Raw genomic sequence first — 51,913 nt, forward strand, 5'->3', positions numbered from 1 at the left:
ATTTCTTTTGATTATTATTGGCTTAAAAAACGTGGGTGCTTTTTCTATTTAAAAAAGAAATACTTACATTTGGATTAATTACCTTCAGTACTTTTAGATACTTGTAATAAATTTTCTACATTTACACCTGTATTTTTTCTATAATATTTTCTTATACATAGTGACCTCTCTTTTTCTGAGGTCTTACTAGTTTCTACTTCAATAATACAACTGGTATTGTCATCACACATTTATATATGGGATTTGAACCAGGTGACACTGTACTACAATTAATTACCTTTACATTCTATTCATATGTTGATGATATGATTTTTTTATTCGTTTTACAGGACGGATGAAATTTTATAAATATTTCTTTTTTTATATTATGACTCTACTTTTGTATCTAAACTCACTATTGTTTTTTCTTTTCTTTCTAATTTTGCTAACAAAATACTCTGAGTATGTATATTATATCTTTTTTCCTTTTTTTATTTTATGTTCTTGTATATATAATAATAAATGTATTTTTTTTCAGCTGCACACTTTATCCCTCATGAAAATTGGTGGAACACTCCGCTCTCCACTTCCCATTCAATGTTCGATACACTGCGTATCGAGTGACACAACACTACGCTGCGATTTACCTTAACAGAACGTGGAACTAAAGGTAAACATAATGAACTCATATAATTATTTATTGGCAGCGTTGAGTTCAGCCACTCAACAAGCGATGCCTCGAAATTACGGCAGAAAGTTGGAAATGGAAGTATTTTCATAGAATTTGAGTGTATTAATACTAGGTTCCCTCTGCCTACCCGAGATATGCGGGATACAGCGCGAAGCTGAAAAAATATTAAAATGTTGATGTCGGTACTTAAGCGCGTTTTTAGTTAGTTATTATTACATAAATAAATATTAAATTTGAGAGTTATTTCTTTTTATTATTAAACATAGAAATAAATATGACATTAAATTATTTGTCTTGATATTATTTGTGTTCTTTTACGCTTATAACATTGTAGCGAAAAAAAAAACGATATTAAACAATATGTATATCGTAATATACAAAGGTACTCGTGTATGTATATATGTATGTAAGATAAAGTTAAGTATTTTTATGAATTACCCGTTTTTTTTTAATAAAAAAAACTTTAAAACGAAATGCCCATATAAGGAAATGTTATTCGTTCTTGAACCGACTTTAGAAAATGCGTGCAAAGATGGTCCAGATAATATATATTATAAGTAGAATGAAAAGTATCCTCACTATCTGATGTAAATAGTATAATCTGAAACAAAAAAAATAATTAAATAATGGCCTAGTGGTTAAAATTTTTTAGTTGGAGGTCGCACATTCTATTTTTCCATCATTATTGGGAAGTATATTCAGTAGAGATGGAAGATATGAGATGGATGTGGAAAGGCAGCAACACCTGCTGCCGGTACCAGGGTTAATGGAGTCTGCATTGATGAGACGGCGAAACGTCAGCACATCTGCCGACGCGGTTCTACAGAAGTTTCTATTCAGTATAATAATAAGTACCTTTTCCATTTAATCCTAGCTTGCGGCACGGTATCGTCGCTCTCCTTGAAGAGGTACCGTCTGATACCGGGCAGGTACGAATCGAAATAGTCATCCCAGTTCACTTCGCCCATACTGAATGGGAATATCTGTAAAAAAAATATAATTATAATGTATTAATATATTTGAAATTCCAAAATACAAAAAAAAATTAAGACAAATTTGCTTGATTTCATAGCTTGGTGGTATCTGATTTTCCATATAAATAAAAGTTAAATATTGCATTGACTTAGTAGAATGAGAAGTGCGGGTTCAATTCTTTTGTATTTTAATATAATTATGTATTATTAAATTTTAAATTATATTTTTACCTGTTTATCCGATTCCGAAGTTTTCTCCCACAAACTTCGCGTGTGCTGATTACAGAAGGTTATTTCTCTCGTGCAGAAATACATAAGTACTGACGAAAATTTGTGTATCTTCCTATACACTTTTAACATTCTGTAAATAATACTTTTCTATTATGATAAATTCTAAAAAATCTATGTTCATGCTGTACCTTGCATATAGCAGGGTAAGGGGTTAGAAACCGTTCTCCACCACCATGACTTCAGAAACAAGAAAAATGATTAAAAGTTATACTTACTTTGGTTTTTTTCCTATACAGATAGCGAGTGCGTCCACTAGAGCCGCCGGCAGTAAGTGTAAGAAGAATATATAGAGTTGATTCATAAATGTTGATTTATTTAAAGTCACTGATGCATACCTGTGACAGAAAAAAATATATTAATATTCATATTATAACAGTAAAGATGAAAGAATAGAATTGAACAGTGTAGTGATCTCCAGGAACACCAGATTATTAAAAATAAAGAAAAATGTAAGTTTTCCTTTAAAGGATTGTATTCACAACCACCGCGAGTACAGACAAACACTAAAATTGAAAACAACTGTGTAACGACAGTTGCAAACAACTGTATAAAGATATCGTGTTAACTTTACAATATATTTTATTTTATTAAAATCAAATTTGAAAAAATCTACATTTGTTTTCTATGTTCACGTTACGCTTTTTTATTAAATACATTTTTTATAGCTTCTTCACCCTGTTTCCCGAATATAGTAGGATAAGCAAAGGGAAGTTAGTGTTAAGATACTCTGTCCCCACCCACCTGCCCATTTTCGAGATATCCTATATCGTCCTGTTGATTGACGGAACTCTACGTCACGTTAAATTTGTTTTATTTTATTTATGTAAAAAGTCACATTATAAAAGTACATTGCGTTATTAGTTATCAACTGTAGACGTCTATAAGATTAAAAATATATTTAAGAAATTACCAAACAGCGTTAGAAAACGGTTGCTTATCAATCCTGGCCATATTGAGTCTGGTGAAGTCTCCCCAAGTGATTCTATTCTCCACTGAGCTCACATAGTTGAAGATAGGGGGTTCGATTACCGCTCTGTAAAGAAAAAGACGTTATAGGATACAGGTTAGATGTTATAGAGTAAATGTTTATAAATCGACTTGAAAATAGTGTAAAAGTTCAGACACTCCATTCTTCGTTTTGTACCAGAATTCGAGACTGCGTTGATTGACGGAACTAAGCGCCGCATTCTAAAGTATATAATAATATTATAATTACCTCTCCTCATACTGTCTGCTTACGTTTCTAGCAGCCACCATCAGACAATTAACCACTGAGTCAACAGGTACCAGGTCGGCGGTCACGGACGGATCACATTGTACTGTCCTGAGCATTCCTGTCACTGGAAATTTTGAATAATTATTTATTATTAATAAAAATTTAAATTGGGACTTTATACAGCATATAGTGGGTTCATAACCTTTCCGAGATATTAGTTAGGAATGTACAGATCTATATAGAAAAACTTTTTATGTTTTTCAAAATGTATATTATAGTCATGGCGCAGTAGCATAGCGTCTGTGAACTCACAACGAAGGTTTCTTCGAATTTCAAAATGAATTATTTTCTTTCCCTCTGTCCCGTAAAAAGACATAACGCAGCGTTATATTTATTGAATATTGTGCGGCGCGTGAGGGACGGAGTGTGCTATCACTACGTTCCCTCTGCCTACTCTGCTATATGCAGGACGTTAACCAAAAAGAAAACAAAAAAAACTTACCTGTACCGACTGCTACACCGGTGGGTCCGTACATGTTGTCTAACCAACATTTCAAAGGTTCCTTCACTGTTGATGTGACTGAAAGAGGGTATAGTATGTAAATATCAGGTCATCGATTGACTTTAAAAAATGAAAACATATATTATTTCGATTTTAACCGATAAATTACATAATATCTCTGGAATTAATATATCAATTTGGGCTGTTGCATAAGGTTCAGATCCTGCTGGATTTCCAATTTCTGAAGGTTTTCTTACAATGATTGATAATTCTAAGTTTTCAAATGATATAATAATATTTAGGTCAATGTAAACGCGACGGTTGTGAATTCGATTTCCACTCCCTCAGGAATGAAATATTTAATATTTTCATTTCTTCGCTCTAGTAACCAGGGAAAACACGGCTTAGAGCTTTGCAACTCAACACGAAATGCCTCAATAATTCGCCAGAATATAGGGAACGGAGTTTTTTAAAAGTAGGTTCCCTCTGCCTACCCTGCTTTATACGTAATATCCCTCTGGGATGCTATAAAAGGTAAAGAGGTAGTAAATGGTATACCTATAGCTGGTCGAAATATCGCTACAGGTACGTTCTTGCTGTTCAATTTTATCTCATTCTCCGCTAACGCTTTGGTAAAAGTGTAGGTATTCGGCCATTTACCCAAAATTCTGAAAAGAAAATATTACAAAGTTAATTTAACAGCTATATATAAAAAAGATAAAAATAATCTTAGACACCCCATAATAAAACAGTAGTTAACACGTTCACTGCGTTAGTCAAATTTGATGACTTTACAGACGGGTGCGGCATGGGGTCCATTATATCCGAAGCATAACTTGTTCCCCGTGCGTTACTGGGTCAAAAACACCCATTCCACTTCCATCTGTTTACAGTGATTTATCTTCCTAGGTATAATAATTATAGGAAAATATTTTATATCAATATATTGAGGAATGAACACTCTATACGGTAAAAAACTACTTACGTAGGTAATATGTCATTGACCTCGGCGTCTGTTAGTTTGTCAACTATACTGTGCAATTTCTCCGAGTTCGCTTCGCACGGATAAATTTTTTCTTCTACGTGGGATAAGTGACAGTTTGAATATGCCGTTGATATATGCATGAATACCTGGAAAATATAAAAAATATTTTTAGCTCCATGGTATCCTGAACATAGCAGGGTAGGCAGCAGGAACCTGGAAAGCTAGTGCTGAGCCCGTCCATTGACCGTTCCTCATTAAGACACTCATGTTCATTCAACACTCAAACAGTTCAAACTCAACACGCTTTGCCTCGTTACCAGAGCGAAGAGAGGGGTAGGTTCCACCTGTCTACTCTGCTAAGCGTATATAAATTTAAAGAAGCTAGAATTTGAACATCCACTTCTTGAATGCAATAAAAAATACTCACTTTTAATCCTTTCATATCCTTAGCGAGCTGTAACAGATATAAAGGCGCCTTCACATTGATGACTAAAGCCGCGCGTAAATGCTCATCGAATTTGACTGTCGCTGCGGAATGAAATATTACGTGTACCTGGAAGAAAACATATTTTTTGGTAGTTTATTTTTTTATATTTAAAAAAAAATTACGTCCCACATATTTAATGTTATCTTTAAGTTAACATCTCTCCATTCTTGTTAAGGCGGGTACCCTTTAATATAATAACCCTCATAAACTACTGGTTCAAATTGAAAAAAATATTTTTGTTCCTATTCATTAAGGGATTTACGATATATCTGTGGGTACAGCAGAGCCCCCGCCAAGTCGAGCTATCCTTTTTTCGAATCAGTTCATACCATTTTCAACCCCCTTTAACACCGCTACGTTAAAGTTTTTCTACGTTTAAAAAAATAAGTTTATATTACGTTAATCATTTTGATGTACCCTCTGCACTTGAGTTCAGAGTTATCTCCGGCATTTAGAATGTAAACTAAACTTTTAGTTATTCCTCCACAACGAGGAACAGGTTGTGGATAAAAAGCTTGTATTGCACATTATAATTTCAAGATAGGAGCGAAGAACTATAGATATATTGTATTACTATAGAATTATCATTTTTTTTTATTAAAACCTACCTTTTCTATAAGAGTCTGTCTATCACTTATAGTTAACCCTAGCCCCGCTGCCTCACAATCCGCTGGTATGGCCACAATCTTGTGCCTGAACTTTGGTACTTCCTCCTTCAGACGATCGAAAACCTGTAATTATAATTTAGATTTAAAATATTTTGATTAATTATATTAATAAACCTAAAAATTTAATATCCTTGACTGCTCAACCGTTGAAGTCGTTGTGGCGTAGTTGTACCTACAGCGCGTGACTATGAACGTGGCAGTTGTGAGTTCGATTCCCATTTGGGGGAATGATTATATTCGGTCTTTCGGTGCACTTCTAGAAAAAATTGCAGGAGACACTATCAATTATAATAAATAGTCCGCAAAAATTCACGTTATACATGTTATTTTTTAAAAAGTGCAATTACGATATTTTTTCGCCAAATTATAATTTCTTCGGATTTGGTAGACTCCACACGCAATGTTTCAAATATTAGAAGGACGGAAACCGGAATGACTTAACGTTAAGTTTCCTCTGCCTATAGTGAAAACCTACTTATATCAAATGTATTATTATTAGAAAAAGTTTTTCTCTTTAAAGAAACAGTTAAAATCTTAGTTCCTGTTTAAAAATAAACATCAAGTTATGTTTATGTTTCACATTTATTATTTATTTACAACAAATATAATATTTAATAGGTTTATTCTAACACTAGATGAGAAAATAGCTTTGCAAATACTAGAGACACTGTACAAAGTAAAGATTTAAAATCAATATCAATAAATGATTATTTACATTAGGAACGTGATTAAACGCCGTCTTGGCGGAGTTAATGTATGTGCCAGACGTAAGAGGATAGTTGTGGGTTCAAATGCCACTTCTGATTCTGACTTCCGCCACTCAACACGCAATGCCTCCAGAATTCGGCAGAAAGTGGGGAACAGAGGGTTTTAACCATTTTTTTTGTTTTGTTTAATATTTTTTATAATTATTTTAAAACGATTTTTACAAAAAAGTTGTTCTCGCCAAGCTGTTAAGCTTAACTGCGAGACGCGCTCGTTATTACAAAAAAAAATAATGTGTTTTTATCTCATAAAACAAACAACAGCACTTGAAGTAAAATACATTAATTATAAGAAACGTAAACTCATTCCATTACAGATTTTTTTTTAAATAAAAAAAAATATAATAAATATTTTTTTCTTTACATTTTTTCTAACTAGGATAAGTTCCTAGTCTTATTTGTATATATTTTTAATATTATTTAAATATGTCTCAAGCGTTCGCTCGTATACTATGAGTTCATACATCAATACGTAAATTTGTTCGACTAAATTCTTACAAAATAATTATTTTATTGTATTGTCTAAACCTTTAGTCTTGTCTTTTAAATGATAATGATTAGTAAATAAATAATTGTGTAGATCAAGCGGGCGATGCCACGAGTGGGTCGTTAGTATTATATTATACGCTTTTTCTACTCTAGGTTAGGTGTTATGAGATAGGATTTTGATCATTAGGTAATTACATTTTGAAATTAAAGATTAAAATTACTTATCACATCATCTTCTGTTTACCTCGTAAAATATTTATCGTAAGAAAATATTATGTGTCATATTAGCAAATACATTATATGAGAATTATGATGTGCATCAACGAAATATGCGTTAGGTCGATATATGTAGAAAAATACTAGCTTAGACCTATTTATTGGTCCAGAAATAATTAAAAAAATATTAATAATCTTTATGCTGTAAACCACATATAGAGAGAAGACAGAGGAACCTGGTGTTAGGAAACTCCGTTCTCCACTTTCCGCCGAATTTTTCGAGGCTTTGCGTGTTGAGTGGATTTCTACCCCGGGCCTTCGCTTTGGTACCGGGGCGAAGAAATGAAAATATTCATAAGTAATAATTCATTCCCCCGAGTGGGGACGGACAACAATCGCGTTACAGTCACCCCTGTGCCCCTGCGCCACGACAGCCTCAGGAACGTCAAAAAAACGAAAAAAACCTAAGGGTGCTTCATGCGATATGATGTATTTTAAAGAGTTATATCCTAAGTAGGAATCAATTTTTTTTTCAAGTGTTTCTACGAATTTGCGTAACAAACAAAGACTTAACAATGTTTGTTTACTTTATTATGCAAATAACTTTCATTTTATTAGAAATTTTGCTATGAACATGACTATTTTTTTGCTCAAATTTCTCTTAGACAGAACAAATAAGAAAATTTAAATATATGAAACTCAGATCGAGGCAAGTTTTGACTCAGCGACGTGTAACTGTTACTGCGACAGGTTGTGGGTTCGATTCCAACTGAAGGAAATGAAATATTTAATATTTTCATTTACCGTAACCACGTAACGAGCCAAAGCGCGCAGTTGAGTTCCGCCACTCACCACACAATGCCTTCAGAAATTCGGAAAGTGGGGAACGGATAGTATCTTAATGGGAACGGTGTGTTTTAACACTAGGTTCCCAGGTTCCTTCTGCCTACCCTGTTATCTGTGGCATTCAGCCTCAAGGTAGGCCTCGCGCCTATTTCTAAGACATTACGTGTTGAGTGGCAGAACTTACGGCCGAGCTTTATCTAGTTCCCAGAGCAAGCAAACGAAAGTAATACAATTAGACGTTCATTCTTTTATAATTTATTATTTTAATATTAGTATATTATTTATAATTTATGCCTCGCTATATGCAAGAAGAAGCTTGAAGCTGACGAAAACATACATGACTCATTTCTTTAATGCCATTATATAAGGGCAATGAGTTTAAATCCTGCTATAATGAATTCTTTAATTAATTTTTATAATAATCTATCCAATCTCAGGAAAAATACACTTTAGTATAATAAAAAGGTGATCATTATTTCGAATAATAAATTTATAGGTAATTGTTTAGAGCTTTAGATATAAATTATTATTAGATACAACTTAAAAATTGACGTGACGTGTTTTCATTTTCTCACTCTGCTTGGCAAATCACGACGTTAAGTTTCGCCACCCAACATCCAATGTTTCGAAAATTTGGAAACCTACTATCTCAAGATTAGTTTATCTTTGTCTACCTAGCTATATACGGGAAACCGCGTAAAGCTGATAGAAAAAATGTAAGACTTATTGTTTTTAATATCATTAGATTAAGGGCAATGGGTTCAAATCCTGCTACGTTGAATTTTTTGTGCTATTTTTTAATAACCTATCCAATCTCAGCAAGAATAAAAAAAAAGCTTTAAAACATTAAAAACATGATCGTCATTTCGAACAACAAGTTGATGGGTAATTGTTTAGAAATAATTATATTTTAATGAACTATAGAAAATCGTTGTTCATCAAAGTCAAGAATTAAATGTCATAGAGCTATTAAAGTGTTATGTCATTACATCATAATTTGTATTATAGATTTGTTCTTACGTCAATATGTTAGGTGTGCGGGTATTAAGGACCGAACCGATTGACAAATAAATAATGAAGTTTAATTTATTTGGAAATTGTATGTTGATGCTGAACACTGAGTAGGAATGAGGGGGCTGGGTGCCCATCCCAGAGTAGCCGGTGCCCATCCCAGATTGACAGAAGAGATGAAAGACAAAAATATTATAAATCTATAACGGAGGTGCCACAGTAATATTATCTAAGTTCCTATAAATCCATTTATTTAAGTAAATATTAATAACAATAAACGAATATTTATATGCATTTTCATATTTTCCACAACAGTCGCGTCCATAGTCAATTGTAAAAATAATTGTATTTATTCTATATTTTATCATACAATAAATAGGTCCATGATTTACGTAATTTATATAGAAGTGTAAATAAACTTTTTATAAGTGCCATAATAATAAATATCCTAAAAATAAATATAATATATATGTCATCGATAAAAGGAGCAGTGAGCGAATTATTTAGTGTTTGTTAAAATATCCACTCAAAGTGTGACGCGACTGGTTGTGGGTTCGATCCCCACTCGATGAAATTAAATATTTATTTAAATTTATATTTTCATTTCTTCGTTCTGGTGTCGAGGCAAAGTGCGGCGTTGAGTTCCGCCACTTAACTGACAATCCAGAATTCAGCGGAAAGTGAGTAACGGAGTGCCTTAACACTAGGTTCCCTGCCTACCATACTGTGTGCGGGATACGGCGTGAAGCTGATTTAATTTTTATTTAATTTATATAGATGTAATGCCCATGTCCTTTATATATTCCGGAAAAAAGAAAAATAACAACTCAATTATTTTGTTTATTATTGCTTGTACGGTTCAAGCACTTTTGACATCTGATCATGACCTAAATGACGGACGTGATTCAAAGTGTTAGTACTCTTAGTACTGCAATTATTTACAATAATGCACTTGGACGAATAAATATTTATTGTATTTTATGTAGTATGTAACGTAATGGCTGTGGGTTATATTCCCGCTTAAGGCCATTAATTCTTTTCATTTTCATCTTCTAGAAAGATGAGACGCGGTGTTGGGTTCCGCCACCTGCTAGGTTCCGCAATATGTCTAAAATAAGCTGAAGATGAAGAACTAAGTAATATAACGAAAGTTGCTTTATGTATACCTTAGGGAATCTGGGAACCTAATGTTAGAACATTTCGTTCGCGTTTAGACACTGCCTTTCTTCATATTCCGCCAATTTTTTACGCTTTACCTCATCGCTTTGCTTCATCAGAGCTAGCAAATGAAAATATTGAATATTTCTTTTCCTTGAGTAGGAATCGAATCCACAACATGTAACGTTTACACTCGCACACTTGGTGCATCCGCGCCACGACTGGCCTCTGCTATATTTTAATGTTAAATTTAAAATATCTTTCCATATCCTTATACATACAATGGATGATCAACTTTATATTTAATTTTTAACTGAGCAGTGTATATTTGCACGTTTCAAGTAAACTCCTTTAAGTAAATGTTTACCTTTTAGCGCGAAGTTCTTGAAATGTGTCAATACAGAATAAGTTACAAGGTAAATTAATATTTAAATTTTCACTCTGGTGAAGGCAGTATTTTAACGGAATCTTTATTTGTATAAATCTGCTTCATGCTGTTTCTCGTATAGCAAGCAGGGTAGACAGAGGGAACGTAGTGTTAAGGCATTGCGTGCTAAGTGGTATGAATGACGAAATGAAAATATTAACAAATAATAATTCATTCCCCCGATTGGGGATCGAACCCACAACCGTCGCGTTATAGTCACCCTGCCCTGCCTGCCCTTGCGCCACGACGAAATTGTTTAGAAATAATTATATTTTAATGAACTATAGAAAATCGTTGTTCATCAAAGTCGAGAATTAAATGTCATAGAGCTATTAAAGTGTTATGTCATTACATCATAATTTGTATTATAGTTTTGTTCTTACGTCAATATGTTAGGTGTGCGGGTATTAAGGACCGAAGGTCGTGGGTTTGAATCCTAATGATTTTTTTTTATTTAGGTAGTAATATCACGTCTTTGCTTGCTTTTTTTTTCATATTTCATAGGGTAGGTTAAGTGAACGATTGACGAATAAATAATGAAGTTTAATTTATTTGGAAATTGTATGTTGACGCTGAACACTGAGTAGGAATGAGGGGGCTGGGTGGTGCGTGCCCATCACAGAGTAGCCGGTGCCCATCCCAGAATGACAGACGAGATGAAAGACAAAAATATTATAAATCTATAACGGAGGTGCCACAGTAATATTATCTAAGTTCCTATAAATCCATTTATTTAAGTAAATATTAATAACAATAAACGAATATTTATATGCATTTTCATATTTTCCACAACAGTCACGTCCATAGTCAATTGTAAAAATAATTGTATTTATTCTATATTTTATCATACAATAAATAGGTCCATGATTTACGTAATTTATATAGAAGTGTAAATAAACTATTTGTAAGTGCCATAATAATAAATATCCTAAAAATAAATATAATATATATGTCATCGATAAAAGGAGCAGTGAGCGAATTATTTAGTGTTTGTTAAAATATCCACACAAAGTGTGACGCGACTGGTTGTGGGTTCGATCCCCACTCGATGAAATTAAATATTTATTTAAATTTATATTTTCATTTCTTCGTTCTGGTGTCGAGGCAAAGTGCGGCGTTGAGTTCCGCCACTTAACTGACAATCCAGAATTCAGCGGAAAGTGAGTAACGGAGTGCCTTAACACTAGGTTCCCTGCCTACCATACTGTGTGCGGGATACGGCGTGAAGCTGATTTAATTTTTATTTAATTTATATAGATGTAATGCCCATGTCCTTTATATATTCCGCAAAAAAGAAAAATAACAACTCAATTATTTTGTTTATTATTGTTTGTACGGTTCAAGCACTTTTGACATATGATCATGACCTAAATGACGGACGTGATTCAAAGTGTTAGTACTCTTAGTACTGCAATTATTTACAATAATGCACTTGGACGAATAAATATTTATTGTATTTTATGTAGTATGTAACGTAATGGCTGTGGGTTATATTCCCGCTTAAGGCCATTAATTCTTTTCATTTTCATCTTCTAGAAAGATGAGACGCGGTGTTGGGTTCCGCCACCTGCTAGGTTCCGCAATATGTCTAAAATAAGCTGAAGATGAAGAACTAAGTAATATAACGAAAGTTGCTTTATGTATACCTTAGGGAATCTGGGAACCTAATGTTAGAACATTTCGTTCGCGTTTAGATACTGCCTTTCCTCATTTTTCGCCGATTTTTTGAGGATTGCATGGTTTTCCTTGAGTAATAATCGACGTGGTGTTTACAGTCACATACTTGTGCCCCCGCGCCACAACTGGCCTCTACTATACTTTAATGTTAAATTTAAAATATCTTTCCATATCCTTATACATACAATGGATGATCAACTTTATGTTTAATTTTTAACTGAGCAGTGTATATTTGCACGTTTCAAGTAAACTCCTTTAAGTAAATGTTTACCTTTTAGCGCGAAGTTCTTGAAATGTGTCAATACAAAATAAGTTACAAGGTAAATTAATATTTAAATTTTCACTCTGGTGAAGGCAGTATTTTAACGGAATCTTTTTTTGTTTAAATCTGCTTCATGCTGTTTCTCGTATAGCAAGCAGGGTAGACAGAGGGAACGTAGTGTTAAGGCATCGCGTGCTAAGTGGTATGAATGACGAAATGAAAATATTAACAAATAATAATTCATTCCCCCGATTGGGGATCGAACCCACAACCGTCGCGTTATAGTCACCCTGCCCGGCCTGCCCTTGCGCCACGACGAAAAATCAATAAATCAATTGCTTGTTTTAAGTAATGCTTCTTTTAAATCAACTTACCGGATCCTCGAAGACTTCTTCAATCCTTGTGTATATGTCTTTGCCGCGTTTCTGTCTGACTAATAAATATAAATTTTCCACACCCGGACACGAACGCAGCAGTTTTTCCATTAATATTTTCCCGAGGAATCCTAAAATTTTAATCCAATTTAAATTCTAAAATTTAAATATTCAATTTAAAAAATAATATGACAAAATTTAAAAGTTAAGTGTGAGTCGGACATGCCTCATGCTCATGTCACGTCAGCTCATGTCTCCATGTATAATTTTTGAAAACAATATATAAGTAAGTTTATGACGTCGCCCGGCAGCAAAAGTTTTCCTTAAATAATTACATTTTTTTTAACTATTATATGAAGACATTTTTTGTCATTTTTTACTACATTACATTTTTATTACTTCAATTAATTTTATTACTTTAATCTATATGGTGTTAATAGGAAGTGTTATTTTAATAGTAGGTACATGCTGTGATTGTTTTAATTGGAAAAACATTTATTTAATTAGACTCTTGACGATTCTAAATAAACAAGCAAACAAGAAGATTTTGTTTTATTGAAAACAAGTTTAAATTAAGAAGAGTTTAAAAAATCAAACTTTTTTAAATTATTAAATAAAGTGAAATTCGAACCCACGATCACCTTTTGTATATAGGTATATAAGTATATTTGTACGTATACATATAATTGCTTGTGGCGTCGATATTAATAAAAAAATAAATTAGAAAAAGCTCAATTTCAAAGTTTCTTTTTAAAGCAATGTTAATAATAACAATAATTATATTTTTTTGTCATTATAATAATTATTATGCAATAACAAATGATATTATAACAAAAATAACAAAAACAACTGCATTGATTAAAAATTGATAACGCGATGTTTATAGTTTTTATAATTAACAAATAAAATATTTTTCTTTACTAACGAAAATAGTACTTGGACGTTATCCAAGTGGCGTGGGTTCGAATTCCGTTACGTTTTAATACAAATAGTATGGTAGTAGTTTAGGAAGTATTGATTTAGAAGGTCCAATGTCTCGAAAAAATAGAGGATGTGGAGAACGGAGTGTCTGAACACTAATTTATCTCTGCGTATCCTATTGTATATAGAGAAAAAATTAACGTTACCATTCTACAACATACCTGTAGCTCCTGTAATCAATATATTCTTCCCATTATAAAAATCCTGAACCTCCGTAAACTTTTGCTTGTTCATATTAGAATCTATACTATTATTAATATTAATATCACAATCGGTACAGTATTTTTTATCTAATACATTATCCGTGTACTGCCCCATTATTTGGTCTTTGGTCGCCATAGCTGTCACTCTTTGCATTTCATGTCTGAAACAAGATAATTGAAAATTTTATTATTCTTTTTAATATTAAAGTATTATATTTATAAATCTATATATATGACTGTAGTAGGTTGTAGGTAACGTGACCTGACGTCCCGTTTTGAACGGGACTGCTCCAAAACATGCCACCGAGACGTACAAATGTCCCTTTTTTTTGGAATGGCACGTAAATATGGTCGGTCGAAACAATTTTTTCCGTCATTATCGCAGTACGCTAGTAATTATAGCTAAAGTTAAAGAAAAACGAATGCCACCCCCTTACAAAGACCCTTTTTGAGCCGACCGAAAAATAGAATGGAACGGAAAAAACTAACTGAAAATCAGGCGCCGGTTAAATAAAAAAAACCCATTTATTATTATTATATTTATTATAATGTTAGAAAAAAATGTTTATTAAGAGCACAAGCTTTACGTTTAGCTTAAAATGTATATTTCTAAAATTATAGCTTATTATTAATTATGTTATTAGCGGTTCACGCGCGGCTTCGACTGTTTAAACCTACAGTAATATTATTTTTAAAAATATACAAATTGTTTACATAAGTTGCCCTAAAACAGCCGCTAGCAACATATGCTATTCTTATGTATAAAACTATATATAAGTAGTTTTAAAATTTCATATATATTTTTTTCTTATAAACTTTCGCATTTATGATATTAATAGAATAGGATAGATTAAATGCTGTCTCCACTTTATTTTTTTTCTTAGTCCTTTGCTTTTTAGTAAATTAATTAATTTTATTTAAGTAATTTAAATATGGTATGGAAACATTGTTCAAAATAGATAATGAAATTATGTTATATGTAAAGATATATAGGATTCTAAAATGTTCAGAGCCTCACTGTAAACCTGAAGGGGCAGTCAGGCAAAAAACCACGAAAGCTTCAATACCTTTCTTTTTTTCTTTTTTTTAGTGGCCAGATTTTGTGATAACGAAATAGTAAAGAAAACACGAATGATATAAGGCAGTAATTTTTGTGAAATATTATGAGATGACGGAGATTTCAATTCATAAAGAAGTGAAATTACAATGACAGTCATGACATGATCCACGATGTGTCATGCCATGAATCATGTCATAACTTTTTGAACGTCATGCTTATGCTATATAATATATCGATGATAATAAAATTTCCAAAGTTTTCATTATAATTATAATTTCTACACCAAAAAATAAATAAATAGGGTTTGTATCAAAAAAATATTATTGGTATTTTTTTTTAGTTTAATAAGAAATATGTAATTTAAGTCGCGTATTGAGTGCCGTAACCTAACGCCGTGGTGTTTGTGAACCGAATATTATTTAACAAAATTATAATTTATTATAATAATATCTTAAAAAAATACGTACATGTAGAATTAAGAAATGACTTCTGCGACTGACGATCTCGAACTAAGTTATGATGAAAACTGCATCTTTAAATGCGCTTAAGGTTTATTTATTACAGTGTTTACTTAAGCAATATATCCATAAAAGAAATATTTATAGCATAGTATAGCTTGTTATATTATAGCATCTGGTAGCGTTATATAACAATTAATATCTATAAAAAATATATTTTACTCAATTGATTGATAATATTATGAATGATCTTATTAGGGTTCCGTATCTCAAAAGATTTTCCACCACTACCACCGCCACCACTGATTTTCCGACCACTTTGTGGTCCGTCTGTCAGTCTGTCAAGACTTTTCTTCTCGAGATCGTGAGAAAGTATCAAACTAAATTAATATCAAGTATTCGATCGGTATTAGGCCTGAAGCCAGAAAAACAGACAAAAATCAGGAAACAAACAGAAAAAATCAAGCTCATCTGAGTCAACACAACCAAAAGATACGAGCATTAAATGCATCGATTTTGCTTCATTTTGTATGTACTCGTAATTCCTTAGTAAAACCTATAGGCAACTTCCCGTGAACCTACAGTTCTAAAATTGAAATCATTAGTACTTCATAGAAAAATATAATTACCAACTTATATTTGTAGTTCATATCATAGAAAGAGAGCTCGTAAGCTCGCTAACCGAAATTAATCAAGTACTATAAGTTTTACTCAGTATTTTTCGTTACAACTACAATCCTAAAATTGGTACAAAAGCCTCTATGGGTAAGACCGATTTGCTAAAACGTCGATGTACTGTGTAATGTGTTATATCACACATATAGCCTACTATAGCCTCTATCGATAATCGGACGATTCAAAATAAAAAAAATTTTTCAATTCGTGGCAGTAGTTCCTGATATTAACTTGTACAACAAACTCTTTAGCTGTATAATATTAGTATAGATAACACAGGCCACAGATTATCAATGTTACATTTTCAATCAAATGTATAGGATTTCCCAATACATGTAAATAAACAATAAATTTCCTCTCTTTTCCATTAATTTGTGGGTATTTACTATATAAAATACAATACATATATAATTTACCACATCGATAATTATGAGCATTCATATTTACTGCATATTTACATCACTATTTCGTATAATATGTAAGCAAATTTTTTTTACGTCATAGCTAGATGAGAGTTTTTATTTAGAATAGTGTCAGGACACTCCGTTCTTCTTTTATGATATTGGGCATCGATTATTTAGAAAAACGATAGAGCTATTTGGAATGCACCATTTTCAAATATTCCAGACTTTTATCTGCTTAAAAACCACGTCTCTTCATATTTTTAGATATCTATTAATGTTCCTGGTTTTAAAATCTATTTTACGTCCAGAATTAGTTACTATACGATTAAACAATTTGTAGCTTAAAGTATAATTAAAGATTTATTAGAATCCGTCTAGTAGTTCCGGAGATAAGTGTGTAAAAACGACAAACATAAAAATTTCAAAAATGTGGATTCACATTCTATGTGATATATTTTATTGCTTGTATCCTAAATGTATTCATAGTACAGAAAAACTTATTTTTTTACTTGATTTTACTTTAGTTTAATTTTTATATGTAAATAATATTTAATTTTTATATTGAATAAGAATGGACTAAGAACCGAGCCTTAGTGATCCCCTACTGTAGTGTCGCCAACAGCAGTCCTAACCATAGAAGCGGAATCGTGGTACTAGTCCCTGATAATCTCAATATAGGCCTCATCAGGGAACCCTTTGAAAATGTATAAACTATTTATACTAATAATAAAATCATAACTCCTCGTTGTCTGCTCATAGAAGAAATATTAGAAAAATATTATTAACGGCATTTAACAGAATAATAGAATCCAAAACAACGATTTTTAAATTATTCGTCTTTTAATTTGTTTTTCTTGTTGTCGACGCTAATCTCAGAAACGGCTTAACTGATTTAAGGGGTGAAGACGTGAGCGCGAGCCGCCGCTCTTCATATTAAGTACAAGCGGCCTGCCCACGGCTTCGCGCGTGGACTTATGTTGTACTAAAGTATTAGAACGTTTAAAAATCCTCCTGACGAAATTAATGCTTAATTCAACAGTATGTTTGATGCGTTATCAAGATACTTTAGTACCTACTATTTGTAGACAATAGATAGCGTAACATGTGTCTATTTTTACTATCTCAAATATGAACTTCTTAAAAACTTAAATACTTATATCTTTTGATAGAGTGAAGCGATTACAATGAAATAAAAACTAAAACCTTCTCTGAGTTACTTATAATTTTTATGTATAAAAGTTGTTTAAATTTGTTGTGTACTTTTTACTTGATACGTGTTCACATAAACAGACAAACAGACATACAGACAAACAGACAAACAGACAAAAATTCCAAAAATGCTGGAAATGGATTCTGTTAGTTATACTTTAACACCCTGGCTAATTTTTTTTTAAATATTTTCAATGTACAGAAACTACTTTTCTACAGATTTATTATAAGTATAGATATAGATAATGTAATATTAAGCATTAGTATGTAAAATCTGATGTTTATTATGACACAATAGACAATAGTATATTCTATAGAAGGATTACACACTTTTTCACAATAATAAAAATATTTTTTAGAGGTGCTTACCCTGCCGTTTGCGAGATAACAGCGAGAAGCAGTTTTTTTTTAACTACAGTAGTTGGACGTAAGACATGACGCACTTTTTTTTTAGACATTGATGCGTTCTATAATACTGTAGAATATTGTTTTGTTCTATCATCAATATGTTTAGGTTTTTTGTGACTATTTTTTTTACATGGGTTACATTATTGGATATTTATTAAGAATCTCTATTTTTTTTGTAATGTAATATGGCCTATGTTGCTCAGAGAAAATGCATCTTTCTAATGGTGAAAGAATTTTTGAAATCGGTTTGGTAGATTTTGTGTGAAATAATACAAACATACATACAAAAATACAAATGTTTTCTCTTTATAATATTAGTATAGATTATAATTATAACACTGTAAAAAATTAAATCTAATATGTTATATAAATAATTATGTTTATCTATAGGAATAATTTTATTGTTTCTGTCACGCTTTTACATGTTAAAGTAAAATATTAATTAGTCATATAGTTTTTTTACTTTCATATTTTTTTAGGGTTTCGTACCTCAAAAGAGCAAAGTGGGACATGGGATCAATGGGATCACTTCAACGTCTGTCCATCTGAAAATAATATCAAATATCCAAGCCTAAGTTTCAAAGTCAACGCAATGAAAAATACGAATGTTAACGTCTTATTTTTGACGCGTTTTGTATGAAATTATCACCGATTGGATTGGTATCTCTTGGAGCTGCTATAATGAAATTTGACCTTTTTTAACATATATTTTCCGTTGACTTACAATGAAGAACCGTCGTCGGTGGGCGTGTGCAACTCGCACTTAATCGGTTTTTTTATATAAAGTCAGTTATATAATTTGGTTAATGTATAGATATAATTTTTATTTAAATTGATAAAGTAATCGTTTAGCTTTCTTTTGCATGTTTGAACCCTCAGTAAGCGAGCCCGACTCGCGCTTGTCCGATTTTTTTATATATTTTATCGGTATCTCAAAAGTAAAAAACTGAACCTTTTGTTTTCTTTATATTTATTATAACTTTACATACAATGCAAATAAAGAAAAAAAACCGAAAAATGGAAATTTATCTGTTTTTTATTAACACACTGCTCGAGAGCAACTAGTGTTCTATAATTTATTAAAACGTGGCTTGATGCCGTCGTCGGTTCGATTGCCACTTAGGGCAAAGAATTATTTTCATTTCCTTGCTCAGGTAACAAGACAAATGGCGGCGTTAAATTCCACCACTCAACACACAATGTCTCGAAAATAAGATGGGGTGTGGAGAACAGTGTTAACACATACTAGATTCCCTTCCTCTCTTTCACGTGCGGGATACAGCGTGAAGCAATAAAACGATATTTGCTCAAACTTCCTTCAATATATCGAAGAGCGAAAGTGTTATAAGAAAAGAGGTCAACTGCCGATAACGCTGACCGAATAGTAAGCAACTGTCGAAATTTATGTAACTGTTATATTACACCTACATACATACATGTGTTGGTCTTTGATTATTTTTTTATTAATTTTGTCTATTGTCTGTCTGTGCTAGGCAATTGTACTATAGTATAAGTAGAATAAAATAGAAAAAGAGAATTTAGAGGAAAATAGAATTTCATATAGATATCCAGTAGAATATCTATATGAAATTTAACTTTAGCTTGATGAATTCCGGATTCTTCCGCATATGCCAGGGTAAGTAGAGTGATTTTATATTTCCGAAATTTTATATTTTTCGAAAAATGGATATAAGTAACTTATAAAAAGTAATGTTTTTTATCCCTATAATTGGGCGGAAAGGAGAACAGAGTAATCTAACACTAGGTTCCCTTTGCCTAACCTTCTATATACGGGAGTTAAATTATAAATTGCGAATATAACCGTATCTGTCTGCCTGTACCAATTTCAATTAAATGTTGTAGAGAAATAGAGTTAACATTGGAAAAGGACACCGGTTTTTTTTTCACGATAAATGGGTTTCACGAAAACTGACAATGATGATGTTTTAAGAACATATTTTTGTGCGCTTATCAAAAACTCAAATTCAAAAACTATCTTGACGCTCGGATTCGTGTACCGGTTTGTATACCTTTTTAAGATTTATTGATCCTGTAATACTTATGTATATTATATAATTTAATAAATCTAAAAATATGTCCAAAAAGACCCGCTATAGTATATACTAGTGGACCCGGGCGCGGCTACGCCTGCTTCAACTATAAGAATATTTATTAAATATATTCATGAAATTATTTTCAATTTTCAATAGAATTAGTAAGAAAATATAAGCTTAAATAATCAAAAAGAATAATAAGTAGAGAGACATATTATTAGAAAAAATTATCTGAGTTATTGAAATGAACCAACAAAAGGATTAAGAGTAACTAAAGGATAGGTATTCTTAATATTAGAAAAAGTACCTAAAGTTTTCCGTGCGTGCGTAGGTACATAGATATCGACTCTACGAAGTAACTAAACATTTCTCTCTATTAAGTAGGATAATTTTAGCGGGCAATATCAAATAAAATAAGAAGAGAACCAAAGTGTAGCTTAAATTAATTATAAACAGCAATTAATTACACAAACATTTACAATAGTTCGAAAATGTATGAAAATTTATAAAACCGTAAACGTCATCTGCCCGTTCGCGTCGGTCATACAATGCCGCTCGTAGGCTAGGTCATTTAGAATCAGTGACATCTCCTTAATTATTTATTAGAATGTTATACAGTAAACTATAATTTCAATCTAGATAAAATGTTAAGAGTGACTATTAATAAGGATGAATATCAAAATGTCGCGGTAACGGTCGCGTAGCGACGCGACGGTTGTTATTAACATGGCAGAATAAATTGCATGTCAAATTAGAATGTACTTTAAAATATATTAGTTTATATGTGTAATGTAATGTTATATAGCCTATAGCACTTCTGAAGAATGCAGCTTTCATATAAAACAAAAACAATGAAAATCGGATCAGTAGATCCAGAGATCTTAGCGTTCAAACAAACAAACAAACAAACAAACAAACTCTTCCGCTTTATTATATTAGTATAGATTGTCTACATCCAAAAAATAACTCTCAGTAACTATTTTCAGGGTTCCGAATCTCAAAAGGAAAATACGAATCCTTTTAGGAAAACTTTGTGGTTCGTCTGTCAGTGTTGCAAGATATAGATACAAGCATTTGTGCATTGATTTTTCTGCCTTTTTATGAAATGTAAGCCTTAACTGACCTTCTTCGTAAAGGTATGGTCCCTTTTGAGGTAGGGAACCCTTGAAATGAGTGAATACAAACATAAGTTGGTCTTGATTGTAAAAATGGAAATTTATATTACAGATAACATTTATTAGCTTATAATTTTAGTTTTACTTTGTTTTTAAATTAAACTTAAGTTTGCAAACATTTATAAGTTGTATTTCCCGTTGATATACAATTATGAAATTAGTACGGAACCCTGGGCGATTGGTGAGTCCGACTCACACATGACCGGTTTTTTCATCAAACATCTTGTATTCTCTACTGTTTAGCAATTAATTCAATGAAACTAATGTGCGTGACGATTCACTTTCTTTAGAGGTTAATGCCTGTTTATATACTTGTTTCAAAGGAATATGTTTATTGGTAACTAGTGGACCCGGACGCGGCTACGCCTGCTTCAACTATAAGAATATTTATTAAATATATTCATGAAATTATTTTCAATTTTCAATAGAATTAGTAAGAAAAGATAAGCTTAAATAATCAAAAACTATACTACAATAATAAGTAGAGACAAATTATTACAAAAAATTATCAGAGTTATTGAAATGAACTAACAAAAGGATTAAAAGTAACTAAAGGATAGGTATTCTTAATATTAGAAAAAGTACCTAAAGTTTTCCGTGCGTGCGTACATAGATATCGACTCTACGAAATAACTAAACATTTCTCTCTATTAAATAGGATAATTTTAGCGGGCAATATCAAATAAAATAAGAAGAGAACCAAAGTGCAGCTTAAATTAATTATAAACAGCAGATAATTACATAAACATTAATAATAGTTCGAAAATGTATGAAAATTTATAAAACCGTCAACATCATCTGCCCGTTCGCGTCGGTCATACAATGCCGCTCGTAGGCTAGGTCATTTAGAATCAGTGACATCTCCTTAATTATTTATTAGAATGTTATACAGTAAACTATAATTTCAATCTAGATAAAATGTTAAGAGTGACTATTCATAAGGATGAATATCAAAATGTTGCGGTAACGGTTGCGTAGCGACGCGACGGTTGTTATTAACATGGCAGAATAAATTGCATGTCAAATTAGAAAGTACTTTAAAATATATTAGTATATATGTGTAATGTAATGTCATATAGCCTATAGCACTTCTGAAGAATGCAGCTTTCATACAAAACAAAAACAATGAAAATCGGACCAGTAGATCCAGAGATCTTAGCGTTCAAACAAACAAACAAACTCTTCCGCTTTATTATATTAGTATAGATAGTAGTTACTTCGATTTATTCTTACTTTTTTTCAAATATTCCCAACATCTCACACATAGAGCAGGCAGAGAGAATCTAGTGTTTTTGAGACAACGTGTTGAGTGGTCGAACTCATTCCCTCCAACGGGAATCGAACCCAAAACTTTCGCGTTTATAATACATGTAACTATCAAATAAATTACCGTGTGAATGTGAACGTAACATAGTGACATAACCGCTATTCAGGTTAGGTCAGGTTCGATAGTCACAAATTAATATTCATAATATCCGAAATCGTTTTTACTTTATACCGACCGGTTTGTTGGTTGTTATTAGTCTGTGAATTGTGGGCGGCAGGTCGTGGATTCGCACTTGGGATACATTTATATGATTACTAACTTTTACCTGTGAGTTCGGCCTCGTGGTCAAATCCAGCAGAAAGTGGGGCACGTAATGTCTTAACACTAGGTTCTCTCTGCCTACCCTGCTGTATGCGGGATACAGCATGAAGCATGAAGAATTTAATTTTTGTATATGTTATAGGTACAGCGGGTTACATAGAAAAGATTAATGTCTTCGTCGTAAGCGCTCTATCTTTCTGAATAAATAGACTTAAGTACATATTAAAAGATTTTTTCAATTCGAGTAGTTTCTTAGATTAGTGCATTCAATCAAACAAACTCTTCAGCTTTATAATATTTGTGTAGATTTTTAGGGGTTAATTTATACACAGCATGAAAGAAATCGTTCTCGCTGTGTACGATGAGATCTTTCAAATTACACAACGGTTTTTAATGTGAACTTCAATAATAGACAGAGTGAGTCAAGAGGAAAGCTTATATTAATAAAACACGCATTTTAAGGACCCGAAGAGAGAAAAAGAAGAATTCACGTGGACTACATTTCTTAAAGCCTAAAAATGTATTGCAGAATCGCAAGCAGAACACTACAATCGAAACTTCTAGATTTAGAAAGTTGAAATTTGCCATATATGTAAATAGGTTAGGAAGTGTAGGAGAGGATTAGGAGAGGATTTCTCGACTCGTGTGGAATGGAATAGGGGGAGAAATGATGCTTTGTTTACCAGAACGAGGAAATGGAATTAAACACAAGTATTTCCCCTCATCAAACACCACACATCATCGGATCAAACACCACAACCAGACAGGCAGACGGGCGGTCTCAATAAAATATACGAGTATATGTATATTTATGTGAAATTCCGTGCCGATGATTTAAATTACAACACAAGTGAAATCTGAGCGCGCAAACTATGAACTTGGCCGTATTCTTATACATACGTTTTCGTTACGTTTATTTTATTACGTAAGTATTATATATAGGTACATATGTATGTGATGCTATAACGTTTTTTATTGCTCTCTGAGTGGCCTGATTTGACTTTATTTGGGTGAATTTGATTTTTTACTACATTTTTCTTGCTGTAGATTAGAAAACAATAGGTATATTGACGTGCTTATAATGGAAATAGCGTACTTAATGTACGTTGCGGATATATGTTGTAATTTCTGATACAAGTTTCTTCAAAATCAAAGTTTACGTGAGCATTTTCCGGTTTGGAGGCACTGAGACACTGACAGAGCACAACGCCGCGTGTTCGTTGCGAATGAAATCCACAGAATGTCAAGAATTAACTCCCTTGATTCCATTCCCAAATTGAGAATCGAACCCACAACCGTCACGTAAATAGTCACCGTGCCACGATAGCGTCGGTTTTATCTCACATTCTTAATTTCTTATATAACTCGTATTTGTTAACCTACAAACATACATATAGAAAAAATGTCTAGTTTTATGAAATATTAGCTAATATTAGCTTTTTATAAGTATTTTAGTCTAGATAGATTTTTAGAGGTTTTTTTATTTATTTTTAGCCTAAAGTCCTTAAGATACAATATACGATATCTTAATATCAAAAACAAAAAAAATATTACTCTTTTTAGGCCGTAGTGACGTCCGTGCCACGACGGTCTCAAATTCTCTATCTCTCTCTCTATCTAATCTAGTGTCCTCTAATGACACTAGTCAGGTTGGCAGAAAGACCTCAAAAGATCAATATTTTTTATTTTAAATTAGATAGATAAATATCTATCTATAAGGTACTAAAAATCGATTTAAATGATATATTTTTCCCTTATAAAAAAAGCTTATATGAAATACATTCATGAATGTGATAAAAATTTGCAAGAATTTAAAAAAAATCTAGATCGATGAACGTTCTAGTCTACATACCAAATCTTAACCGGGAATCGAATTGACGACCCATTTCACTAACCTTGTGAGGCGCGCTCTTTGCATACTAAATAGTTAGTTATACCACGCTAAGTGTGAGTTTAGAAACATTTGTAGAATAATGTTGTTTTGTTGTATATTCTTATATAATTTTCATAAACTTGTATATTTTGTTTGTTGAAGCGTAATTGATTGGTATAAATGTTAATGGTCGCGAGTTCAAACCTTAAACTTTATGCTAAATATCTGTCTGGACATTCAATTTAAATTAACAAATTACATTCTAATTTAAGCATTATAGAAACAAAATTAAAGATGATTATACAATTATAATGTTATTTGAATAATTTATATATTTTAGGAGGTCAATAATTTAGCATAATTCTTGTATGGTAGTGAAATGGTTATGGTTATAAATGATGATAATGAAAACATATTTTCATTTGCTTTGCTCGAGTGGGGATCGAACCCACAACCATTCGCGTTTACAGTCTCACATTTATGCCTCTGCCCCACGAATTAAAAAGTAAACAATAAATATTGAGACTATGGCGTGGTTGGAATGTGAAAATGATGATGATGATTCATTTATATCTACTTTAAAATCTTTTTACTTTTACGTTGGTACAATGTAGAATTTCAACTTTGTATCCGGTTTGGAGGCACTGAGTGTTGAGTGGCGAAACTCAACACTCAGTGCCTCCAAACCGGATACAAAGTTGAAATTCTACATTGTACCAACGTAAAAGTAAAAAGATTTTAAAGTAGATATAAATGAATCATCATCATCATTTTCACATTCCAACCACGCCATAGTCTCAATATTTATTGTTTACTTTTTAATTCGTGGGGCAGAGGCATAAATGTGAGACTGTAAACGCGAATGGTTGTGGGTTCGATCCCCACTCGAGCAAAGCAAATGAAAATATGTTTTCATTATCATCATTTATAACCATAACCATTTCACTACCATACAAGAATTATGCTAAATTATTGACCTCCTAAAATATATAAATTATTCAAATAACATTATAATTGTATAATCATCTTTAATTTTGTTTCTATAATGCTTAAATTAGAATGTAATTTGTTAATTTAAATTGAATGTCCAGACAGATATTTAGCATAAAGTTTAAGGTTTGAACTCGCGACCATTAACATTTATACCAATCAATTACGCTTCAACAAACAAAATATACAAGTTTATGAAAATTATATAAGAATATACAACAAAACAACATTATTCTACAAATGTTTCTAAACTCACACTTAGCGTGGTATAACTAACTATTTAGTATGCAAAGAGCGCGCCTCACAAGGTTAGTGAAATGGGTCGTCAATTCGATTCCCGGTTAAGATTTGGTATGTAGACTAGAACGTTCATCGATCTAGATTTTTTTTAAATTCTTGCAAATTTTTATCACATTCATGAATGTATTTCATATAAGCTTTTTTTATAAGGGAAAAATATATCATTTAAATCGATTTTTAGTACCTTATAGATAGATATTTATCTATCTAATTTAAAATAAAAAATATTGATCTTTTGAGGTCTTTCTGCCAACCTGACTAGTGTCATTAGAGGACACTAGATTAGATAGAGAGAGAGATAGAGAATTTGAGACCGTCGTGGCACGGACGTCACTACGGCCTAAAAAGAGTAATATTTTTTTTGTTTTTGATATTAAGATATCGTATATTGTATCTTAAGGACTTTAGGCTAAAAATAAATAAAAAAACCTCTAAAAATCTATCTAGACTAAAATACTTATAAAAAGCTAATATTAGCTAATATTTCATAAAACTAGACATTTTTTCTATATGTATGTTTGTAGGTTAACAAATACGAGTTATATAAGAAATTAAGAATGTGAGATAAAACCGACGCTATCGTGGCACGGTGACTATTTACGTGACGGTTGTGGGTTCGATTCTCAATTTGGGAATGGAATCAAGGGAGTTAATTCTTGACATTCTGTGGATTTCATTCGCAACGAACACGCGGCGTTGGCTCTGTCATTAAAACGAATTTTGGTGAAAAGTGGACAACGGAGTGCCTTGACCCTTGACACTAGGGATCTGTAATGAGGAAAATAAATTTTTACCTTTATTGCGTTCTCCTAAACTCCCTAACCTGCCTAAATGACTAACTTAAGCAGTTTCGTCTGTCCGTTGTCTGTCAGTCGCTCAGTAACGGAAGAATTTTACGTATTATTATTACTGTACATACAGTACGGTCAACAAGTTGTGGCCATCCTGAAGTTAGATTTTCTGAATTTATCCGAATTGTTCATTCGGAAAGAAATTAAAAATATATAAGAAAACTAACATCAAATCTGCGCAGCTGGTTACATGTAACTGCAGGGCGACCACGACTTGTTGACCGTACTATAACGTAAATGTATAATTATTTATATCGTAGTGCAAGCTCTAATTAACTTAGATCGAAAAGATTTATTTTTAAATATATATTTACATTTTTTATAATTGTACTCAGTTCAATGAACAACCTACACGACGCTAGCGTGTTTCATTAATATTCTCTTTATATAACTTTTTTAACTTCACAAATATATCTCGTATCAGCAGGGTAGACAGAGGGAACCTGGGAACGTAGTCTTAAGATACTACGTTCCCATTAACATACTTCCGTAATCCACTTTTCGACGCATCATCGAGGCATTGGCCTCTAGTCAATATAACTAATTACCTATGGTTATATTTTTTATAATTTGATTGTTTGGTTATTTTAAAGGTTACTTCAAAATTAATGATTTTTTAAATGACAACACGCCTTGGGAATGAAATGTTCGCTCCAGTCAGTTTCAAAAGTATCATTATAACAAATAACTAATTTAATATGTATTTGTATACAAGTCATTTAAAAAAAATCCTGCTGAATTTCTTGCGCCAGTTTTTCTTAGGTCTGAGGCATTAACTTTAGTCAACTTTTTGTGTATAATTCATTTATCTTTTCCACATAAGCAATCAAGCCTGTGGTCAAATCATCAATCCATCATCCCACACATAGCAGGGTCGGCAGAAGGAACTTGGAAAACTACACTTCCGTTCTCCACGAGAGCGGGGAAAATATTAAATATCTCATTTCCTCTACTAAGAATCGAACTCACAACCTGCTATCGCACTTACAGCCTCTGCACTCCTAGTAATATAAATATAGGTATAAAATATTTTAGAACTGCACTATTGTAGGTGTCCTACTTTCGTCCCCGCAGTGCACGCCTGTGCCAAAATTTCATTGATCGATAGTCCGACTGCAACTTCAATTTTAAAGTAAATTTAGTAGATTGCGAACCTAATTTTTTTTATAGTCCATACTAATATAAAAGTGAAGTAGGTTTTCGATGTTGAAAAAATATTTTGTCTGGCTTAGAGATGAAAATAAAGAATTAAATGGTTTATCATACTTTTTTTATTCATTTGCGCATATGTATTCACGTTGCTCAGGTAGAAACAACCTAGTGCTAATACACTATGTTACCAACCCACCACCTAATGCTCGAGACATTACAACAAGGCGGAATTTAAAGCTTTCTTACAAAAGAACGGGGATACTCTCCGAGCTTATAACACTACGCCATGACGACGGCCTCTATAAAAGTGTTTACTTTTCCGCATTTCTTTAATATATTAGGATAGGCAATAAAAATATTTTTAAGGCACTCCATTCCCCATTAAATCATTTTTCCAAAGTAAAAACTGCAGTAAAAATCTAGATCTAGGCATTGGACAAATGCTACGACCCAATTTTACGATCTCAGAAGCCTACAACGTAACTAGGTCAAACAGCTCTTGATATTCCATATTAGCTTTAAGACAAGTAACCTATTTTAAACGGTAGTTTTATAATTTTTGTATGTATAATTCTTTATACAGAAGTATAAAAGTGATATATTTTTGTATTTATCATATATATAATTCTATCTACAGAGTAGAAGCGGCAGAGACAGTGATATCTCACTTTCTTTCCATACCAATTATTTTAGAGACATGTCGAGTGGCGTATTGCGATGCTGTACATTACATAACCAGAATGATGAAACAAAAATAAATAATGATAAAGTAAATAAAGATTTCTATATAATAGATATGTAAATAAATAATCTTAAGTTTCATCGATTCAATTATATGTGTCCTTATTCATTTACAAAAGCAAAAAACAAGAGACGAATCGCGGCGCGGCACACCAGGTTTCCTGATATGCGGGAAAAGCGTGAATTTGCATAGAAATATAAATAATAAAGATTCATATGTTATATTAGGAATTGCTTAACTGTTCACGGTAGTGTTGGGTTCGATTTCTTCGTTGAGAAATGTGAAATGTTTATATAAAAAAAAACCACATTCCCGCTATAGCAATCTGGTTGAAGGAAACGTTAGAATGCGTTGGTTCTGGTTGACACGAAATGTTGCAAAAATGAGTGGAATGAACAGACAGAAATGGAACTTTGAAAAGTTCCTTTTTCAGCTGTAAGCTGTATCACGCATCTAGCAGGGTAAGAAGAGGGAAACTAGTGTTAAGACTCTTTCTTTCCCTGGAATGTGGGAATCCGAAAGCCGCTCAAGTTTCAAGAAGTCAAGAAGTTAGGTTAGGTTAGGTTCCCACGACTGGGAATCGTCGTCACAGGCATCGCTTTTACAGTCAGTATGTCAGACGTGCCACGGCGTCTTTATGTTGAATGTAAAAAACTGTAAATTAATTATTATTAATAATTTACTGGACGTAAATATGTACCTATATATTTGTAAAGAGGCTTAACAAACAAAACAATATAAAAAATATAACCTATATTACTTATATTTATAATCACATATGTATTTTTGAAATCTAAACATTTTTTAAATTATTGAATATTTAAAAATAATATATTGAATTATTATTACAAAAAAAATTATAATTAATTTTTACTTAAAACAATATAAACACTATCACCTCTATCACTCACGCATTATAAGCATAATGCATAATATATACGAAACCAGGTCACTAATATTGAATAATAATATATTCGAAATAAACCATCACCCGCCATCCTAAAACTATATACATAAAAACACAAAAAAAAACCATTTCCCAAACGAAAAAAAAAACAGTTTCGCTTTTTCCAACTCCGTTTCCCTACAATACGAGCATACATCAACCGGTTGGCATAAAACTTTTACTTTTGATATATTATGAGAAATAATATTTAGGTTACTGTCAATATTTCGCAATAACTATAAGAGATCTAAAATCAAAGTTATATATAATAAGCTGTTATATGTAATAGTAAATAAATATATATGTTTGTACGTACGTACTCGTATATATAATAAAACTGACCTGTCCTATAGAAAATTCACGGGGCACTACCACTAGAACACTCACTGCACTAAAGTCATCGTAAAATCAAGAATTTTGGGGCCAAGAAACGAGGCTTGTTACGTAACTGTTACAAAATAACTAAAATATTATGTAAAATGCGTTTTTTTTTTGGGTAAGCGATGCGTTTTCGACGGCGTTTCGCCTTAAAATGACGTTAGTAGAAAGTGGAAGATAGTCGCGTCGATCCCCCTTCCACTGTTGTGAATGAAATAACCTTCAAGATTGGTACCATTGATTTGGGTATGCCGAAAAAAATCGCTAAGGTTTTGGTTGAAATGACGGTTATAGCGGGTTCAATGACTGTTTGACAAAAAGATTATTCTATTGAATTATTTTTTTCATTTACTTTTTTTCACCTGAAATAGAGCAAAATAGACCGAGAACTAAATATCAAGACACTCCATCCTTCTATTTCAGTTTGAATTCAAAATGTTCCGTGCTAAGGGGCGGAGCTTAACGCCGCGTGAATGTAGAGTCAGCGACTGCGATACGATTTGTTACATAAAACATAATTAGGAAGTGATAAGTTATTTTCTTTAACTTGGTGTATTGGTTTCGTCATAATATTTTGGCTGCGTCAAATCGAGCATACGAAAAGTAGGTCACATTAATCACGCGTTCTTTTATACAAATGGTTGGCGAATATATGTATTAAATAAGATATAATGAAAATTCTCTATAATAAGCTCCTAAATACAATATAATATACATTGCTAGTTTATATATTGCTACTAAATATCTAAGAAAATATCTTTTTTTCTTGTTCCCGTAGGAATATCGAGAAAATCTCAACTTAATGCTCCCCTGCAGCTGCTGCAGCATCACTTTTTTCCCACAGAGACAGAAATTGCCTACTTTTATAGCTCTTGCTTTACCCGCATCATGACAGAGGGAACCTAGTGTTAATTCACTTCACTAGTTGGAGAGGCACATTAAGAAGAAGTGTTAAGTCAATCTTGTTTTCGCCAACGTCCTAGAAGCCATAGACGGCGGAGACGGACGGCGGACGGGGTCTTAGCAATGGGCGTAGGAATGGCTCCTTAGCAGTATCTGATAAATAATAAAAAAAATATATGTAAAAAAACACTTCTAAAGTATAGTTAATAAAATTTCACATTTTTTTTCAAAATGAAAAAAAATCACAATTTCCTTTGGAAAATAATTAAATCGACAAATAAACATACTGCTTGTTCTATAATGTAACAATTTCACGCTACATCGTCATTAAACCATGTAAACCACTGAATGCCAGAGCCTTGCCTGGAAAAATCTTTGGGTACGCTCATAGACCAAAATTACCTACTTTTGGCCTTAACTCTTAGATCTCTCTTAAATAAACTCTGAAATTATCAAAGTTCAATCACAATCGCTACAGTATAATTTAGTTAGACTTACTTTTCCATTTAAAACATTATGCTTTATATATGTATATCTGCCCTACGTGACTTAAACAGCAAGTAGTTATTTCGACCCACTTTGAATACAGTTAGAAATGCGGTTACAATTGAAAATATATATATGTATTTACGTTTGTACTTTATATATATGAATATATTTTTAGAGACAAAATCTAGTGTTCTGGCACTCCGATTTCCCATCAATTTTTCGAGTCATTACGAGTTGTGTTGTGGATTATAACTCCGCGGTTTCTCTTGTTAACAGAGTGAGGAAATGATAATAATTCATTCCATCAAGTGGAAATCGAATCCACAGCCGTTGCGTTTACAGTCAGACGATGTTCCACTGTGCCACGATGACCTCTACATAATATATTTTTGAGACCTTTAACCTCATTACTCTGCTAAAATTCAAAACATTGTGTGTTATGTGGTAGAAGCCAACGCAGCACTTTTTTCAACTAGAGTTAGGGAATAAATATAGTTATTTCTACGAGTGGGATCGTACCTATAACCATCGCGCTTACAGAAACGCGCTGTTCCACTGTGCCTCGAGGGTCTTAAATATATTTATGTTTACGTTTATTAATGATGAATAAAAATTTTCGCTTACTTTATTATTTCTTGACAGTAACCTAGAGTTTTGCAAATTAACGCAAAGTGACGCACTTTTGTGATTTATACTGTAGTGTGTACTGCTGTAGTGGTGGGTCACTCTGTTGAACAATTTTCACTAAGTTACGAATTAAGCATGACAGAAATATTTCTTTCTATTATATAAAAACAGTTTTGCGTGAATGAGTGAGAGAGATATTCTAACTTTAAGCATTTTTTTCTCCTCTCACCGCCCAATTTTCGACACATAGCGTTTTAAATGGCTGTTAAAAAATAAAAAAAAAAACTGTTAAAAAAAAAGTTACAACGGTAACATTTTTAACGTTAACTCGACTACGGCTTTCTGTAAGGTCATCGCTTCTCAGTGACCCCTGGAGGCCAGGTCTCCTTGGAAAATATCTCCAGATACACCCATGAGTAATTTATATGTGCGTACCATATTGTATGCGGGAGGTTATAGAAATTGTACAGTCTGTCTCGAAGGTTAAGTAAATTAAGATAATTTTAAGCGAAAAATTACACAAATCACTTAAAATTCGTCAATAAGTACTTGTATTTATTACTATGGTTATCTGTATTCAAAATTGGTCAAGTGCGAGTCGGACACGCCTATTGACGATTTTGTATAAGTTTCGCCATTATAGATCAAGGGAAATCTTAAGTTTGCGTGCGTACGAACTTTTTGTTCAACTACAAATAAGGTTCAGTGCGTTAATATCCAGAAATGTGGGTTCACCGATATCGTAATAGAAAAATTGTTTAGAGGGTAAGCGTGGCGCACGAGCACACGGTAGGTTGTGGCTTCGATTCCCACTCGAGGAAACTACTCTTAACATTAGGTTCCCTCTGCCTACTCTGCTGCATGCGGGATACAGTTTTATGCTATTAAAAAAAACCAAATAAGTATTGGTGTTTTTTCCTGTGATTTAAGAAATACTTCTAATGACCAATATTTAGATTTTTCCCATTATTTGCATTATAATTTTTCACCTAATACAAATTTTTATAATTCTAGGTTAAAAGAATGCAGATGTCCCATAGGTTTTGATCACGTGACGAATGTCATATAAAATAGAGAAAAACCTAAACGCTCGTGTCTTTAAAAGGCGTTAAATTGCAAGCCTAATTTCTTTCTGTGCGTATAGCCTTGGATATTTGATATTAATTTCAGCTTGATACGTCCAAGCGATCTAGAGAAAAATTTTTATTGACTGAGGGACGGATAGACATACAAACAAAGTCATATAAAAAGTTGCATAATTTTTTAAAGCATGGAACCCTAAAATTGGTTTTTCGATTTTAACGAGCCTTAAATCATTAACAATTTTCTTTAATGTAAGCTTTTAAGGAGCTTTTCGACCTCAATAAATTTTTATGACATGCCATCTTCATGTAATTTGGTAGTTCCGGTATTACCATATTCAATACAGCCTTGGCTGGAGTCCTTATGATGAAATATTACTTGATAAGGATGATAATTCGAGATATTAGGTCAATCAACAAATAAATCAATAAATAAAAAAAATCATAAAAATAATATTAAAAATATTAAAATAATAATCATAAAAAAATTAATGAACGAATATCTTAGATATAAAAAACTTGCAAAAATTTTAAAAGAAAGAGAAGAACTTGTTTGATTTCAATGATATGCTAATTCCAAAATTAGTCGTTAAAAAACCTTTTTGCGTGGAAGACAGTTTAATTGGATAAAAAAATTGGCCAAAAAAGTATGGAAGGCTCGTCCCCTATTTTGCATGGGCGAGGACGCCAGCGAGGCTCAGGGGCACAATGCCTCCAGAATTAGGCGGAAAGTGGAGAACGGAGTATCATATCATCAGCGTGAAGCATAAGAAAAGATACATAAAAATATAATATCATTACAATATTATCATCATCATCATCATCATCATCATCAGCCTGTCCTCGTCCACTGCTGGACATAGGCCTCTCCAATGGCACGCCACTGAGCTCGATCTTCAGCTCTTCGCATCCAGCCGCTGCCCGCCACTTTACGAATATCGTCACCCCATCTACAATATTATAGGATATCAGAATTCGTGATTATCACAACACATACTTACGTTAGTTACTTTGTTGACTGCTAGTAGAGTCATATGCAGTTAATTATAATTAACAATTAACTGAAGAGGTCAGGTTAAACAAAACCCCGAGTGTTAATAATTTCATTATTTTCTTATAATACATTGTCTCTATTATAGAAAAAACTTGTTATCTGTAAAGTAGTTAATTGAAAATTATTTTTTTTTTGATAAGTTAACATACATATATTGAGACATTCAAATATATTTTTACTTAAATATACAGATTATAACAATGTGCTTTTTAATTACAATGAATGAATAGTTTACCAAAGCGACGAAATTAAACTGATTCATGCCTTCAAATGGGAATCGAACCCACAATAACATATATGGAATGATATATATTTCATTTACATTGCCTATATTTAGTATACGAAACGCGGCGTTGAGTTCCGCTTCCCAACACATAATGTTTCGCAAATTCGACGGAAAATGGAAAATGAATTGTGTTAATACTAGGTTCAACTCGTCTATACGGAAAAATGCGTGAAGATGCTATTTTTAACCGCTCTGGTAACAGTGCAGGATTGGGTTCCGCTTTACAACCACTCAACACGAAAATTAGAAAATGGAATATCTTGACACTACTCACTAGGTTCTCTCTTCCTACTATGCGTGATAAAGCGTGAAACTAGAAAAAAGATAAAGAAAAGAAAATTAATAAAAGACCCACGCTACAGTCTAAAATTTAAAAATTACTTATTTATCGTTGTTATATAAGAAAACCTTGACTTATAACGAAATTTTGTTGCGTTAGATGCGATTGTAAATATTATATAATGTTACGATTTGTTAAGCTCGCGCCCGCTGCCGTTACACAGCGCTATTATTACGGATTTAATTAGATATTTCACGTTGCTAATTAATAATTGAGGCATTGAGGCCGTCGTAAAGCGGTGGTTGTGGGTTTGATTACCACTAGAGGATATCATAAAATCCAACGCCGCGCGTACTCTTAGGTAAGTTGAGCGAGGAATTGATTGAATTAATTCCGCAGGATGGGAATCGAGCTCACAGCCTTCGTGCATCGTTTTCAGTCAAAGGCTGTGCCGCTGCGCCACAAAGACCTGTATATGAATATATATGTACGTCACAAGGGTGTGACGTGTGACCTTAACATGACGGTCGTGGGCTCGATCTTCACTCGAGGGAATGAATAATTATTTATTATTAATATTTTCATTTCTTCGCTCTGACATTAAGGCAGAAGTCTGGCGGTGAGTTTTACCACTTAACGCAATGTTTCGAAAAATTGGACGAAAAGTAACAGAGTGTCTTAAAATTAGGTTCTCTATTAAACTATTTTTTTATTTTATTTACTTTCATTTTATTTTTATTATTTCCCGCTCTTATAGACAAAACGCAGCGTGGAGTTTCGCTACCCGACAGTCAGTACGCAATGTCTTGATAATTTGGTGGAAAGTGGTGAAAGTACTGTCTTGTCTGTCAGTCTGGGGATACTCCGTTTACCATTTGATCCTAGTATCAAAGTTCCCTCTGCTATCAGGAACAACGCATGAACCTGCTTTTTTTTTCAAAATAAATAATTAAAAGAAATCATACTTTTAAGTTATGGCTAAAATTTATGATAAAATAACAGTATTTGATTTGGTATAGGTTTCTCAAATTGACATGCGACTTATGACTATTATGTTTATTCAGGCGCTAATAAAAATTTTATTGTGAATAATAATAAAATTTACAAAAGTATTATAGTTTCTTTTAAACTATTAGTTTTAATTACAACTTTCATTATTAAAGAATGTTTGAATTTTTGTATTTGTTTTTTGTATTCATTAATAAATTCTGAACGAATTATTTATTTAACAACTGAACTGTTGACAAGTGACAGTGACGTTCCATAAAAAGTATTGATTCGTTTGTTTTTAGTTTGTCTTTTGATAAAAAATAATTCAATATAGTTCTAGATAAATTTTCTTTTAGTAGAATAAAGGTATAATATTAAAATTTACATTTTGTGACTTAATTACCTGTAATGTAAAAAAATGTATATGTATTTCTTAAGTAGTTCTTGAGGCTATATAACAAAATGTTTTTTCGATTTTGTTTCATTTCAGTTTTTTAAGTATGTTGCCACGACAATACCTAACTGAGCAAGATATAAGAAGACGACAGATCGACACATTAAAAATTTTCAACGACAATGTTACAGAAATAAAAGAGAACACAGAGTACAGAGTCGACTTCAGTACTGAAGGTCGAAATTTGAGCTTAAACGTGGTATTACCACCAGATTTTCCCAATGATAAGCCTAATATATTTGTAAATCCTGTTTTCCCACATCCATGGCTTGCTGAAAATTCTAACCAAGTTGTTGGAGCTCCAGGCTTAGTGAATTACACTCCTCATGCAGACTTAGGTCGTATAGTACAGGCTATTATACGTGAATTTCAGAGGGCTGTACCTACTTTATTGAATCAAGAAGACAAATCGACAGATACAAGTCCTCAATCTCAATATAGCGCTCAATCTTTAATGTTTCCTGAACTAGGTGAATTAACTATTGAAGAATTACAGGAAATAATGGAAAATCCAGATTTGCAGGTATAAAATTACCACACTGTTTTATTATTTCACTAGTTATATTTGCCATACAAACATAGATTGTTAAAGTTAAAAACATTATTTATGTTACTAAGAATAAATTAATTATGTCTATACTACTACTTACAATAAATAAGTACCTTATGAAAATATTTCTTTATAGATTTTAAACCAGTCAGCCAACCATCCAGTTTGTGTGGAAATTTTAAATTTTGTTTTATTGAAACAAAATGTAGAGTTCAGTCATGATGCAAGCAACAGGTTGTGGATTCGATTCCGACTCTAGGAAATGAATTATTTAATATTCTCATCAAGGCTCAAACCCACAACCACCACATTAACAGTCAGACTCAGTCCCATTATAATTTTTAATTAAAAATTTTTTTGCTCGTTACTACTTTATAGGACAAACTACTAGAAACAAACCCACAACTAATAGAACTTGACCTAAAAACAGAAGAACTAATGACAAACATAGAAAAAATAGCCCAAGAGAACATATTAAAACAGCAAATGCTGGACAATTTAAAAACAGATGTCTTAGACAAAATTTCTACTATAGTACAAATGAAAATGGCATTTGAAGAATTGAATAGAAAACATCAGAAGTTATCAGAGATGTATGACCCGCACAGGATCAAAGATTGCTTGAGGGAAGCCGCACAAAAGGCTGATGAAGATGCTGAAACTATTGCTGAACAATTTCTATTAGGTATGTTTGTGTTTATTTTTTCTTTTTCACATTCTATCCCACTCTCGATTTTAGAATTTTAGAAATTTCATATTGTAGTCCAATCATTATAAGGTAGGCAAGAAACTACTCTCAAGAGTCTGCATTCTCCATATAGTGCCCAATTTTCAAAGCATTATGCTCATTGTAGCCAAATCAGAGAAATCAATTCATTGTTGCTGGTGTTGTAATTGAATCCACAACTGTTATGCTTACAGTCAGACACAAAAGATTGAATAGAATACACCATAAGTTATCAAAGATGTATGACACACAGGACCAAAAGTTGTTGAGGTAAGCTGCATTGAAAGCTGATTATGATTCTGAAACTATTGCCGAGGAGTTTGTTTTTTTAGCCTCACACTGTATCCTGCTTATAGCAAAATTAAGATAAGTACATAGAACCTAGTGTTAAGGCAACTTTTTGCTCTATTTCGAGATTTGATTGCGTGTTGAATGGCGGAAGTCAAGGCCGCCGCTCGCTCTCATAACAAGGCAAGGCGCGGCGTTGAGATCCGCTACTCAACACGCAATACCTCCAGAATTTGACAGAAAGTTAGGAACAGAGTGTTTTAGGACTAGATTGCCTGCTGCTATGAGATACAGTAAGAAGCTAAAAAAGTAGCTTATCGGTTTTTCCAGCATTTCATCATAGATAAATAATATCCAATAGTAAAGTAAGGCGATTCCGTTCCGTAAATCTAAATTATTTTCTGTCTATTTTCAGGTAAACTTCCAGTGGAAACATTTGTTTATCAATTTGCTGAGAAAAGAGCGTTAGGTCAAGCGAGGAGAGCGAGAGAAGAAAGATTGACACATCAGTTAGCTCAATTAGATAAGGCTACTACTTAAATAATATAATATGCATAATAAAACCGGGCCAGTGCGAGTCGGACACGCGCACGAATGGTTCCGTATCGTTAACTTCATAGTTAAAGGAAAAAAAATTATGTCTGTCGTATGAAATGCCCCCATAAATATTTATTTTATTTAGTTTCTTAAATTTGTTGTTATAGCGGCAACAAAAATACATTATCTTTGAAAATTTTAATTGCCAAAACTATTACATTTAGGCCAGACAGGCAGAGGAACGGACACAGGAGTGTTTGGGTTCAATTTTTACCCTTTGGGTACTGAACAAAATAAACCGCTTGCGTTATTTAGCGGTTTCGACTCCCTTAAAGAAATCTTTCCGTATTAAGATGTCTAATAGTTGTGGGTTCGTTTCTAATAGTTTGTCCTCTAAAAATGTAATAAGTAGAGATTTAATTATAAAATAAAAATTACAGTGGGATTGGTACTCACTGTTAATGTGGTGGTCGTGAGTTTTGTCCTTAATAAAAATATTACATATATAATATCGTCAAGTGGGAAATGCATCGAAAATGTAGAAATCTTTACGTATTACGACTTTTTATTATTTTTTTCTTTTTCACAAACTCTTTACTGACTATAATGAACACAACAATAAATTTATTAAATTCGGTGAAGTCGTTCCGGAGTTATACGCGTACATACAATTGTAGGTTGCGATTTTGTTTATATACATACTTATTTAATTTTATACTTAAATGTATATTAATTAAATTAATATTAAACTTTCTTTAATTTTGATTGATTGGCTAGTGGAAAGTAGAACGGAGTGTCTTTTGTTTTGGTGTTTGTTGTTGTTGTGTTGACATTTAATTTATTATAAAAATAGTTTTTTTAGCTTATCTTATCTTATCTCTTATCCCGTACTCAGAAAGGGAGGCAAAAAAGCCTGGAAACTTAGTATTAGGACACTCCATCCCCATTAAGACACTTAAATTCCTCACTTAAGTGTCTCAATTCCGGAGGCACTGCGTGCATAGTGGAAAACTCAAAAAAAGACCGAAAGTACATCTTTCAGTTTCATTCAATTCATATCTGTAAATAATGTTTCTTATATTTTAAATTAATAATAGTGAACGAACTAATAATTTCTATAATTTCCGGTTTTGATAAGATCTGACTGTAAAAGTCTATTTCTTCTATGATTTTATTGTTTTCCCATAAATTTGCAAAATTTTAATTAAAAAGGAATAATGGCATTGTGTATATTTTTTAGTAATATTGAAAAGTGCAATAATTAGTTTAAAAAGTTATGATTCTGCATTAATTATGAGGTATTTAAAGATTTTGTTTATGTTTCAGTATATTTTTTAGTTAATTTTTCCTATTGATTCTATAAAAAATTTACTCATATATGTATATGTTTATACTGCCCTGGTGTAGTTTAAAATTATAGAAATGTAGTAGTAGTAGTTTTTAATATCTTTTTTTATATTAATTGTCGATTTTTATAAGAAAAAAAATATTTCAAAATATTTATTTTATTTGAGGCCAGTCGTGGCGCAGGGGCTATCCCGCACATAGCATAGAAAACCGAGGGAACCTGGTAACATAGTGTTAGGATACTCCGTTCTCCATTAAGGCTTCCGTTCCCCACTTTCCGCCAAATTCTTGAGGCATTGAGTGTTGAGTGGTGGAATTCAACACCACGTGTACCAGTACCACCAGTAAGCTATTTATGGAATATGGTACGATTTTATTTACTGCGATCAGAAGTTTTAATATTCACTCTTGGTATTATTATATTCTTGATGTATCTTCAAACTATCGGACTATGGAGCAGAACACTACTCAGCAGATTATCACAGGCAGTGAATCCTATAGGGGCTGTTCAACGTATGAAACTATTGGAAGGTTCTGACGCTGATAAACAAAGCTGGGAATTAAAAAGGTCCCTAAGTGCTGCTTACGCAATTAAAGGGAGAAGAATGCATATGGAGGACAAATTTATTATTAATGAAAACATAAACAACTCTGGCATATCCTTATTTGCTATATTTGACGGACACGGCGGAGAATTTGCTGCCAACTATGCTAAGGATCATCTTATACAAAATTTATATAATAAAGTTGTGGAATTGCATGCTTTTAAAGATGGAAAACAAATTGTAACACCACAGCAAGACATTCCTTCAATAGAGGAACCTAAAAAGGATGAAAGTAATATACCTGTTGAAAGAAAAACTAGCTTTAAAAAATCGGCTAGCACAGCTGATGATACATCTAAAAAGGAAATAACTGATCCAGATTTATTAGCTCAACTGTCTAAGGCAAGACCAATAATTACAAGAGAAGTGAGATCAGTAAAGCCAGTAAAAAATATTGCTGTCCCTCTATCAAGCTATGTAGATAAAGGCAAGATAAATTTTGGCAAATTATTAACCGATGAAGTATTAGCAGCTGACAGGCTACTTGTTGAAGCTGCCAAACGGTCTATGAATGTTGCAGGAACAACAGCTTTGATTGCTGTTTTAGAAGATAACAACCTAATTGTAGCTAATGTTGGTGATTCAAGAGGGGTCATGTGTGACAGTCGAGGAAATGCAATTCCAGTATCATTTGATCATAAACCACAGCAGGTATTTCTTCTTGTTTTCTGGTAATAATAATAAAATTTATACATATTAAGTATTAAAATAATATAAACATTCCATACAAAAGTTTTGAGTAAATTTAGTTTTTGTGTATACTGTACATGTTCAGGTTCTTTATATTAATGTTTATGTTCAATATGTATTTAATACAACAAATAAAGGTGAAAAGTGGAGAACCGAGGGTTAGGCACTAAGTTTTTTCTGCCTACTCTGCTTTGCGGGATAGTACGTGAAACTACTCGTGATAATATAACTAGGCGTGAAATTACGTATAAACGTAAATTCGAATATTTAATATCAAAACATAAAGTGTTATTAATATATTTATTTTAAGTCTGAGTGGCGAAAAGATACAGCGTTTGACTGTAAACGCGACGGTTGTGGATTCGATGCCCACTCGGGAGTGTGATTGAATTGAAATTATTTCATGTAGCCGCCAGGTAGCCGTGTGTGTATACAATGTATATAATCAATATTAATATTATATTTTACTACTTACGTATACAAAAAAGTAGACTTTGTAACCATTTGTATGTTTAGCCTGTTTGTATGAATGATATAATAAATTATTGAACATTAATAAAATGTCTTTTTTTTATCCTAATTGTGGGTTCAAATTCCTTTTTAGGGATTTTCTACAGAACAAAATCATTTTTCCATAGATGTACGCTTAAACCTTAACTACGCATCGGATTTTGGTGTGGCTTTAATAGATAGAGGGATTTATATTTATATGTATATTTGTATAATATATGCATAGGTATATTAATAATATAGGTCGTCGTCGTAAACGCGACGGTTGTGGGTTCCACTCCCAATCGACGAAATGTATTATTTAATATTTTTATTTCCTGGCTCTGGCAATGCGCGCGTTGAGCGCCACCATTCAATATGCAATGTTTTGAAAATTCTGCGGAAAGTGGTGAACGTAGTATCTTAACACTGGGTTCCATAGACCTATCTTGCTATACTTGGGATATTTCAGTAACATAAAGTTTATATTCCACTAAAATAATCGAACCCACAACCCTCGTATTTATAGTCGTTCTGACTCGTTACCAGTAGCGAGGAAATTTTATAATTCGTTATTTTTATAATAATACTAGCGGACGCGCGCAGCTTCGCTTGCGTATTTAGGGGTGAATTCTAATAAATGACGAAACATGTGTTCAATGAAATATTTTTAAGAGTCTAAATTTCAAATTTTATAAAAATCGGTGGCGATTTAAAGATTTTCCCATACAAACTTTCAACCCCTTATTTGCACTCTTAGGGGGTGCATTCTAGAAAACCCTAAAACACATGTTCAATTAAATATTTTTAAGAGTCTAAATTTAAAATTTTATAATAATCGGTGGCGTTTTAAAGATTTTTCCATACAAACTTTCAACCTCTCATTTGCACCCTTAGAGGGAAAATTCTAGAAAACGATAAAACACGTGTTCAATAAAAATACTTTCAAAAATCTAAATTTCAAATTTAATAAAAATTGGTGCCGATTTTAATTTTTTTGCCATACAAACTTTCAACCCCTATTTCCCCCCTTTAGGGTAAAAATTTTTCAAAATCCCTTCTTAGTGGATGTCCAGATTACGAAAGTAAACATCTGTCCAAATTTCACGTTTCTACCATTAGCGGTTACGGCTGTGCGTGCGTCTTACCTCAGTCAGTGAGGACAAGTCCTTTTATATGTATGCAGATAATTAATTTTTAATATATTATATAAGTAGCTAATGATGATAATTCCTCCCTGGTGTTTTCGTTATTAACGTTCATTTATTAAATTAATTATAAAGAAATTATAATTTTTATTAAGTTAAGTGTTTTTTTTTTTCAAATTATACCACACCTCCCATGTACTTACATATTACATTATATTTATTAATTATATATTTAATCTAATTATTTTTTAATAATGATTGATACCCTCGTCGCTCAGGGGCATAAGCGTGCGACACTAAACGCGACGATATTTTCATTTTCACTAAAGTGAGGGCTAAATCCTCGCTTTAGTAACGAGGTAAGGTGCGGTGCGGCATTCTGTTTCGCCACTCAAAACGCAAGGTCTTAAGAAACGGTGAGTCGGCGGAGACTGAGAAACAGAGTGTCTTGACACTAAACGCCCTGTGCCTATCCTGCTGTGTGATACAGCGTGAAGCAAATTTTTATTATATTTAATGTTTTTTTTTCAAATCCAACTAGTATTTTTTGAGAGCAGTACCTACTTGCATCGAAACGAATACATCAGCTTAAATAATATATGCAGTGATGTTTTTAAAAAAGTAGTAGGTCTATAAATATAATACTGAAACGCTAAAGAAATAATGGTTCTATAATAAAATAGATGTTTTCACCCACTCCTCGCTTTGCTCACTGTAATAATGAAAAATAGGCAGAAAACTTTGCGTGCCGTTGGTATCCCACTCGCGGCGTTGAGTTCAGCCACTCAATATACAATTGTCTCAAATTGGAGATATCGAGGCTTTCTTTACTTACTAGGATTTGCTGTATAAAGCGGCAAATCCGTTCAAAATATTGGTATATTTTTTTAAAAGAAATGAAACAATATAATGAATTTTAAACATTTATTAACTGTTTTACTCGTATATTACATTGAAATGAATATTCTAATAGAATTCAATATCTTTAAGTATTTAAAATCGAACTCGCTACCCATTTAAGGGTGATCCACCTAATTTAAACCATTAAAGATCACAACATTATACATCATCTATTTTAATATTAGAAAATTATATTATTTTTATAAGTTACATAGAACAAGTAATTCTTATAGATTATTAGAAAACTAATATAAAATTTAGTATTCGCTGCGCATTTTTTTTGTATGTACAGTAAATGTTTAAAAAATAGTTTTATTTAGGCTTTAGCGTATAAAAAGTGAATATTAGGATAAAAATAATTTTTTTTTAGTACATTTTAGTACATAAATTATTATTTTTTTTTACACAAAATAACAATGACAAAAATTATAATAAAATATAAAGAAATTAAAATAAAATCAAATAACAAAAAAACCTAAGAAACTATCTCTTTAACACATTGCATTGGTGGTAAGTTCAAATTTCAATATATTTAGATACTTAAAGCGTATAGCTCAGTTCCATCACTCATTACACCTCTGCACAAAAACAAAAATAAAATGTTCCAAAATTCAAAAAATAATTCACACTCGCATAGCTAAGTACCATATAGGAAACATAAACTTACTCAAATACAGTTTAGACACTAACTCCTCTCCTACACAAGAAAGTAGTAAAAGACGGACACGGACGGACATTCATATATTATATACATCTAACTCTTCAGGATCAAAAACTATTTCGGCATGAGGATCACTGCATAAGTCCCCACATTCGGCAGGATCAATGAAAATTATTGTCACGTTGCATTTCTGTAAAGACTCCTTGTCGTATAACAGTTTTTTGGTCTTGAATCTGTTTTTTATCATCATCGTTGGAACGGGTTCAGGTTCAAATTCTGATTGGGAACAGCTCGCATTTTCTGTTTTCATATGGAGCAAAGTCTGAATGCGATTTCTGAATATCACATCTTCTGTTTCCGGCAAGAGTTGGTCGACTAGCATCGGGCAATCGAACTTCTTTCTCAGTTTATCCTGAATATCCTTAATGTAACCTATAAAATAATTCTTCGAACGGCCCAACCTTCGTACCTTTGATTCTTCACAAATTGAAAAAGCCAGCAAATTGATTAGCAAAGCTGCTAGAAGTAACTTCATTCTCACTTGACTTTTGGGAAAATTGTTTAAGTATGGCTCTAGGTTGTTTATAAAATCTAGATATTTATTTTTCTGTCTGGAAAGTACGTCTGAAAGCTCCACAGGTGAGAATTGTACTGAAGTGCATTACTTAAATCAATAATCGCTTTGCAGCGCAGCATCCGTCCCATTCTGGTTGGGTGACCATGTGATTTGGCATAAGTGAGTTAAAATAATTTCATATTATAAGTATGGGACTATATTTAAAGAGATAGTTTCTATTATTATCTATACTAATATTAAAAAACTGAAGTTTGTTTGGCTGAACTCGTTAATCTCAGAAACTAAGTACTTACTGGTACAAATTGAAAAATTGTCTTTGTGTTGTATAGGTAAGTAGTCCATTTATCGAGGAATTTCTCTAGGAATGTGAAATTATACACAATTCTTAGACGGAGACAGAGATGAAGCCGCAGAGATCTAAGATTGACCGTGGCGTTCAATGCCGCCCTCCAGCAGTCCATCCGCAGAGTTTAAAATGGGTGAAATACGCAGATTGGAATTCTAGCACTAAAGATATCAGCTATACCTTGTATTGAAATCGAGTCGAGTCGAATTCCACCACTCAACACGCAATACCTCGACAAATTAGGGATAAAGTGGAGAACGGCGTGTCTTAATATTAGGTTCCCTCTGCCTACCCTGCGGTATGCAGGATACAGCATGAAGCTAAACTTCGTCATATACTTAATCATAATCGTCTAAAACACGTATCAGGTTTATAAATAAGAAGAACACAACTTTATAAACGTTTTTTTTATTAAAATAACTTGCATAAAATATATTAAAAATATTTATAAAGTAAATCTCTCATTTTCAAATATACAAAAAATCTTATTTAATAAGGCACAAAAATCCATAGTAGCTACAGTTATTATCTAATATTAGTATAGTATAAAGATATATTATATGAAACAATTTTTATAATATAATTATGTACATTGTACCTACAATAAAAATATATTTAGAACACTGTTAGGTATGTTATGACTAGAGTATAAAAAAACTGGGTTGCCATCACAAATAAATAATTAATGGCAATAAATCTTTTTTTTTTACAAGATTAGATTTTTTTTTATTGGGAAAATTTTTCAAAGACGTGGGTTAGATTTGAATCCCACTATATATTTTTTTAATAGTACATCATCAGGAAATGTTCAATACACACTATTATTGTTATTTTTAAATTATATCAATATCCTAGTTCCCATAATACAAAGCGCAGTGTTAAGTTCCGCCACGCAATAAGCCAGCTAGAAAATAAACAGGAAAATCATTTAAAAACTTAACAAAATCATCCCATAAACAGAAACCATCATTATTAATTTTACACTTTTCTAATTCCAATATTTCAAACTGAGGAGGCTTATCCGAAGACAGAACTAAAGCATTTCTTAATTGTTCATTAGATTGATATACATACTCAATTTTCAATAAATATATATTTTTTGATTTATCAAACCACTTTTGAAATACTATTTTACCACCTATAGGTGTAGAAACAAAGTTATTTTTCAAAAAATAAGGTTTAAATTTCATAGCATTGACTAAAACATTAATATTAGCATCGTGACCCATTAAAAGATTTACTTTGACATCTTTATTGAGAAATAAATCTTTTAAATATAAAATTAGAGGTCTCGCTAGATCATTTGCTATGTGTGTTGTATTATAAGTTACGTTATGGTATCCTGAACTTAATTTCAATATGACATCCCATTTTGTAGTTTCATTTAATTTTCCCCATGCTACCTCATTTAAATTAATCCCATTGTAATAAGCCATAAGAAATGCATCAACTGCTTCATTGCTTATTTTTAAAGGTCCAGACAATTTTGGTTTTAGGCCTGTGGCTATGTTAAGTTTATTTACTTCTTTATTCATATCACATCTCTTATCTACTATGCAAAAGCTTGAATTTCTATAATTTAGTACATTTTCCATATATCTATAAGAATTTTTTATATATAAGTGATTTAAAACACTTTCCATTTCTTTTAAGGCTATATTTTTAAAGGCATTGGTGGCATTATGTATAAATGGGGTGAAAATTGGATCACTATTGTTTGTAGATGCATGATGAACTGTAATATTACAGTTCGGAAAGCCTTTTGTAAAGGCTTTTGCAGAATACAAAGTCCTTTGCATAAAATTTGCATATACATACAAATCTTTTTCACTGGGACAGCCTTTTGGTAATATACCTTCATTGCTCAGCCAATTATAAAAATATTTACCCATATATTCTTCTAATAAAAAACCCCTTTTAGTCAAAAATCCAGGTTTCTCTTCAAACTCCGGCCACTGGTACGGCGTCATTTTATTTAAATTCTTAGACAAAGGAGTCCTTACATTATGTCGACTTAAAATAACAACTTTATCCAAAATTAATGAAGAAACGGAGTGATAAAATATGATATAAACAAATAGTGAAACTTGCATGATAGCACATGTTAATATAAAATAAAAAGTGCAAGCTACGTTTTTATTATACATATTGGCAGTGAAGGACAAACGAAAGCTGTTGTAAAAGATGCAAATAAATAATAGAGGTCAAGGGAATATACCCTAAAATGGTAAAATTTCGAAATCTTTAATAGATTGTACGTATTGTTTACATTATGTACCTATTTTTTTATTGAGAATCTTCTTCAACATCTTATAATTTGTACAAAATTGCAAAATCATAATGAAATTTGATTTGACAACTAAATATTTACATTTTAAGAGAAGCAAAACAATTCACAGACTATTATCTAATTTTTGAATGGATGTGCACAGGTTACATAAAGTATTAGATAAATAATAAATTATTTGCATTTAATTCTGTATATCTAATAAAGTAAATATCAAAATTAAATACAAATAATTTTCATTTAAAATAATACTATAAATAAATAAAAAGGACAATAACAATAAAAATAAAGTCTATTGTGTAAAAAGCGTACAATAATAAAAGACATTTATTTATTTGTATATGAAATAATTATGACTTAAAATAATAAAAAAAACTTTTTGCTTTTTTTTATGACTAAGCTTCTCTCTTTAGCTAAACATTAAATGTAAACTGGCTTTTATTAGTTTCGATCGTATGCATGTATGTTTGTAACAGAAACTTTGCACGTGATTGTGACCAATTTTGAAGTTGGATTAATTTGAAATTTTGTATACTTATCAAGGATCGAAGACATTAAAACAATATAAAAAAAACCGGTCAAGTACGAATTGGACTAGCCTACCGAGGGTTCCGTACCAATTTCCGGATTGTACAATTTCGACATTACAATGTACAATAAATACTTAATAGTTAAAAAAACTAAAAAACACGTTTCTGAAAAAAAAAAAACAACTAAAAAATAATGAAATCTTCCTAGTTAAGTCTTGGACTTAAGAGTATTAGAATTTGATTACAGTAATTTTCCAGTATAAAGTTATAATTGTTTATAATATTAAGTTCTATTTTGTTTAAGTCTTGGCACTAGGATATTTGTAGATTATATAAGTTAGGTTGTTGTTGTATGGTTAGACCCACGAAAAATGATATCAAATATACAGACAGACAGGCTAAAATCTAGTAGTCAGGGATACGGTTAATAAACTCAACTTAAAATAAAATGCTCATAAAATTAATACTGTCCAATCAAACTAAATAAAATTTTAAGGGGATTAAATGACAAGTAGATAGATTTGCGTTGCATCATAAAATAAAAACTAATAGACTAAACTGTATGATTTTTTAATGGGACTAAATAATAATTATTACGCATAGATCAAACAATAATTATATACGTAAATCAGTTCAGAAATGACTGCGTGATCGGTGTACAATATAAATACATAAAAAATATGCCAACTGAAATGGGACCTGTTTTTGGGATACAGCGCAGCATTCTAAGCATGAGGGAAATATAAAAGATAAGACACACGAAAACTGGAAACACTATACTTACTGCATTTGTTTTTTTTATTTTATTTTATAAGGACGTATGAAATAAAAGTCTTAATTTTTTATTTTATTCAGAAAGCTTTATTTAGCATTTATAGATATAGACATCTGTCGTGCCGCAAGGGCACAAGTGTGTGACTGTAAACGCGACTGGTTGTGGGTTCGATTCCCACTCGAAGAAATGAAATAATTATTTAAATTTATATTTTCAATACTTCGCTCTGGCGTCGAGGCAAAGCGCGACGTTGAATTTCGCCGCTCAACACGCTATGCCGGAATGCCGGAATTCGGCGTAATGGGGAACGGAGTGCCTTAACACTGGTTTCTCTCTGCCTACCTAGGAAATGAAAATAATTTATTATTTCTAGTGAAAATCAAACCAACAACGCGTCGCGTTAACAATCGACGTTGTTTGTTATACACATCAACAATTTCGTCATGTTATTCCCATTTTATCGAGATCATAACATTTTATATCTCACTTACGTCATTATATATGATAAGCTAAAGAATTACTAAATAAAATAACTCATTTATTATCAATATTGTAATTTGTCTAATAATAAACTCCTATTTCATTGTGATCGTATTATATTCATGAAGTCATTCCATAAGCAAAAATCGTTTTCGTTTTTACTACATCCCGATATCTCCAGTTGGACCCAACCTGGGGGATTTACCTCAGATAATTTCGTACTTTCCCTTAATTGTTCAGTTTTTTGGTAAACAAAACTAACTTTCAAAAAATATTCATTATCATGCGACCACTTTTCGAACATTAATTTACCCCCCACAGGCGTAGTTTCGTATTGATCTGGTAGTGTATAATATTTAAAACCTATGGCTGACAGTACAGAGTTCAAATTCGCGTCATGTCCATGCAATAAAGTGAATTTCGGAGAACCTTTCTCGAATACATTTTTTATGTAACCAAGTATTGGTTTTGCAATTTCTTTGGCAGCGGTCGTTAAATTGAATCGTAAATTCTGATTTTCTTTCGTGATTTTAGTTAATAATTTCCAATTTTCATCTGTTTTTATTTTACCCCAAGCTACGTCTTCTGGTGGCATGCCTTCATAGTAACTCATTAGAAATGAATCAACTATAATATTTCCTTGTTGTAAAGGCCCAATTAAATCTGGTTCTTCCCCGACTTCGTATACAATTTTATCTCTTACATCAAAACTGCATATGCCATCATTCTTGCACGCTGGAGAATTTTCCAGGTCTAATATTTTCTCCAATAAATCATAAGACTCTTTAAGGTCTAATTTATCTAAAGCTGCCTCCATTTCATTTATTACAATATCTTTTAATATGAGTGAATCGTTACGTATAATAGGATTGAACATAGGATCCATTTTGTCAGAATTTATCGAATAAACTGTTACATTGCACTTTGGAAACGCACCTTTTACGAATGCCTTTGCTGATTCTTTGGTCCTTTGCCTAGTATTGGAGTAAACGAAAATAGAGTCGTTCTGGCAATCTTCAGAGAACAAGGTTTCCTTTTGAAGCCACCGTGAAATATATTCACCTAAGTCTTCTTCTAATTTAGCTCCCTTGTCAGTTAAAACTCCAGCTTCTTTCCACTCAGGCCAGGGATTGGAAGAGAACTGCTCCAAATTCTTAGTCAAAGGAGTCCTTATGTTGTGACGGCTCAGAATAACCACTTGTTCCAATTTATAACCACTTATAACCACAAGGAAATTTAATAATAGAAAAATATATAACATTGTACGATTTTGCATTGTGCTTAATAGTAATAAAAGTTTATTATAGTAGAATTTTTACGAAAGATTGAAAAATTTTGACCTGCTATCAAATGGTTTGCAAAATGCGTCTGAGCCAAGGCCAGGACGGCCACTGCTAACTGGTTTATTGAGAGATTTTCATGTTATGTATGAATAGATAGTAAGTAAATCTGACTGGAATATATAAATGTTGCCAATTTATTTGAAAACTTACAATAAGCTATGTTGCTATATAAAATATATATATATTTTTAAATATATTATTTTACATTAACTATAAAAATATATAAAGAAAGAGAAAGAAAATACATTAATAGTCTTTTTTTCATTCCATATATTTATAGGTATTGTTTTATATTTTAGATTGTATTTTACTATAACCTGATCTCGTCGTACTGGGAAAAGTTAAAAATATTTGACATTACAAGCTATGCTTCGATTTTCAGGCATGAATGTTTTATTTTCAAAATATATGACTTTTGGATTGGTCGTTGTATTTAAAATACTTAGGTTAAGAAAGTATCTTTTCGTTCTTACCTTCTGCCTAACGACAGATCAATTGAGTATACGTATATATTAATTAGAATGGCAAAGATTAGCAGCGTCACACTTTTCTTCGCATTGGACAGTAAGCAGATGAACTAGTGTCAAGTTTACTAGACTTTTTTAAAAATAATTTCTCCGTCTGGGGATTGAACTGATAACCGCGTTTACACTCACACGATGTGCTACTGCGCCAAGACGGCCTCAGTATGAATCTGTTATATCCTGGGATGAGAGACACCTCACAACCATTTCTTTTGGAACTCAATACTATTGCACGATTAGTCTGATATTTTTGCGCGGCACCACAATGGTGCCTTGAATATACAAAAAAAACAAGCTTTTCCCGCATAGCTTAGTAACAAACAGATGATAGTGTCAAAACACTGAGTTCTTTATTTTCCCGAATTCGTTAGTGGAGCTGAACGCCGCGACTATTTTAACAGCATTCTTTCCCAGTTGATATTGAACCCACAACTAACATTGTCCAATTAAAAGACGCTATGACACAGCGACACGATGACC

At 32.2% G+C, this 51,913-nt stretch overlaps 3 protein-coding genes across 4 annotated transcripts; 2 read left to right on the forward strand and 1 right to left on the reverse strand.

The window, feature by feature from the left end:
• Positions 1-1,039: 1,039 nt before the first annotated feature.
• Positions 1,040-30,619, reverse strand: LOC146528115 (fatty acyl-CoA reductase wat-like). Of its 2 annotated transcripts, none has more exons than XM_085205248.1 (14): positions 30,429-30,619; positions 14,160-14,362; positions 13,018-13,148; positions 5,734-5,856; positions 5,066-5,191; positions 4,639-4,784; positions 4,212-4,321; positions 3,654-3,731; positions 3,152-3,275; positions 2,846-2,968; positions 2,151-2,270; positions 1,876-2,005; positions 1,526-1,653; positions 1,040-1,271 (listed from the first exon to the last, which is right to left on the reverse strand). In XM_085205248.1, the coding sequence occupies exons 2-14, from the start codon at positions 14,353-14,355 to the stop codon at positions 1,184-1,186; spliced, it is 1,623 nt and encodes a 540-aa protein (XP_085061374.1). In that variant the 5' UTR covers positions 14,356-14,362; positions 30,429-30,619; the 3' UTR covers positions 1,040-1,183. The 2 variants fall into 2 exon arrangements, with proteins under 2 accessions (XP_085061374.1, XP_085061373.1); XM_085205247.1 differs by lacking the exon at positions 30,429-30,619 and adding an exon at positions 15,729-15,837.
• Positions 30,620-36,424: 5,805 nt separating this feature from the next.
• Vsp37A (Vacuolar protein sorting 37A) lies at positions 36,425-41,934 on the forward strand. The gene is made up of 4 exons (XM_085204499.1): positions 36,425-36,541; positions 36,666-37,152; positions 37,558-37,864; positions 38,610-41,934. Exons 2-4 carry the CDS (start codon positions 36,676-36,678, stop codon positions 38,732-38,734), a joined length of 909 nt encoding a protein of 302 aa, XP_085060625.1. The 5' UTR covers positions 36,425-36,541; positions 36,666-36,675; the 3' UTR covers positions 38,735-41,934.
• LOC146528117 (uncharacterized) lies at positions 40,441-41,934 on the forward strand. The gene has a single exon (XM_085204498.1). It carries the CDS (start codon positions 40,441-40,443, stop codon positions 41,356-41,358), a length of 918 nt encoding a protein of 305 aa, XP_085060624.1. The 3' UTR covers positions 41,359-41,934.
• Positions 41,935-51,913: the final 9,979 nt, after the last annotated feature.

This window comes from Heliconius melpomene, chromosome 20 (genome assembly GCF_056956725.1).
Source record: "Heliconius melpomene rosina isolate 202511_hmr_F chromosome 20, ASM5695672v1, whole genome shotgun sequence".
Lineage (NCBI taxonomy): Eukaryota > Metazoa > Arthropoda > Insecta > Lepidoptera > Nymphalidae > Heliconius > Heliconius melpomene.

Excerpts from the sequence above, each read along its gene's own strand:
- LOC146528115 (XM_085205248.1), bottom strand. The coding sequence starts at position 14,355 with ATGCAAAGAGTGACAGCTATGGCGACCAAAGACCAAATAATGGGGCAG. Across the intron at positions 13,149-14,159 it reads ATTGATTACAGGAGCTACAG|GATTCCTCGGGAAAATATTA; the intron begins GTATGTTGTAGA and ends TTAAAATTTTAG. Across the intron at positions 3,276-3,653 it reads CGGTGTAGCAGTCGGTACAG|TGACAGGAATGCTCAGGACA; the intron begins GTAAGTTTTTTT and ends CAAAATTTCCAG.
- Vsp37A (XM_085204499.1), top strand. The coding sequence starts at position 36,676 with ATGTTGCCACGACAATACCTAACTGAGCAAGATATAAGAAGACGACAG. Across the intron at positions 37,153-37,557 it reads TGGAAAATCCAGATTTGCAG|GACAAACTACTAGAAACAAA; the intron begins GTATAAAATTAC and ends ACTACTTTATAG. Across the intron at positions 37,865-38,609 it reads TGCTGAACAATTTCTATTAG|GTAAACTTCCAGTGGAAACA; the intron begins GTATGTTTGTGT and ends GTCTATTTTCAG.
- LOC146528117 (XM_085204498.1), top strand. The coding sequence starts at position 40,441 with ATGGTACGATTTTATTTACTGCGATCAGAAGTTTTAATATTCACTCTT.